The sequence below is a fragment of the Dama dama genome, chromosome 16, assembly GCF_033118175.1.
Source record: "Dama dama isolate Ldn47 chromosome 16, ASM3311817v1, whole genome shotgun sequence".
In the NCBI taxonomy this organism is placed as follows: Eukaryota; Metazoa; Chordata; class Mammalia; order Artiodactyla; family Cervidae; genus Dama; species Dama dama.
Window position 1 is genome coordinate 46,406,838 of NC_083696.1, and position 71,620 is coordinate 46,478,457.

Here is a 71,620-nt window from a genome sequence, read left to right on the forward strand (position 1 = left end):
CCTCCTCTTCAGGTGCTTCTGGAAAGTTGGTATTCCTCTTGAGTCGAAGCCAGGGACTAAGCTCTCATCTCGAGTAGATTTGGGGTCCACGGAGCCCTTTCGTGTTATTCCAGTGACCTCAGGATCCCTCTAGACTTGAGACAGTGATCTTGGGTTTTCTCTGGAGTGCCAACAAGGAAATCAAGGCTCCTTTCACGTTTGATGTGGAACACGGAATTGCTCTGCACGCTTTGCAGGGGAATCGGGCCTCATCTCGCGGCGAGTGGGAAGTCTCATGGTTTTTCTCGAGTTGCGGCCGGAACCTGGGGTATATTCTCGAGTTACGACGGGGAGGGCCCTTCCAGACACGTGTTTGTTCAGCGACGTCAGGACTCCTGCCTAGGTGCTAGGGACAGCTCGGGATTCTCCTCGAGTCTTGGCATGGCAATTGAGACGCGTCTCCACGTGAGGCAGGAGACCCAGGGTCCCTTTCCACGTGCCACAGGGATCCTGGGACTCCTATCTATTTTCAAGAGGAGTCAGGCATCGTCTCCTTTGGAAGCATTGATCTCTGCGGACCTCTCGAGTTTTCAAAGGATGTGAGGCCTCCGCTCGCGATGAGGCGGAGAATTAGGTCTTTCTCTGTGGTCTCCACAGGGGATTCAGACATCCCTTCGTCTTGGGAGATGCAAGACGAGCCTGCATTCAATTCACTGCAGGGATATCCGGCCTTACTTCGAGTCAGAGCATCTCGGTGTCCATTACACTTGAGGCCACAAACTGAGGGGCCCTCTCACATACCTGTAGCTGAGAGAAGCCTCCTCTTGAGGTGCTTGTGGAAAGTTGGTATTCCTCTTGAGTCGAAGCCAGGGACTAAGCTCTCATCTCGAGTTGATTTGGGGTCCACGGAGCCCTTTCGTGTTGCTCCAGTGACCTCAGGATCCCTCTAGACTTGAGACAGTGATCTTGGATTTTCTCTGGAGTGCCATCAAGGAAATCAAGGCTCCTTTCACGTTTGATGTTGAACACGGAATTGCTCTGCACGCAGTGCAGGGGAATCGGGCCTCATCTCGCGGCGAGGGGGTGTCTCATGGTTTTTCTCGAGTTGCGGCCGGAACCTGGGGTATATTTTCGAGTTACAACGGGGAGGGCCCTTCCAGACACGTGTTTGTTCAGTGACTTCAGGACTCCTGCCTAGGTGCGCGGGACACCTCGGGATTCTCCTCGAGTCTTGGCATGGCAATTGGGACGCGTCTCCACGTGAGTCGGGAGACCCAGGGTCTCTTTCCACGTGCCACAGGGATCCAGGGACTCCTATCCATTTTCAAGAGGAGTCAGGCATCGTCTCCTTTGGAAGCATTGATCTCCTCGAACCTCTCGAGTTTTCAAAGGATGTGAGGCCTCCGGTCGGGATGAGGCGGAGGACTAGGTCTTTCTCTGTGGTCTCCACAGCGGATTAAGTCATCCCTTCGTCTTGGGAGATGCAAGACGAGACTGCATTCAATTCACTGCAGGGATATCCGGCCTTACTTCGAGTCAGAGCATCTCGGTGTCCATTCCACTTGATTCCACAAACTCAGGGTCCCTCTCACATACCTGTAGCTGAGAGAAGCCTCCTCTTGAGGTGCTTGTGGAAAGTTGGTATTCCTCTTGAGTCGAAGCCAGGGATTAAGCTCTCATCTCGAGTTGATTTATTTTCCACGGAGCCCTTTCGTGTTGCTACAGTGACCTCAGGATCCCTCTAGACTTGAGACAGTGATCTTGGGATTTCTCTGGAGTGCCGTCAAGGAAATCAAGGCTCCTTTCACGTTTGATGTGGAACACGGAATTGCTCTGCACGCAGTGAAGGGGAATCTGGCCTCATCTCGTGGCAAGGGGGAAGTTTCATGGTTTTCCTCGAGTTGCGGCCGGAACCTGGGGTATAATCACGAGTTACGACAGGAAGGGCCGCTCCAGACACGTGTGTGTTCAGCGACGTCAGGACTCCTGCCTAGGTGTGAGGGCCACCTCGGGATTCTCCTCGAGTATTGGCATGGCAATTGGGACGCCTCTCCATGTGAGGCGGGAGACCCAGGGTCCCTTTCCACGTGCCACAGGGATCCTGGGACTCATATCCATTCTCAAGAGGAGTCAGGCATCGTCTCCTTTGGAAGCATTGATCTCCGCAGACCTCTCGAATTTTCAAGGGATGTGAGGACTCCGGTCGCGATGAGGTGGAGAACTAGGTCTTTCTCTGTGGTCTCCACAGGGGATTCAGACATCCCTTCGCTTGGGAGATGCAAGACGAGCCTGCATTCAATTCACTGCAGGAATATCCGGCCTTACTTCGAGTCAGAGCATCTCGGTGTCCATTCCACTTGAGGCCACAAACTCAAGGTCCCTCTCACATACCTGTAGCTGAGAGAAGCCTCTTCTTGAGGTGCTTTTGGAAAGTTGATATTCCTCTTGAGTCGAAGCCAGGGACTAAGCTCTCATCTCGAGTTGATTTGGGGTCCACGGAGCCCTTTCGTGTTGCTCCAGTTACCTCAGGATCCCTCTAGACTTGAGACAGTGATCTTGGGTTTTCTCTGGAGTGCCATCAAGGAAATCAAGGCTCCTATCACGTTTGATGTGGAACACGGAATTGCTCTGCACGCAGTCAGGGGAATCGGGCCTCATCTCGCGGCAAGGGGGATGTCTCATGGTTTTTCTCAAGTTGCGGCCGGAACCTGGGGTATATTCTCGAGTTACAACGGGGAGGGCCCTTCCAGACACGTGTTTGTTCAGCGACGTCAGGACTCCTGCCTAGGTGCGAGGGATACCTCTGGATTCTCCTCGAGTCTTGGCATCGCAATTGGGACTCGTCTCCACGTGAGGCGGGAGACCCAGTTTCCCTTTCCACGGGCCACAGGGATCCTGGGACTCCTATCCATTTTCAAGAGGAGTCAGGCATCGTCTCCTTTGGAAGCATTGATCTCTGCGGACCTTTCCAGTTTTCAAAGTATGTGAGGCCTCCGGTCGCGATGAGGCGGAGAACTAGGTCTTTCTCTGTGGTCTCCACAGGGGATTTAGACATCCCTTCGTCTTGGGAGATGCAAGACGAGCCGGCATTCAATTCACTGCAGGGATATCTGGCCTTACGTTGAGTCAGAACATCTCGGTGTCCATTCCACTTGAGGCCACTAACTCAGGGTCCCTCTCACATACCTGTAGCTGAGAGAAGCCTCCTCTTGAGGTGCTTGTGGAAAGTTGTTATTCCTCTAGAGTCGAAGCCAGTGAGTAAGCTCTCATCTCGAGTGGATTTGGGGTCCACGGAGCCCTTTTGTGTTGCTACAGCGACCTCAGGATCCCTCTAGACTTGAGACAGTGATCTTGGGTTTTCTCTGGAGTGGCATCAAGGAAATCAAGGCTCCTTTCTCGTTTGATGTGGAACACGGAATTGCTCTGCATGCAGTGCAGGGGAATCGGGCCTCATCTCGTGGCGAGGGGGAAGTCTCATGGTTTTTCTCGAGTTGCGGCCGGAACCTGAGGTATATTCGCGAGTTACGACAGGGAGGGCCCTTCCAGACACGTGTTTGTTCAGCGACGTCAGGACTCCTGCCTAGGTGCGAGGGACAACTCGGGATTCTCCTCGAGTCTTGGAATGGCATTTGGGACGCGTCTCCACATGAGGCGGGAGACCCAGGGTCCCGTTGCACTTGCCACAGTGATCCGGGGAATCCTATCCATTTCCAAGAGGACTCAAGAATCGTCTCCTTTGGAAGCATTGATCTCCGCGGACCTCTCGAGTTTTCAAAGGATGTGAGGCCTCCGGTCGCGATGAGGCAGAGAACTAGGTCTTTCTCTGTTGTCTCCACTGGGGATTCAGACATCCCCTCGTCTTTGGAGATGCAAGACGAGCCTGCATTCAATTCACTGCAGGGATATCCGGCCTTACTTCGAGTCAGAGCTTCTCGGTGTCCATTCCACTTGAGGCCACAAACTCAGGGTCCCTCTCACATACCTGTAGCTGAGAGAAGCCTCCTCTTGAGGTGCTTGTGGAAAGTTGGTATTCCTCTTGAGTAGAAGCCAGGGACTAAGCTCTCATCTCGTGTTGATTTGGAGTCCACGGAGCCCTTTCGTGTTGCTACAGTGACCTCAGGATCCCTCTAGACTTGAGAAAGTTATCGTGGGTTTTCTCTGGAGTGCCATTAAGGAAATCAAGGCTGTTTTCACGTTTGATGTGGGATACGGAATTGCTCTGCACGCAGTGCAGGGGAATCGGGACTCATCTCACGGCGAGGGGGAAGTCTCATGGTTTTTCTCGAGTTGCGGCCGGAACCTGGGGTATATTCTCGAGTTACGAGGGGGAGGGCCCTTCCAGACACGTGTTTGTTCAGCGACGTCAGGCCTACTGCCTAGGTGCTAGGGACACCTCGGGATTCTCCTCGAGTCTTGGCATGGCAATTGGGACGCGTCTCCACGTGAGGCGGGAGACCCAGGGTCCCTTTCCACGTGCCACAGGGATCCTGGGACTCCTATCAATTTTCAAAAGGACTCAGGCATCATCTCCTTGGGAAGCATTGATCTCCGCGGACCTCTCGAGTTTTCAAAGGATGTGAGGGCTCCTGTCGCGATGAGGAGGAGAACTAGGTCTTTCTCTGTGGTCTCCACAGGGGATTCAGACATCCCTTCGTCTTGGGAGATGGAAGACGAGCCTCTATTCAATTCACAGCAGGGATATCCGGCCTTACTTCGAGTCAGAGCATCTCGGTGTCCATTCCACTTGATGCCACAAACTTAGGGTCCCTCTCACATACCTGTAGCTGAGAGAAGCCTCCTCTTGAGGTGCTTGTGGAAAGTTGGTATTCCTCTTGAGTCGAAGCCAGGGACTAAGCTCTCATCTCGAGTTGATTTGGGGTCCATGGAGAACTTTCGTGTTGCTCCAGTGACCTCAGGATCCCTCTAGACTTGAGACAGTGATCTTGGATTTTCTGTGGAGTGCCATCAAGGAAATCAAGGCTCCTTTCACGTTTGATGTGGAACTCGGAATTGCTCTGCACGCAGTGCAGGGGAATCGTGCCTCATCTCGCGGCGAGGGGGAAGTCTCATGGTTTTTCTCGAGTTGCGGCCAGAACCTGTGGTATATTCTCGAGTTACGATGGGGAGGGCCCTTCCAGACACGTGTTTGTTCAGCGACGTCAGGACTCCTGCCTAGGTGCGAGGGACATCTCGGGATTCTCCTCGAGTCTTGGCATGGCAATTGGGATGCGTCTCCACGTGAGGCGGGAGACCCAGTGTCCCTTTCCACGTGCCGCAGGGATCCTGGGACTCCTATCCATTTTCAAGAAGAGTCACGCATCGTCTCCTTTGGAAGCATTGATCTCCGCAGACCTCTCGAGTTTTCAAAGGATGTGAGGCCTCCGGTCTCGATGAGGCGGAGGTCTAGTTCTTTCTCTGTCGTCTCCACAGGGGATTCAGACATCCCTTCGTCTTGCAAGATGCAAGACGAGCCTGCATTCAATTCACTGCAGGGATATCCGGCCTTACATCGAGTCAGAGCATCTCGGTGTCCATTCCACTTGAGGCCACAAACTCAGGGTCCCTCTCACATACCTGTGGCTGCGAGAAGCCTCCTCTTCAGGTGCTTCTGGAAAGTTGGTATTCCTCTTGAGTCGAAGCCAGGGACTAAGCTCTCATCTCGAGTAGATTTGGGGTCCACGGAGCCCTTTCGTGTTATTCCAGTGACCTCAGGATCCCTCTAGACTTGAGACAGTGATCTTGGGTTTTCTCTGGAGTGCCAACAAGGAAATCAAGGCTCCTTTCACGTTTGATGTGGAACACGGAATTGCTCTGCACGCTTTGCAGGGGAATCGGGCCTCATCTCGCGGCGAGTGGGAAGTCTCATGGTTTTTCTCGAGTTGCGGCCGGAACCTGGGGTATATTCTCGAGTTACGACGGGGAGGGCCCTTCCAGACACGTGTTTGTTCAGCGACGTCAGGACTCCTGCCTAGGTGCTAGGGACAGCTCGGGATTCTCCTCGAGTCTTGGCATGGTAATTGAGACGCGTCTCCACGTGAGGCAGGAGACCCAGGGTCCCTTTCCACGTGCCACAGGGATCCTGGGACTCCTATCTATTTTCAAGAGGAGTCAGGCATCGTCTCCTTTGGAAGCATTGATCTCTGCGGACCTCTCGAGTTTTCAAAGGATGTGAGGCCTCCGCTCGCGATGAGGCGGAGAATTAGGTCTTTCTCTGTGGTCTCCACAGGGGATTCAGACATCCCTTCGTCTTGGGAGATGCAAGACGAGCCTGCATTCAATTCACTGCAGGGATATCCGGCCTTACTTCGAGTCAGAGCATCTCGGTGTCCATTACACTTGAGGCCACAAACTGAGGGGCCCTCTCACATACCTGTAGCTGAGAGAAGCCTCCTCTTGAGGTGCTTGTGGAAAGTTGGTATTCCTCTTGAGTCGATGCCAGGGACTAAGCTCTCATCTCGAGTTGATTTGGGGTCCACGGAGCCCTTTCGTGTTGCTCCAGTGACCTCAGGATCCCTCTAGACTTGAGACAGTGATCTTGGATTTTCTCTGGAGTGCCATCAAGGAAATCAAGGCTCCTTTCACGTTTGATGTTGAACACGGAATTGCTCTGCACGCAGTACAGGGGAATCGGGCCTCATCTCGCGGCGAGGGGGTGTCTCATGGTTTTTCTCGAGTTGCGGCCGGAACCTGGGGTATATTTTCGAGTTACAACGGGGAGGGCCCTTCCAGACACGTGTTTGTTCAGTGACTTCAGGACTCCTGCCTAGGTGCGCGGGACACCTCTGGATTCTCCTCGAGTCTTGGCATCGCAATTGGGACTCGTCTCCACGTGAGGCGGGAGACCCAGTTTCCCTTTCCACGGGCCACAGGGATCCTGGGACTCCTATCCATTTTCAAGAGGAGTCAGGCATCGTCTCCTTTGGAAGCATTGATCTCTGCGGACCTTTCCAGTTTTCAAAGTATGTGAGGCCTCCGGTCGCGATGAGGCGGAGAACTAGGTCTTTCTCTGTGGTCTCCACAGGGGATTTAGACATCCCTTCGTCTTGGGAGATGCAAGACGAGCCGGCATTCAATTCACTGCAGGGATATCTGGCCTTACGTTGAGTCAGAACATCTCGGTGTCCATTCCACTTGAGGCCACTAACTCAGGGTCCCTCTCACATACCTGTAGCTGAGAGAAGCCTCCTCTTGAGGTGCTTGTGGAAAGTTGTTATTCCTCTAGAGTCGAAGCCAGTGAGTAAGCTCTCATCTCGAGTGGATTTGGGGTCCACGGAGCCCTTTTGTGTTGCTACAGCGACCTCAGGATCCCTCTAGACTTGAGACAGTGATCTTGGGTTTTCTCTGGAGTGGCATCAAGGAAATCAAGGCTCCTTTCTCGTTTGATGTGGAACACGGAATTGCTCTGCATGCAGTGCAGGGGAATCGGGCCTCATCTCGTGGCGAGGGGGAAGTCTCATGGTTTTTCTCGAGTTGCGGCCGGAACCTGAGGTATATTCGCGAGTTACGACAGGGAGGGCCCTTCCAGACACGTGTTTGTTCAGCGACGTCAGGACTCCTGCCTAGGTGCGAGGGACAACTCGGGATTCTCCTCGAGTCTTGGAATGGCATTTGGGACGCGTCTCCACATGAGGCGGGAGACCCAGGGTCCCGTTGCACTTGCCACAGTGATCCGGGGAATCCTATCCATTTCCAAGAGGACTCAAGAATCGTCTCCTTTGGAAGCATTGATCTCCGCGGACCTCTCGAGTTTTCAAAGGATGTGAGGCCTCCGGTCGCGATGAGGCAGAGAACTAGGTCTTTCTCTGTTGTCTCCACTGGGGATTCAGACATCCCCTCGTCTTTGGAGATGCAAGACGAGCCTGCATTCAATTCACTGCAGGGATATCCGGCCTTACTTCGAGTCAGAGCTTCTCGGTGTCCATTCCACTTGAGGCCACAAACTCAGGGTCCCTCTCACATACCTGTAGCTGAGAGAAGCCTCCTCTTGAGGTGCTTGTGGAAAGTTGGTATTCCTCTTGAGTCGAAGCCAGGGACTAAGCTCTCATCTCGTGTTGATTTGGAGTCCACGGAGCCCTTTCGTGTTGCTACAGTGACCTCAGGATCCCTCTAGACTTGAGAAAGTTATCGTGGGTTTTCTCTGGAGTGCCATTAAGGAAATCAAGGCTGTTTTCACGTTTGATGTGGGATACGGAATTGCTCTGCACGCAGTGCAGGGGAATCGGGACTCATCTCACGGCGAGGGGGAAGTCTCATGGTTTTTCTCGAGTTGCGGCCGGAACCTGGGGTATATTCTCGAGTTACGAGGGGGAGGGCCCTTCCAGACACGTGTTTGTTCAGCGACGTCAGGCCTACTGCCTAGGTGCTAGGGACACCTCGGGATTCTCCTCGAGTCTTGGCATGGCAATTGGGACGCGTCTCCACGTGAGGCGGGAGACCCAGGGTCCCTTTCCACGTGCCACAGGGATCCTGGGACTCCTATCAATTTTCAAAAGGACTCAGGCATCATCTCCTTGGGAAGCATTGATCTCCGCGGACCTCTCGAGTTTTCAAAGGATGTGAGGGCTCCTGTCGCGATGAGGAGGAGAACTAGGTCTTTCTCTGTGGTCTCCACAGGGGATTCAGACATCCCTTCGTCTTGGGAGATGCAAGACGAGCCTGCATTCAATTCACTGCAGGGATATCCGGCCTTAATTCGAGTGAGAGCATCAAGGTGTCCATTCCACTTGAGGCCACAAACTCAGGGGCCCTCTCACATACCTGTAGCTGAGAGAAGCCTCCTCTTGAGGTGGTTGTGGAAAGTTGGTATTCCTCTTGAGATGAAGCCAGAAACTAAGCTCTCCTCTCGAGTTGATTTGGGGTACACGGAGCCCTTTTGTGTTGCTCCAGTGACCTCAGGATCCCTCTAGATTTGAGACACTGATCTTGCTTTTTCTCTAGTGTGCCATCAAGGAAATCAAGGCTCCTTTCACGTTTGATGTGGAACACGGAATTGCTCTGCACACAGTGCAGGGAAATCGGGCCTCATCTCGCGGCGAGGGGGAAGTCTCATGGTTTTTCTCGAGTTGCGGCCGGAACCTGGGGTATATTCTCGAGTTACGACGGGGAGGGCACTTCAGGACGCGTGTTTGTTCAGCGACTTCAGGACTCCTGCCTAGGTGCTAGGGACACCTCGGGATTCACCTCGAGTCTTGTCATGGCCTTTGCGACGCGTCTCCACGTGAGGCGGGAGACCCAGGGTCCCTTTCCACGTGCCACAGGGACCCTGGGACTCCTATCCATTTTCAAGAGGAGTCAGGCATCGTCTCCTTTGGAAGCATTGATCTCCGCGGCCCTCTCGAGTTTTCAAAGGATGTGAGGCCTCCGGTCGCGATGAGGCGGAGACCTAGGTCTTTGTCTGTGGTCTCCAAACGAGAATCAGACATCCCTTCGTCTTGGGAGATGCAAGGCGAGCCTGCATTCAGTTCACTGCAGGGATATCCGGCCTTACTTCGAGTCAGAGCATCTCGGTGTCCATTCCACTTGAGGCCACAAACTCAGGGTCCCTCTCACATACCTGTAGCTGAAAGAAGCCTCCTCTTGAGGTGCTTGTGGAAAGTTGGTATTCCTCTTGAGTCGAAGCCAGGGACTAAGCTCTCATCTCGAGTTGATTTGGGGACCACGGAGCCCTTTCGTGTTGCTCCAGTGACCTCAGGATCCCTCTAGACTTGAGACAGTGATCTTGGCTTTTCTCTGGAGTGCCATCAAGGAAATCAAGGCTCCTTTCACGTTTGATGTGGAACACGGAATTGCTCTGCATGCAGTGCAGGGGAATTGGGGCTCTTCTCGCGGCGAGGGGGAAGTCTCATGGTTTTTCTCGAGTTGCGGCCGGAACCTGGGGTATATTCTCGAGTTACGACGGGGAGGGCCCTTCCATACACGTGTTTGTTCAGCGACGTCAGGACTCCTGCCTAGGTGTGAGGGACACCTCGGGATTCTCCTCGAGTCTTGGCATGTCAATTGGGACGCGTCTCCACGTGAAGCGGGAGAACCAGGGTCCCCTTCCACGTGTACAGGGATCCTGGGACTCCTATCCATTTTCAAGAGGAGTCAGGCATCGTCTCCTTTGGAAGCATTGATCTCTGCGGACCTCTCGAGTTTTCAAAGGATGTGAGGCCTCCGGTCGCGATGAGGCGGAGACCTAGGTCTTTGTCTGTGGTCTCCAAACGAGAATCAGACATCCCTTCGTCTTGGGAGATGCAAGACGAGCCTGCATTCAGTTCACTGCAGGGATATCCGGCCTTACTTCGAGTCAGAGTATCTCGGTGTCCATTCCACTTGAGGCCACAAACTCAGGGTACCTCTCACATACCTGTAGCTGAGAGAAGCCTCCTCTTGAGGTGCTTTTGGAAAGTAGGTATTCCTCTTGAGTCGAAGCCAGGGACTAAGCTCTCATCTCGATTTGTTTTGGGCTCCACCGAGCCCTTTCGTGTTGCTCCAGTGACCTCAGGATCCCTCTAGACTTGAGACAGTGAACTTCGGTTTTCTCTGGAGTGCCATCAGGGAAATCAAGGCTCCTTTCACGTTTGATGTGGAACACGGAATTGCTCTGCATGCAGTGCAGGGGAATCGGGGCTCATCTCGCGGCGAGGGGGATGTCTCATGGTTTTTCTCGAGTTGCGGCCGGAACCTGGGGTATATTCTCGAGTTACGATGGGGAGGGCCCTTCCAGACACGTGTTTGTTCAGCGACTTCAGGACCCCTGCCTAGGTGCGCGGGACACCTCGGGATTCTCCTCGAGTCTTGACATGGCAATTGGGACGCGTCTCCACGTGAGGCGGGAGACCCAGTGTCCCTTTCCACGTGCCACAGGGATCCTGGGACTCCTATCCATTTTCAAGAGGAGTCAGGCATCGTCTCCTCCGGAAGAATTGATCTCCGCGGTCCTCTCGAGTTTTCAAAGGATATGAGGCTTCCGGTTGCGTTGAGGTGGAGGACTAGGTCTTTCTCTGTGGTCTCCACAGGGGATTCAGACAACCCTTCTTCTTGGGAGATGCAAGACGAGCCTGCATTCAATTCACTGCAGGGATATCCAGCCTTACTTCGAGTCAGAGCATCTCGGTGTCCATTCCACTTGAGGCCACAAACTCAGGTTCCCTCTCACATACCTGTAGCTGAGAGAAGCCTAATCTTTAGGTGCTTGTGGAAAGTTGGTATTCCACTTGACTCGAAACCAGGGACTAAGCTCTCATCTCGAGTTGATTTGGGGTCCACGGAGCACTTTCATGTTCTTCCAGTGACCTCAGGATCCCTCTAGGCTTGAGACAGTGATCTTGGGTTTTCTCTGGAGTGCCATCAAGGAAATCAAGGCTCCTTTCACGTTTGATGTGGAACACGGAATTGCTCTGCACGCAGTGTAGGGGAATCGGGCCTCATATCGCGGCGATGGGGAAGTCTCATGGTTTTTCTCGAGTTGCGGCCGAAACCTGGGGTATATTCTCGAGTTACGACGGGGAGGGCCCTTCCAGACACGTGATTGTTCAGCGACGTCAGGACTCCTGCCTAGGTGCGAGGGACACCTCGGGATTTTCCTCGAGTCTTTGCATTGCAATTGGGACGCGTCTCCACGTGAGGCGGGAGACCCAGGGTCCCTTTCCACGTGCCACAGATATCCTGGGACTCCTATCCATTTTCAAGAGGAGTCAGGCATCGTCTCCTTTGGAAGCATTGATCTCCGTGGACCTCTCGAGTTTTCAAAGGATGTGAGGCCTCCGGTAGCGATGAGGCGGAGAACTAGGTCTTTCTCTGTCATCTCCACAGGGGATTCAGACATCCCTTCGTCTTGGGAGAGGCATGACGAGCCTGCATTCAATTCACTGCAGGGATATCCGGCCTTACTTCGAGTCAGAGCATCTCGGTGTCCATTCCACTTGAGGCCACAAACTCAGGGTCCCTCTCACATACCTGTAGCAGAGAGAAGCCTCCTCTTGAGGTACTTGTGGAAAGTTTGTATTCCTCTTGACTCGAAGTCAGGGACTAAGCTCTCATCTCGAGTTGATTTGGGGTCCACGGAGCCCTTTCATGTTGCTCCAGTGACCTCAGGATCCCTCAAGAATTGAGACAGTGATCTTGGGTTTTCTCTGGAGTGCCATCAAGGAAATCAAGGCTCCTTTAACCTTTGATGTGGAACACGGAATTGCTCTGCACGCAGTGCAGGGGAATCGGGCCTCATCTCGCGGCGAGGGGGAAGTCTCATGGTTTTTCTCGAGTTGCGGCCGGAACCTGGGGTATATTCTCGAGTTACGACGGGGAGGGCCCTTCCAGACACGTGTTTGTTCAGCGACGTCAGGACTCCTGCCTAGGTGCGAGGGACACCTCGGGATTCTCCTCGAGTCTTGGCATGGCAATTGGGACGCGTCTCCACGTGAGGCGGGAGACCCAGGGTCCCTTTCCACGTGCCACAGGGATCCTGGGACTCCTATCTATTTTCAAGAGGAGTCAGGCATCGTCTCCTTTGGAAGCATTGATCTCCGCGGACCTCTCGAGTTTTCAAAGGATGTGAGGCCTCCGCTCGCGATGAGGCGGAGAACTAGGTCTTTCTCTGTGGTCTCCACAGGGGATTCAGACATCCCTTCGTCTTGGGAGATGGAAGACGAGCCTCTATTCAATTCACAGCAGGGATATCCGGCCTTACTTCGAGTCAGAGCATCTCGGTGTCCATTCCACTTGATGCCACAAACTTAGGGTCCCTCTCACATACCTGTAGCTGAGAGAAGCCTCCTCTTGAGGTGCTTGTGGAAAGTTGGTATTCCTCTTGAGTCGAAGCCAGGGACTAAGCTCCCATCTCGAGTTGATTTGGGGTCCATGGAGAACTTTCGTGTTGCTCCAGTGACCTCAGGATCCCTCTAGACTTGAGACAGTGATCTTGGATTTTCTCTGGAGTGCCATCAAGGAAATCAAGGCTCCTTTCACGTTTGATGTGGAACTCGGAATTGCTCTGCACGCAGTGCAGGGGAATCGTGCCTCATCTCGCGGCGAGGGGGAAGTCTCATGGTTTTTCTCGAGTTGCGGCCAGAACCTGGGGTATATTCTCGAGTTACGATGGGGAGGGCCCTTCCAGACACGTGTTTGTTCAGCGACGTCAGGACTCCTGCCTAGGTGCGAGGGACATCTCGGGATTCTCCTCGAGTCTTGGCATGGCAATTGGGATGCGTCTCCACGTGAGGCGGGAGACCCAGTGTCCCTTTCCACGTGCCGCAGGGATCCTGGGACTCCTATCCATTTTCAAGAAGAGTCACGCATCGTCTCCTTTGGAAGCATTGATCTCCGCAGACCTCTCGAGTTTTCAAAGGATGTGAGGCCTCCGGTCTCGATGAGGCGGAGGTCTAGTTCTTTCTCTGTCGTCTCCACAGGGGATTCAGACATCCCTTCGTCTTGCAAGATGCAAGACGAGCCTGCATTCAATTCACTGCAGGGATATCCGGCCTTACATCGAGTCAGAGCATCTCGGTGTCCATTCCACTTGAGGCCACAAACTCAGGGTCCCTCTCACATACCTGTGGCTGCGAGAAGCCTCCTCTTCAGGTGCTTCTGGAAAGTTGGTATTCCTCTTGAGTCGAAGCCAGGGACTAAGCTCTCATCTCGAGTAGATTTGGGGTCCACGGAGCCCTTTCGTGTTATTCCATTGACCTCAGGATCCCTCTAGACTTGAGACAGTGTTCTTGGGTTTTCTCTGGAGTGCCAACAAGGAAATCAAGGCTCCTTTCACGTTTGATGTGGAACACGGAATTGCTCTGCACGCTTTGCAGGGGAATCGGGCCTCATCTCGCGGCGAGTGGGAAGTCTCATGGTTTTTCTCGAGTTGCGGCCGGAACCTGGGGTATATTCTCGAGTTACGACGGGGAGGGCCCTTCCAGACACGTGTTTGTTCAGCGACGTCAGGACTCCTGCCTAGGTGCTAGGGACAGCTCGGGATTCTCCTCGAGTCTTGGCATGGCAATTGAGACGCGTCTCCACGTGAGGCAGGAGACCCAGGGTCCCTTTCCACGTGCCACAGGGATCCTGGGACTCCTATCTATTTTCAAGAGGAGTCAGGCATCGTCTCCTTTGGAAGCATTGATCTCTGCGGACCTCTCGAGTTTTCAAAGGATGTGAGGCCTCCGCTCGCGATGAGGCGGAGAATTAGGTCTTTCTCTGTGGTCTCCACAGGGGATTCAGACATCCCTTCGTCTTGGGAGATGCAAGACGAGCCTGCATTCAATTCACTGCAGGGATATCCGGCCTTACTTCGAGTCAGAGCATCTCGGTGTCCATTACACTTGAGGCCACAAACTGAGGGGCCCTCTCACATACCTGTAGCTGAGAGAAGCCTCCTCTTGAGGTGCTTGTGGAAAGTTGGTATTCCTCTTGAGTCGAAGCCAGGGACTAAGCTCTCATCTCGAGTTGATTTGGGGTCCACGGAGCCCTTTCGTGTTGCTCCAGTGACCTCAGGATCCCTCTAGACTTGAGACAGTGATCTTGGATTTTCTCTGGAGTGCCATCAAGGAAATCAAGGCTCCTTTCACGTTTGATGTTGAACACGGAATTGCTCTGCACGCAGTGCAGGGGAATCGGGCCTCATCTCGCGGCGAGGGGGTGTCTCATGGTTTTTCTCGAGTTGCGGCCGGAACCTGGGGTATATTTTCGAGTTACAACGGGGAGGGCCCTTCCAGACACGTGTTTGTTCAGTGACTTCAGGACTCCTGCCTAGGTGCGCGGGACACCTCGGGATTCTCCTCGAGTCTTGGCATGGCAATTGGGACGCGTCTCCACGTGAGTCGGGAGACCCAGGGTCTCTTTCCACGTGCCACAGGGATCCAGGGACTCCTATCCATTTTCAAGAGGAGTCAGGCATCGTCTCCTTTGGAAGCATTGATCTCCTCGAACCTCTCGAGTTTTCAAAGGATGTGAGGCCTCCGGTCGGGATGAGGCGGAGGACTAGGTCTTTCTCTGTGGTCTCCACAGCGGATTAAGTCATCCCTTCGTCTTGGGAGATGCAAGACGAGACTGCATTCAATTCACTGCAGGGATATCCGGCCTTACTTCGAGTCAGAGCATCTCGGTGTCCATTCCACTTGATTCCACAAACTCAAGGTCCCTCTCACATACCTGTAGCTGAGAGAAGCCTCCTCTTGAGGTGCTTGTGGAAAGTTGGTATTCCTCTTGAGTCGAAGCCAGGGATTAAGCTCTCATCTCGAGTTGATTTATTTTCCACGGAGCCCTTTCGTGTTGCTACAGTGACCTCAGGATCCCTCTAGACTTGAGACAGTGATCTTGGGATTTCTCTGGAGTGCCGTCAAGGAAATCAAGGCTCCTTTCACGTTTGATGTGGAACACGGAATTGCTCTGCACGCAGTGAAGGGGAATCTGGCCTCATCTCGTGGCAAGGGGGAAGTTTCATGGTTTTCCTCGAGTTGCGGCCGGAACCTGGGGTATAATCACGAGTTACGACAGGAAGGGCCGCTCCAGACACGTGTGTGTTCAGCGACGTCAGGACTCCTGCCTAGGTGTGAGGGACACCTCGGGATTCTCCTCGAGTATTGGCATGGCAATTGGGACGCCTCTCCATGTGAGGCGGGAGACCCAGGGTCCCTTTCCACGTGCCACAGGGATCCTGGGACTCATATCCATTCTCAAGAGGAGTCAGGCATCGTCTCCTTTGGAAGCATTGATCTCCGCAGACCTCTCGAATTTTCAAGGGATGTGAGGACTCCGGTCGCGATGAGGTGGAGAACTAGGTCTTTCTCTGTGGTCTCCACAGGGGATTCAGACATCCCTTCGCTTGGGAGATGCAAGACGAGCCTGCATTCAATTCACTGCAGGAATATCCGGCCTTACTTCGAGTCAGAGCATCTCGGTGTCCATTCCACTTGAGGTCACAAACTCAAGGTCCCTCTCACATACCTGTAGCTGAGAGAAGCCTCTTCTTGAGGTGCTTTTGGAAAGTTGATATTCCTCTTGAGTCGAAGCCAGGGACTAAGCTCTCATCTCGAGTTGATTTGGGGTCCACGGAGAACTTTCGTGTTGCTCCAGTTACCTCAGGATCCCTCTAGACTTGAGACAGTGATCTTGGGTTTTCTCTGGAGTGCCATCAAGGAAATCAAGGCTCCTATCACGTTTGATGTGGAACACGGAATTGCTCTGCACGCAGTCAGGGGAATCGGGCCTCATCTCGCGGCAAGGGGGATGTCTCATGGTTTTTCTCAAGTTGCGGCCGGAACCTGGGATATATTCTCGAGTTACAACGGGGAGGGCCCTTCCAGACACGTGTTTGTTCAGCGACGTCAGGACTCCTGCCTAGGTGCGAGGGATACCTCTGGATTCTCCTCGAGTCTTGGCATCGCAATTGGGACTCGTCTCCACGTGAGGCGGGAGACCCAGTTTCCCTTTCCACGGGCCACAGGGATCCTGGGACTCCTATCCATTTTCAAGAGGAGTCAGGCATCGTCTCCTTTGGAAGCATTGATCTCTGCGGACCTTTCCAGTTTTCAAAGTATGTGAGGCCTCCGGTCGCGATGAGGCGGAGAACTAGGTCTTTCTCTGTGGTCTCCACAGGGGATTTAGACATCCCTTCGTCTTGGGAGATGCAAGACGAGCCGGCATTCAATTCACTGCAGGGATATCTGGCCTTACGTTGAGTCAGAACATCTCGGTGTCCATTCCACTTGAGGCCACTAACTCAGGGTCCCTCTCACATACCTGTAGCTGAGAGAAGCCTCCTCTTGAGGTGCTTGTGGAAAGTTGTTATTCCTCTAGAGTCGAAGCCAGTGAGTAAGCTCTCATCTCGAGTGGATTTGGGGTCCACGGAGCCCTTTTGTGTTGCTACAGCGACCTCAGGATCCCTCTAGACTTGAGACAGTGATCTTGGGTTTTCTCTGGAGTGGCATCAAGGAAATCAAGGCTCCTTTCTCGTTTGATGTGGAACACGGAATTGCTCTGCATGCAGTGCAGGGGAATCGGGCCTCATCTCGTGGCGAGGGGGAAGTCTCATGGTTTTTCTCGAGTTGCGGCCGGAACCTGAGGTATATTCGCGAGTTACGACAGGGAGGGCCCTTCCAGACACGTGTTTGTTCAGCGACGTCAGGACTCCTGCCTAGGTGCGAGGGACAACTCGGGATTCTCCTCGAGTCTTGGAATGGCATTTGGGACGCGTCTCCACATGAGGCGGGAGACCCAGGGTCCCGTTGCACTTGCCACAGTGATCCGGGGAATCCTATCCATTTCCAAGAGGACTCAAGAATCGTCTCCTTTGGAAGCATTGATCTCCGCGGACCTCTCGAGTTTTCAAAGGATGTGAGGCCTCCGGTCGCGATGAGGCAGAGAACTAGGTCTTTCTCTGTTGTCTCCACTGGGGATTCAGACATCCCCTCGTCTTTGGAGATGCAAGACGAGCCTGCATTCAATTCACTGCAGGGATATCCGGCCTTACTTCGAGTCAGAGCTTCTCGGTGTCCATTCCACTTGAGGCCACAAACTCAGGGTCCCTCTCACATACCTGTAGCTGAGAGAAGCCTCCTCTTGAGGTGCTTGTGGAAAGTTGGTATTCCTCTTGAGTCGAAGCCAGGGACTAAGCTCTCATCTCGTGTTGATTTGGAGTCCACGGAGCCCTTTCGTGTTGCTACAGTGACCTCAGGATCCCTCTAGACTTGAGAAAGTTATCGTGGGTTTTCTCTGGAGTGCCATTAAGGAAATCAAGGCTGTTTTCACGTTTGATGTGGGATACGGAATTGCTCTGCACGCAGTGCAGGGTAATCGGGACTCATCTCACGGCGAGGGGGAAGTCTCATGGTTTTTCTCGAGTTGCGGCCGGAACCTGGGGTATATTCTCGAGTTACGAGGGGGAGGGCCCTTCCAGACACGTGTTTGTTCAGCGACGTCAGGCCTACTGCCTAGGTGCTAGGGACACCTCGGGATTCTCCTCGAGTCTTGGCATGGCAATTGGGACGCGTCTCCACGTGAGGCGGGAGACCCAGGGTCCCTTTCCACGTGCCACAGGGATCCTGGGACTCCTATCAATTTTCAAAAGGACTCAGGCATCATCTCCTTGGGAAGCATTGATCTCCGCGGACCTCTCGAGTTTTCAAAGGATGTGAGGGCTCCTGTCGCGATGAGGAGGAGAACTAGGTCTTTCTCTGTGGTCTCCACAGGGGATTCAGACATCCCTTCGTCTTGGGAGATGGAAGACGAGCCTCTATTCAATTCACAGCAGGGATATCCGGCCTTACTTCGAGTCAGAGCATCTCGGTGTCCATTCCACTTGATGCCACAAACTTAGGGTCCCTCTCACATACCTGTAGCTGAGAGAAGCCTCCTCTTGAGGTGCTTGTGGAAAGTTGGTATTCCTCTTGAGTCGAAGCCAGGGACTAAGCTCTCATCTCGAGTTGATTTGGGGTCCATGGAGAACTTTCGTGTTGCTCCAGTGACCTCAGGATCCCTCTAGACTTGAGACAGTGATCTTGGATTTTCTGTGGAGTGCCATCAAGGAAATCAAGGCTCCTTTCACGTTTGATGTGGAACTCGGAATTGCTCTGCACGCAGTGCAGGGGAATCGTGCCTCATCTCGCGGCGAGGGGGAAGTCTCATGGTTTTTCTCGAGTTGCGGCCAGAACCTGGGGTATATTCTCGAGTTACGATGGGGAGGGCCCTTCCAGACACGTGTTTGTTCAGCGACGTCAGGACTCCTGCCTAGGTGCGAGGGACATCTCGGGATTCTCCTCGAGTCTTGGCATGGCAATTGGGATGCGTCTCCACGTGAGGCGGGAGACCCAGTGTCCCTTTCCACGTGCCGCAGGGATCCTGGGACTCCTATCCATTTTCAAGAAGAGTCACGCATCGTCTCCTTTGGAAGCATTGATCTCCGCAGACCTCTCGAGTTTTCAAAGGATGTGAGGCCTCCGGTCTCGATGAGGCGGAGGTCTAGTTCTTTCTCTGTCGTCTCCACAGGGGATTCAGACATCCCTTCGTCTTGGGAGATGCAAGACGAGCCTGCATTCAATTCACTGCAGGGATATCCGGCCTTACTTCGAGTCAGAGCATCTCGGTGTCCATTACACTTGAGGCCACAAACTGAGGGGCCCTCTCACATACCTGTAGCTGAGAGAAGCCTCCTCTTGAGGTGCTTGTGGAAAGTTGGTATTCCTCTTGAGTCGAAGCCAGGGACTAAGCTCTCATCTCGAGTTGATTTGGGGTCCACGGAGCCCTTTCGTGTTGCTCCAGTGACCTCAGGATCCCTCTAGACTTGAGACAGTGATCTTGGATTTTCTCTGGAGTGCCATCAAGGAAATCAAGGCTCCTTTCACGTTTGATGTTGAACACGGAATTGCTCTGCACGCAGTGCAGGGGAATCGGGCCTCATCTCGCGGCGAGGGGGTGTCTCATGGTTTTTCTCGAGTTGCGGCCGGAACCTGGGGTATATTTTCGAGTTACAACGGGGAGGGCCCTTCCAGACACGTGTTTGTTCAGTGACTTCAGGACTCCTGCCTATGTGCGCGGGACACCTCTGGATTCTCCTCGAGTCTTGGCATCGCAATTGGGACTCGTCTCCACGTGAGGCGGGAGACCCAGTTTCCCTTTCCACGGGCCACAGGGATCCTGGGACTCCTATCCATTTTCAAGAGGAGTCAGGCATCGTCTCCTTTGGAAGCATTGATCTCTGCGGACCTTTCCAGTTTTCAAAGTATGTGAGGCCTCCGGTCGCGATGAGGCGGAGAACTAGGTCTTTCTCTGTGGTCTCCACAGGGGATTTAGACATCCCTTCGTCTTGGGAGATGCAAGACGAGCCGGCATTCAATTCACTGCAGGGATATCTGGCCTTACGTTGAGTCAGAACATCTCGGTGTCCATTCCACTTGAGGCCACTAACTCAGGGTCCCTCTCACATACCTGTAGCTGAGAGAAGCCTCCTCTTGAGGTGCTTGTGAAAAGTTGTTATTCCTCTAGAGTCGAAGCCAGTGAGTAAGCTCTCATCTCGAGTGGATTTGGGGTCCACGGAGCCCTTTTGTGTTGCTACAGCGACCTCAGGATCCCTCTAGACTTGAGACAGTGATCTTGGGTTTTCTCTGGAGTGGCATCAAGGAAATCAAGGCTCCTTTCTCGTTTGATGTGGAACACGGAATTGCTCTGCATGCAGTGCAGGGGAATCGGGCCTCATCTCGTGGCGAGGGGGAAGTCTCATGGTTTTTCTCGAGTTGCGGCCGGAACCTGAGGTATATTCGCGAGTTACGACAGGGAGGGCCCTTCCAGACACGTGTTTGTTCAGCGACGTCAGGACTCCTGCCTAGGTGCGAGGGACAACTCGGGATTCTCCTCGAGTCTTGGAATGGCATTTGGGACGCGTCTCCACATGAGGCGGGAGACCCAGGGTCCCGTTGCACTTGCCACAGTGATCCGGGGAATCCTATCCATTTCCAAGAGGACTCAAGAATCGTCTCCTTTGGAAGCATTGATCTCCGCGGACCTCTCGAGTTTTCAAAGGATGTGAGGCCTCCGGTCGCGATGAGGCGGAGAACTAAGTCTTTCTCTGTGGTCTCCACAGGGGATTCAGACATCCCTTCGTCTTGGGAGATGCAAGACGAGCCTGCATTCAATTCACTGCAGGGATATCCGGCCTTAATTCGAGTGAGAGCATCAAGGTGTCCATTCCACTTGAGGCCACAAACTCAGGGGCCCTCTCACATACCTGTAGCTGAGAGAAGCCTCCTCTTGAGGTGGTTGTGGAAAGTTGGTATTCCTCTTGAGACGAAGCCAGGGACTAAGCTCTCCTCTCGAGTTGATTTGGGGTACACGGATCCCTTTCGTGTTGCTCCAGTGACCTCAGGATCCCTCTAGATTTGAGACAGTGATCTTGCTTTTTCTCTAGTGTGCCATCAAGGAAATCAAGGCTCCTTTCACGTTTGATGTGGAACACGGAATTGCTCTGAACACAGTGCAGGGGAATCGGGCCTCATCTCGCGGCTAGGGGGAAGTCTCATGGTTTTTCTCGAGTTGCGGCCGGAACCTGGGGTATATTCTCGAGTTACGACGGGGAGGGCACTTCAGGACGCGTGTTTGTTCAGCGACGCCAGGACTCCTGCCTAGGTGCTAGGGACACCTCGGGATTCACCTCGAGTCTTGTCATGGCCTTTGCGACGCGTCTCCACGTGAGGCGGGAGACCCAGGGTCCCTTTCCACGTGCCACAGTGACCCTGGGACTCCTATCCATTTTCAAGAGGAGTCAGGCATCGTCTCCTTTGGAAGCATTGATCTCCGCGGACCTCTCGAGTTTTCAAAGGATGTGAGGCCTCCGGTCGAGATGAGGCGGAGACCTAGGTCTTTGTCTGTGGTCTCCAAACGAGAATCAGACATCCCTTCGTCTTGGGAGATGCAAGACGAGCCTGCATTCAGTTCACTGCAGGGATATCCGGCCTTACTTCGAGTCAGAGTATCTCGGTGTCCATTCCACTTGAGGCCACAAACTGAGGGTCCCTCTCACATACCTGTAGCTGAGAGAAGCCTCCTCTTGAGGTGCTTGTGGAAAGTAGGTATTCCTCTTGAGTCGAAGCCAGGGACTAAGCTGTCATCTCGATTTGTTTTGGGCTCCACCGAGCCCTTTCGTGTTGCTCCAGTGACCTCAGGATCCCTCTAGACTTGAGACAGTGAACTTCGGTTTTCTCTGGAGTGCCATCAGGGAAATCAAGGCTCCTTTCACGTTTGATGTGGAACACGGAATTGCTCTGCATGCAGTGCAGGGGAATCGGGGCTCATCTCGCGGCGAGGGGGATGTCTCATGGTTTTTCTCGAGTTGCGGCCGGAACCTGGGGTATATTCTCGAGTTACGATGGGGAGGGCCCTTCCAGACACGTGTTTGTTCAGCGACTTCAGGACCCCTGCCTAGGTGCGCGGGACACCTCGGGATTCTCCTCGAGTCTTGACATGGCAATTGGGACGCGTCTCCACGTGAGGCGGGAGACCCAGTGTCCCTTTCCACGTGCCACAGGGATCCTGGGACTCCTATCCATTTTCAAGAGGAGTCAGGCATCGTCTCCTCCGGAAGAATTGATCTCCGCGGTCCTCTCGAGTTTTCAAAGGATATGAGGCTTCCGGTTGCGTTGAGGTGGAGGACTAGGTCTTTCTCTGTGGTCTCCACAGGGGATTCAGACAACCCTTCTTCTTGGGAGATGCAAGACGAGCCTGCATTCAATTCACTGCAGGGATGTCCAGCCTTACTTCGAGTCAGAGCATCTCGGTGTCCATTCCACTTGAGGCCACCAACTCAGGTTCCGTCTCACATACCTGTAGCTGAGAGAAGCCTAATCTTTAGGTGCTTGTGGAAAGTTGGTATTCCACTTGACTCGAAACCAGGGACTAAGCTCTCATCTCGAGTTGATTTGGGGTCCACGGAGCACTTTCATGTTCTTCCAGTGACCTCAGGATCCCTCTAGGCTTGAGACAGTGATCTTGGGTTTTCTCTGGAGTGCCATCAAGGAAATCAAGGCTCCTTTCACGTTTGATGTGGAACACGGAATTGCTCTGCACGCAGTGTAGGGGAATCGGGCCTCATATCGCGGCGATGGGGAAGTCTCATGGTTTTTCTCGAGTTGCGGCCGAAACCTGGGGTATATTCTCGAGTTACGACGGGGAGGGCCCTTCCAGACACGTGATTGTTCAGCGACGTCAGGACTCCTGCCTAGGTGCGAGGGACACCTCGGGATTTTCCTCGAGTCTTTGCATTTCAAATGGGACGCGTCTCCACGTGAGGCGGGAGACCCAGGGTCCCTTTCCACGTGCCACAGATATCCTGGGACTCCTATCCATTTTCAAGAGGAGTCAGGCATCGTCTCCTTTGGAAGCATTGATCTCCGTGGACCTCTCGAGTTTTCAAAGGATGTGAGGCCTCCGGTAGCGATGAGGCGGAGAACTAGGTCTTTCTCTGTCATCTCCACAGGGGATTCAGACATCCCTTCGTCTTGGGAGAGGCATGACGAGCCTGCATTCAATTCACTGCAGGGATATCCGGCCTTACTTCGAGTCAGAGCATCTCGGTGTCCATTCCACTTGAGGCCACAAACTCAGGGTCCCTCTCACATACCTGTAGCAGAGAGAAGCCTCCTCTTGAGGTGCTTGTGGAAAGTTTGTATTCCTCTTGACTCGAAGTCAGGGACTAAGCTCTCATCTCGAGTTGATTTGGGGTCCATGGAGAACTTTCGTGTTGCTCCAGTGACCTCAGGATCCCTCTAGACTTGAGACAGTGATCTTGGATTTTCTCTGGAGTGCCATCAAGGAAATCAAGGCTCCTTTCACGTTTGATGTGGAACTCGGAATTGCTCTGCACGCAGTGCAGGGGAATCGTGCCTCATCTCGCGGCGAGGGGGAAGTCTCATGGTTTTTCTCGAGTTGCGGCCAGAACCTGGGGTATATTCTCGAGTTACGATGGGGAGGGCCCTTCCAGACACGTGTTTGTTCAGCGACGTCAGGACTCCTGCCTAGGTGCGAGGGACATCTCGGGATTCTCCTCGAGTCTTGGCATGGCAATTGGGATGCGTCTCCACGTGAGGCGGGAGACCCAGTGTCCCTTTCCACGTGCCGCAGGGATCCTGGGACTCCTATCCATTTTCAAGAAGAGTCACGCATCGTCTCCTTTGGAAGCATTGATCTCCGCAGACCTCTCGAGTTTTCAAAGGATGTGAGGCCTCCGGTCTCGATGAGGCGGAGGTCTAGTTCTTTCTCTGTCGTCTCCACAGGGGATTCAGACATCCCTTCGTCTTGCAAGATGCAAGACGAGCCTGCATTCAATTCACTGCAGGGATATCCGGCCTTACATCGAGTCAGAGCATCTCGGTGTCCATTCCACTTGAGGCCACAAACTCAGGGTCCCTCTCACATACCTGTGGCTGCGAGAAGCCTCCTCTTCAGGTGCTTCTGGAAAGTTGGTATTCCTCTTGAGTCGAAGCCAGGGACTAAGCTCTCATCTCGAGTAGATTTGGGGTCCACGGAGCCCTTTCGTGTTATTCCAGTGACCTCAGGATCCCTCTAGACTTGAGACAGTGATCTTGGGTTTTCTCTGGAGTGCCAACAAGGAAATCAAGGCTCCTTTCACGTTTGATGTGGAACACGGAATTGCTCTGCACGCTTTGCAGGGGAATCGGGCCTCATCTCGCGGCGAGTGGGAAGTCTCATGGTTTTTCTCGAGTTGCGGCCGGAACCTGGGGTATATTCTCGAGTTACGACGGGGAGGGCCCTTCCAGACACGTGTTTGTTCAGCGACGTCAGGACTCCTGCCTAGGTGCTAGGGACAGCTCGGGATTCTCCTCGAGTCTTGGCATGGCAATTGAGACGCGTCTCCACGTGAGGCAGGAGACCCAGGGTCCCTTTCCACGTGCCACAGGGATCCTGGGACTCCTATCTATTTTCAAGAGGAGTCAGGCATCGTCTCCTTTGGAAGCATTGATCTCTGCGGACCTCTCGAGTTTTCAAAGGATGTGAGGCCTCCGCTCGCGATGAGGCTGAGAATTAGGTCTTTCTCTGTGGTCTCCACAGGGGATTCAGACATCCCTTCGTCTTGGGAGATGCAAGACGAGCCTGCATTCAATTCACTGCAGGGATATCCGGCCTTACTTCGAGTCAGAGCATCTCGGTGTCCATTACACTTGAGGCCACAAACTGAGGGGCCCTCTCACATACCTGTAGCTGAGAGAAGCCTCCTCTTGAGGTGCTTGTGGAAAGTTGGTATTCCTCTTGAGTCGAAGCCAGGGACTAAGCTCTCATCTCGAGTTGATTTGGGGTCCACGGAGCCCTTTCGTGTTGCTCCAGTGACCTCAGGATCCCTCTAGACTTGAGACAGTGATCTTGGATTTTCTCTGGAGTGCCATCAAGGAAATCAAGGCTCCTTTCACGTTTGATGTTGAACACGGAATTGCTCTGCACGCAGTGCAGGGGAATCGGGCCTCATCTCGTGGCGAGGGGGTGTCTCATGGTTTTTCTCGAGTTGCGGCCGGAACCTGGGGTATATTTTCGAGTTACAACGGGGAGGGCCCTTCCAGACACGTGTTTGTTCAGTGACTTCAGGACTCCTGCCTAGGTGCGCGGGACACCTCGGGATTCTCCTCGAGTCTTGGCATGGCAATTGGGACGCGTCTCCACGTGAGTCGGGAGACCCAGGGTCTCTTTCCACGTGCCACAGGGATCCAGGGACTCCTATCCATTTTCAAGAGGAGTCAGGCATCGTCTCCTTTGGAAGCATTGATCTCCGCGAACCTCTCGAGTTTTCAAAGGATGTGAGGCCTCCGCTCGCGATGAGGCGGAGGACTAGGTCTTTCTCTGTGGTCTCCACAGCGGATTAAGTCATCCCTTCGTCTTGGGAGATGCAAGACGAGACTGCATTCAATTCACTGCAGGGATATCCGGCCTTACTTCGAGTCAGAGCATCTCGGTGTCCATTCCACTTGAGGCCACAAACTCAGGGTCCCTCTCACATACCTGTAGCAGAGAGAAGCCTCCTCTTGAGGTGCTTGTGGAAAGTTGGTATTCCTCTTGACTCGAAGTCAGGGACTAAGCTCTCATCTCGAGTTGATTTGGGGTCCACGGAGCTCTTTCGTGTTCTTCCAGTGACCTCAGGATCCCTCTAGGCTTGAGACAGTGATCTTGGGTTTTCTCTGGAGTGCCATCAAGGAAATCAAGGCTCCTTTCACGTTTAATGTGGAACACGGAATTGCTCTGCACGCAGTCCAGGGGAATCGGACCTCATGTCGCGGCGAGGGGGAAGTCTCATGGTTTTTCTCGAGTTGCTGCCGGAACCTGGGGTATATTCTCGAGTTACGACGGGGAGGGCCCTTCCAGACACGTGTTTGTTCAGCGACGTCAGGACTCCTGCCTAGGTGCGAGGGACACCTCGGGATTTTCCTCGAGTCTTTGCATTGCAATTGGGACGCGTCTCCACGTGAGGCGGGAGACCCAGGGTCCCTTTCCACGTGCCACAGATATCCTGGGACTCCTATCCATTTTCAAGAGGAGTCAGGCATCGACTCCTTTGGAAGCATTGATCTCCGCGGACCTCTCGAGTTTTCAAAGGATGTGAGGCCTCCGGTGGCGATGAGGCGGAGAACTAGGTCTTTCTCTGTCATCTCCACAGGGGATTCAGACATCCCTTCGTCTTGGGAGAGGCATGACGAGCCTGCATTCAATTCACTGCAGGGATATCCGGCCTTACTTCGAGTCAGAGCATCTCGGTGTCCATTCCACTTGAGGCCACAAACTCAGGGTCCCTCTCACATACCTGTAGCAGAGAGAAGCCTCCTCTTGAGGTGCTTGTGGAAAGTTGGTATTCCTCTTGACTCGAAGTCAGGGACTAAGCTCTCATCTCGAGTTGACTTGGGGTCCACGGAGCCCTTTCCTGTTGCTCCAGTGACCTCATGATCCCTCAAGAATTGAAACAGTGATCTTGGGTTTTCTCTGGAGTGCCATCAAGGAAATCAAGGCTCCTTTAACCTTTGATGTGGAACACGGAATTGCTCTGCACGCAGTGCAGGGGAATCGGACCTCATCTCGCGGCGAGGGGGAAGTCTCATGGTTTTTCTCGAGTTGCGGCCGGAACCTGGGGTATATTCTCGAGTTACGACGGGGAGGGCCCTTCCAGACACGTGTTTGTTCAGCGACGTCAGGACTCCTGCCTAGGTGCGAGGGACACCTCGGGATTCTCCTCGAGTCTTGGCATGGCAATTGGGACGCGTCTCCACGTGAGGCGGGAGACCCAGTGTCCCTTTCCACGTGCCACAGGGATCCTGGGACTCCTATCTATTTTCAAGAGGAGTCAGGCATCGTCTCCTTTGGAAGCATTGATCTCCGCGGACCTCTCGAGTTTTCAAAGGATGTGAGGCCTCCGCTCGCGATGAGGCGGAGAACTAGGTCTTTCTCTGTGGTCTCCACAGGGGATTCAGACATCCCTTCGTCTTGGGAGATGCAAGACGAGCCTGCATTCAATTCACAGCAGGGATATCCGGCCTTACTTCGAGTCAGAGCATCTCGGTGACCATTCCACTTGATGCCACAAACTCAGGGTCCCTCTCACATACCTGTAGCTGAGAGAAGCCTCCTCTTGAGGTGCTTGTGGAAAGTTGGTATTCCTCTTGAGTCGAAGCCAGGGACTAAGCTCTCATCTCGAGTTGATTTGGGGTCCACGGAGAACTTTCCTGTTGCTCCAGTGACCTCAGAATCCCTCTAGACTTGAGACAGTGATCTTGGGTTTTCTCTGGAGTGCCATCAAGGAAATCAAGGCTCCTTTCACGTTTGATGTGGAACTCGGAATTGCTCTGCACGCAGTGCAGGGGAATCGTGCCTCATCTCGCGGCGAGGGGGAAGTCTCATGGTTTTTCTCGAGTTGCGGCCAGAACCTGGGGTATATTCTCGAGTTACCACGGGGAGGGCCCTTCCAGACACGTGTTTGTTCAGCGACGTCAGGACTCCTGCCTAGGTGCGAGGGACACCTCGGGATTCTCCTCGAGTCTTGGCATGGCAATTGGGATGCGTCTCCACGTGAGGCGGGAGACCCAGTGTCCCTTTCCACGTGCCGCAGGGATCCTGGGACTCCTATCCATTTTCAAGAAGAGTAATGCATCGTCTCCTTTGGAAGCATTGATCTCCGCAGACCTCTCGAGTTTTCAAAGGATGTGAGGCCTCCGGTCTCGATGAGGCGGAGGTCTAGTTCTTTCTCTGTCGTCTCCACAGGGGATTCAGACATCCCTTCGTCTTGGAAGATGCAAGACGAGCCTGCATTCAATTCACTGCAGGGATATCCGGCCTTACATCGAGTCAGAGCATCTCGGTGTCCATTCCACTTGAGGCCACAAACTCAGGGTCCCTCTCACATACCTGTGGCTGCGAGAAGCCTCAACTTGAGGTGCTTCTGGAAAGTTGGTATTCCTCTTGAGTCGAAGCCAGGGACTAAGCTCTCATCTCGAGTAGATTTGGTGTCCACGGAGCCCTTTCGTGTTATTCCAGTGACCTCAGGATCCCTCTAGGATTGAGACAGTGATCTTGGGTTTTCTCTGGAGTGCCATCAAGGAAATCAAGGCTCCTTTCACGTTTGATGTGGAACACGGAATTGGTCTGCACGCATTGCAAGGGAATCGGGCCTCATCTCGCGGCGAGGGGGAAGTCTCATGGTTTTTCTCGAGTTGCGGCCGGAACCTGGGGTATATTCTCGAGTTACGACGGGGAGGGCCCTTCCAGACACGTGTTTGTTCAGCGACGTCAGGACTCCTGCCTAGGTGCTAGGGACACCTCGGGATTCTCCTCGAGTCTTGGCATGGCAATTGGGACGCGTCTCCACGTGAGGCGGGAGACCCAGGGGCCCTTTCCACGTGCCACAGGGATCCTGGGACTCCTATCTATTTTCAAGAGGCGTCAGGCATCGTCTCCTTTGGAAGCATTGATCTCCGCGGACCTCTCGAGTTTTCAAAGGAAGTGAGGCCTCCGCTCGCGATGAGGCGGAGAATTAGGTCTTTCTCTGTGGTCTCCACAGGGGATTCAGACATCCCTTCGTCTTGGGAGATGCAAGACGAGCCTGCATTCAATTCACTGCAGGGATATCCAGCCTTACTTCGAGTCAGAGCATCTCGGTGTCCATTACACTTGAGGCCACAAACTGAGGGGCCCTCTCACATACCTGTAGCTGAGAGAAGCCTCCTCTTGAGGTGCTTGTGGAAAGTTGGTATTCCTCTTGAGTCGAAGCCAGGGACTAAGCTCTCATCTCGAGTTGATTTGGGGTCCACGGAGCCCTTTCGTGTTGCTCCAGTGACCTCAGGATGCCTCTAGACTTGAGACAGTGATCTTGGATTTTCTCTGGAGTGCCATCAAGGAAATCAAGGCTCCTTTCACGTTTGATGTTGAACACGGAATTGCTCTGCACGCAGTGCAGGGGAATCGGGCCTCATCTCGCGGCGAGGGGGTGTCTCATGGTTTTTCTCGAGTTGCGGCCGGAACCTGGGGTATATTCTCGAGTTACAACGGGGAGGGCCCTTCCAGACACGTGTTTGTTCAGTGACTTCAGGACTACTGCCTAGGTGCGAGGGACACCTCGGGATTCTCCTCGAGTCTTGGCATGGCAATTGGGACGCGTCTCCACGTGAGGCGGGAGACCCAGGGTCTCTTTCCACGTGCCACAGGGATCCTGGGACTCCTATCCATTTTCAAGAGGAATCAGGCATCGTCTCCTTTGGAAGCATTGATCTCCGCGGACCTCTCGAGTTTTCAAAGGATGTGAGGCCTCCGCTCGCGATGAGGCGGAGAATTAGGTCTTTCTCTGTGGTATCCACAGGGGATTCAGACATCCCTTCGTCATGGGAGATGCAAGACGAGCCTGCATTCAATTCACTGCAGGGATATCCGGCCTTACTTCGAGTCAGAGCATCTCGGTGTCCATTCCACTTGAGGCCACAAACTCAGGGTCCCTCTCACATACCTGTAGCAGAGAGAAGCCTCCTCTTGAGGTGCTTGTGGAAAGTTGGTATTCCTCTTGACTCGAAGTCAGGGACTAAGCTCTCATCTCGAGTTGATTTGGGGTCCACGGAGCTCTTTCGTGTTCTTCCAGTGACCTCAGGATCCCTATAGGCTTGAGACAGTGATCTTGGGTTTTCTCTGGAGTGCCATCAAGGAAATCAAGTCTCCTTTCACGTTTGATGTGGAACACGGAATTGCTCTGCACGCAGTCCAGGGGAATCGGGCCTCATGTCGCGGCGAGGGGGAAGTCTCATGGTTTTTCTCGAGTTGCTGCCGGAACCTGGGGTATATTCTCGAGTTACGACGGGGAGGGCCCTTCCAGACACGTGTTTGTTCAGCGACGTCAGGACTCCTGCCTAGGTGCGAGGGACACCTCGGGATTTTCCTCGAGTCTTTGCATTGCAATTGGGACGCGTCTCCACGTGAGGCGGGAGACCCAGGGTCCCTTTCCACGTGCCACAGATATCCTGGGACTCCTATCCATTTTCAAGAGGAGTCAGGCATCGACTCCTTTGGAAGCATTGATCTCTGCGGACCTCTCGAGTTTTCAAAGGATGTGAGGCCTCCGGTGGCGATGAGGCGGAGAACTAGGTCTTTCTCTGTCATCTCCACAGGGGATTCAGACATCCCTTCGTCTTGGGAGAGGCATGACGACCCTGCATTCAATTCACTGCAGGGATATCCGGCCTTATTTCGAGTCAGAGCATCTCGGTGACCATTCCACTTGATGCCACAAACTCAGGGTCCCTCTCACATACCTGTAGCTGAGAGAAGCCTCCTCTTGAGGTGCTTGTGGAAAGTTGGTATTCCTCTTGAGTCGAAGCCAGGGACTAAGCTCTCATCTCGAGTTGATTTGGGGTCCACGGAGAACTTTCGTGTTGCTCCAGTGACCTCAGGATCCCTCTAGACTTGAGACAGTGATCTTGGGTTTTCTCTGGAGTGCCATCAAGGAAATCAAGGCTCCTTTCACGTTTGATGTGGAACTCGGAATTGCTCTGCACGCAGTGCAGGGGAATCGTGCCTCATCTCGCGGCGAGGGGGAAGTCTCATGGTTTTTCTCGAGTTGCGGCCAGAACCTGGGGTATATTCTCGAGTTACCACGGGGAGGGCCCTTCCAGACACGTGTTTGTTCAGCGACGTCAGGACTCCTGCCTAGGTGCGAGGGACACCTCGGGATTCTCCTCGAGTCTTGGCATGGCAATTGGGATGCGTCTCCACGTGAGGCGGGAGACCCAGTGTCCCTTTCCACGTGCCGCAGGGATCCTGGGACTCCTATCCATTTTCAAGAAGAGTAATGCATCGTCTCCTTTGGAAGCATTGATCTCCGCAGACCTCTCGAGTTTTCAAAGGATGTGAGGCCTCCGGACTCGATGAGGCGGAGGTCTAGTTCTTTCTCTGTCGTCTCCACAGGGGATTCAGACATCCCTTCGTCTTGGAAGATGCAAGACGAGCCTGCATTCAATTCACTGCAGGGATATTCGGCCTTACATCGAGTCAGAGCATCTCGGTGTCCATTCCACTTGAGGCCACAAACTCAGGGTCCCTCTCACATACCTGTGGCTGCGAGAAGCCTCAACTTGAGGTGCTTCTGGAAAGTTGGTATTCCTCTTGAGTCGAAGCCAGGGACTAAGCTCTCATCTCGAGTAGATTTGGTGTCCACGGAGCCCTTTCGTGTTATTCCAGTGACCTCAGGATCCCTCTAGGCTTGAGACAGTGATCTTGGGTTTTCTCTGGAGTGCCATCAAGGAAATCAAAGCTCCTTTCACGTTTGATGTGCAACACGGAATTGCTCTGCACGCATTGCAGGGGAATCGGGCCTCATCTCGCGGCAAGGGGGAAGTCTCATGGTTTTTCTCGAGTTGCGGGCGGAACCTGGGGTATATTCTCGAGTTACGACGGGGAGGGCCCTTCCAGACACGTGTTTGTTCAGCGACGTCAGGACTCCTGCCTAGGTGCTAGGGACACCTCGGGATTCTCCTCGAGTCTTGGCATGGCAATTGGGACGCGTCTCCACGTGAGGCGGGAGACCCAGGGTCCCTTTCCACGTGCCACAGGGATCCTGGGACTCCTATCTACTTTCAAGAGGAGTCAGGCATCGTCTCCTTTGGAAGCATTGATCTCCGCGGACCTCTCGAGTTTTCAAAGGAAGTGAGGCCTCCGCTCGCGATGAGGCGGAGAATTAGGTCTTTCTCTGTGGTCTCCACAGGGGATTCAGACAGCCCTTCGTCTTGGGAGATGCAAGACGAGCCTGCATTCAATTCACTGCAGGGATATCCGGCCTTACTTCGAGTCAGAGCATCTCGGTGTCCATTACACTTGAGGCCACAAATTCAGGGGCCCTCTCACATACCTGTAGCTGAGAGAAGCCTCCCCTTGAGGTGCTTGTGGAAAGTTGGTATTCCTCTTGAGTCGAAGCCAGGGACTAAGCTCTCATCTCGATTTGATTTGGGCTCCACGGAGCCCTTTCGTGTTGCTCCAGTGACCTCAGGATCCCTCTAGACTTGAGACAGTGATCTTGGATTTTCTCTGGAGTGCCATCAAGGAAATCAAGGCTCCTTTCACGTTTGATGTTGAACACGGAATTGCTCTGCACGCAGTGCAGGGGAATCGGGCCTCATCTCGCGGCGAGGGGGTGTCTCATGGTTTTTCTCGAGTTGCGGCCGGTACCTGGGGTATATTCTCGAGTTACGACGGGGAGGGCCCTTCCAGACACGTGTTTGTTCAGCGACTTTAGGACTCCTGCCTAGGAGCGAGGGACCCCTCGGGATTCTCCTCGAGTCTTGGCATGGCAATTGGGAGGCGTCTCCCCGTGAGGCGGGAGACCCAGGGTCCCTTTCCACGTGCCACAGGGATCCTGGGACTCCTATCCATTTTCAAGAGGAGTCAGGCATCGTCTCCTTTGGAAGCATTGATCTGCGTGGACCTCTCGAGTTTTCAAAGGATGTGAGGCCTCCGCTCGCGATGAGGCGGAGAACTCGGTCTTTCTCTGTCATCTCCACAGGGGTTCAGACATCCCTTCGTCTTGGGAGATGCAAGACGATCCTGCATTCAATTCACTGCAGGGATATCCAGCCTTACTTCGAGTCAGAGCATCTCGGTGTCCATTCCACTTGAGGCCACAAATTCAGGGGCCCTCTCACATACCTGTAGCTGAGAGAAGCCTCCCCTTGAGGTGCTTGTGGAAAGTTGGTATTCCTCTTGAGTCGAAGCCAGGGACTAAGCTCTAATCTCGAGTTGATTTGGGCTCCACGGAGCCCTTTCGTGTTCTTCCAGTGACCTCAGGATCCCTCTAGACTTGAGCCAGTTAACTTGGGATTTCTCTGGAGTGCCATCAAGGAAATCAAGGCTCCTTTCACGTTTGATGTGGAACACGGAATTGCTCTGCACGCATTGAAGGGGAATCGGGCCTCATCTCGCGGCGAGGGGGAAGTCTCATGGTTTTTCTCGAGTTGCGGCCGGAACCTGGGGTATATTCTCGAGTTACGATGGGGAGGGCCCTTCCAGACACGTGTTTGTTCAGCGACGTCAGGACTCCTGCCTAGGTGCTAGTGACACCTCGGGATTCTCCTTGAGTCTTGGCATGGCAATTGGGACGCGTCTCCACGTGAGGCGGGAGACCCAGGGTCCCTTTCCACGTGCCACAGGGATCCTGGGACTCCTATCTATTTTCAAGAGGAGTCAGGCATCGTCTCCTTTGGAAGCATTGATCTCCGCGGACCTCTCGAGTTTTCAAAGGATGTGAGGCCTCCGCTCGCGATGATGCGGAGAATTAGGTCTTTCTCTGTGGTATCCACAGGGGATTCAGACATCCCTTCATCTTGGGAGATGCAAGACGAGCCTGCATTCAATTCAATGCAGGGATATCTGGCCTTACTTCAAGTCAGAGCATCTCGGTGTCCATTCCACTTGAGGCCACAAACTCAGGGGCCCTCTCACATACCTGTAGCTGAGAGAAGCCTCCTCTTGAGATGCTTGTGGAAAGTTGGTATTCCTCTTGAGTCGAAGCCAGGGACTAAGCTCTCATCTCGAGTTGATTTGGGGTCCACGGAGCCCTTTCGTGTTGCTCCAGTGACCTCAGGATCCCTCTAGGCTTGAGACAGTGATCTTGGGTTTTCTCTGGAGTGCCATCAAGGAAATCAAGTCTCCTTTCACGTTTGATGTGGAACACGGAATTGCTCTGCACGCAGTCCAGGGGAATCGGGCCTCATGTCACGGCGAGGGGGAAGTCTCATGGTTTTTCTCGAGTTGCTGCCGGAACCTGGGGTATATTCTCGAGTTATGACGGGGAGGGCCCTTCCAGACACGTGTTTGTTCAGCGACTTAAGACTCCTGCCTAGGAGCGAGGGACCCCTCGGGATTCTCCTCGAGTCTTGGCATGGCAATTGGGAGGCGTCTCCACGTGAGGCGGGAGACCCAGGTTCCCTTTCCACGTGCCACAGGGATCCTGGGACTCCTATCCATTTTCAAGAGGAGTCAGGCATCGTCTCCTTTGGAAAAATTGATCTGCACGGACCTCTCGAGTTTTCAAAGGATGTGAGGCCTCCCATCGCGATGAGGCGGAAAACTCGGTCTTTCTCTGTCATCTCCACAGGCGATTCAGACATCCCTTCGTCTTGGGAGATGCAAGACGAGCCTGCATTCAATTCACTGCAGGGATATCCAGCCTTACTTCGAGTCAGAGCATCTCGGTGTCCATTCCACTTGAGGCAACAAACTCAGGGGCCATCTCACATACCTGTAGCTGAGAGAAGCCTCCTCTTGAGGTGCTTGTGGAAAGTTGGTATTCCTCTTGAGTCGAAGACAGGGACTAAGCTCTCCTCTCGAGTTGATTTGGGCTCCAGGGAGCCCTTTCGTGTTGCTCCAGTGACCTCAGGATCCCTCTAGATTTGAGACAGTGAACTTGGGTTTCTCTGGAGTGCCATCAAGGAAATCAAGGCTCCTTTCACGTTTGATGTGGAAAACGGAATTGCTCTGCACGCAGTGCAGGGGAATCGGGCCTCATCTCGCGGCGAGGGGGAATTCTCATGGTTTTTCTCGAGTTGCAGCCGGAACCTGGGGTATATTCTCGAGTTACGACGGGGAGGGCCCTTCCAGACACGTGTTTGTTCAGCGACGTCAGGACTCCTGCCTAGGTGCGAGGGACACCTCGGGATTCTCCTCGAGTCTTGGCATGGCAATTGGGACGCGTCTCCACGTAGGCGGGAGACCCAAGGTCCCTTTCCACGTGCCACAGGGATCCTGGGACTCCTATCCATTTTCAAGAGGAGTCAGGCATCGTCTCCTTTGGAAGCATTGATCTCCGCGGACCTCTCGAGTTTTCAAAGGATGTGAGGCCTCCGCTCGCGATGAGGCGGAGAATTAGGTCTTTCTCTGTGGTCTCCACAGGGGATTCAGACAACCCTTCGTCTTGGGAGATGCAAGACGAGCCTGCATTCAATTCACTGCAGGGATATCCGGCCTTACTTCAAGTCAGAGCATCTCGGTGTCCATTTCACTTGAGGCCACAAACTCAGGGTCCCTCTCACATACCTGTGGCTGCGAGAAGCTTCCTCTTGAGATGCTTGTGGAAAGTTGGTATTCCTCTTGAGTCGAAGCGAGGGACTAAGCTCTCATCTCGAGTTGATTTGGGGTCCACGGAGCCCTTTCGTGTTCTTCCAGTTACCTCAGGATCCCTCTAGGCTTGAGACAGTGATCTTGGGTTTTCTCTGGAGTGCCATCAAGGAAATCAAGTCTCCTTTCACGTTTGATGTGGAACACGGAATTGCTCTGCACGCAGTCCAGGGGAATCGGGCCTCATGTCGTGGCGAGGGTTAAGTCTCATGGTTTTTCTCGAGTTGCTGCCGGAACCTGGGGTATATTCTCGAGTTACGACCGGGAGGGCCCTTCCAGACACGTGTTTGTTCAGCGACGTCAGGACTCCTGCCTAGGAGCGAGGGACCCCTCGGGATTCTCCTCGAGTCTTGGCATGGCAATTGGGAGGCGTCTCCACGTGAGGCGGGAGACCCAGGTTCCCTTTCCACGTGCCACAGGGATCCTGGGACTCCTATCCATTTTCAAGAGGAGTCAGGCATCGTCTCCTTTGGAAGCATTGATCTGCGCGGACCTCTCGAGTTTTCAAAGGATGTGAGGCCTCCCCTCGCGATGAGGCGGAAAACTCGGTCTTTCTCTGTCATCTCCACAGGGGATTCAGACATCCCTTCGTCTTGGGAGATGCAAGACGAGCCTGCATTCAATTCACTGCAGGGATATCCGGCCTTACTTCGAGTCAGAGCATCTCAGTGTCCATTCCACTTGAGGCCACAATCTCAGGGTCCCTCTCACATACCTGTAGCTGAGAGAAGCCTCCTCTTGAGGTGCTTGTGGAAAATTGTTGTTCCTCTTGATTCGAAGCCAGGGACTAAGCTCTCATCTCGAGTTGATTTGGGGTCCACGGAGCCCTTTCGTGTTGCTCCAGTGACCTCAGGATCCCTCTAGACTTGAGACAGTGATCTTGGGTTTTCTCTGGAGTGCCGTCAAGGAAATCAAGGCTCCTTTAACGTTTGATGTGGAACACGGAATTTCTCTGCACGCTGTGCAGGCGAACCGGGCCTCATCTCGCGGCGAGGGGGAAGTCTCATGGTTTTTCTCGAGTTGCGGTCGGACCCTGGGGTATATTCTCGAGTTACGATGGGGAGGGCCCTTCCAGACACGTGTTAGTTCAGCGACGTCAGGACTCCTGCCTAGGTGCTAGGGACACCTCGGGATTCTCCTCGAGTCTTGGCATGGCAATTGGCACGCGTCTCCACGCGAAGTGGGAGACCCAGGGTACCCGTTCATGTGGACAGGGATCCTGGGAATTCTAACCATTTTCAAGAGGAGTCAGGCATCGTCTCCTTTGGAAGCATTGATCTCCGCAGACCTCTCGAGTTTTCAAAGGATGTGAGGCCTCCGGTCGCGAAGAGGCGGAGAATGAGGTCTTTCTCTGTGGTCTCCACAGGGGATTCAGACATCCCTTCGTCTTGGGAGATGCAAAACGAGCCTGCATTCAATTCAATGCATGGTTATCCGGCCTTACTTCGAGTCAGAGCATCTCGGTGTTCATTCCACTTGAGGCCACAAACTCAGGGTCCCTCTCACATACCTGTAGCTGAGAGAAACCTCCTCTTGAGGTGCTTGTGGAAAGTTGGTATTCGTCATGAGTCGAAGCCAGGGACTAAGTTATCATCTCGAGTTGATTTGGGGTGCACGGAGCCCTTTCGTGTTTCTCCAGTGACCTCAGGATCCCTCTAGACTTGAGACAGTGATCTTGGGTTTTCTCTGGAGTGCCATCAAGGAAATCAAGGCTCCTTTCACGTTTGATGTGGAACACGGAATTGCTCTGCATGCAGTGCAGGTGAATCGGGCCTCATCTCACGGCGAGGGGGAAGTCTCATGGTTTTTCTCGAGTTGCGGCCGGAACCTGGGGTATATTCTCGAGTTTCGACGGGGAGGGCCCTTCCAGACACGTGTTTGTTCAGTGACGTCAGGAATCCTGCCTAGGTGCGAGGGATACCTCGGGATTCTCCTCGAGTCTTGGCATTGCAATTGGGACGCGTCTTCACGTGAGGCGGGAGACTCAGGGTCCCTTTCCACGTGCCACAGTGATCCTGGGACTCGTATCTATTTTCAAGAGGAGTCAGGCATCGTCTCCTTTGGAAGCATTGATCTCAGCGGACCTCTCGAGTTTTCAAATGATGTGAGGCCTCCGTTCTCGTTGAGGCAGAGGACTAGGTCTTTCTCTGTGGTCTCCACAGGGGATTCAGACATCCCTTCGTCTTGGGAGATGCAAGACGAGCCTGCATTCAATTCACTGCAGGGATATCCGGCCTTACTTCGAGTCAGAGCATCTCGGTGTCCATTTCACTTGAGGCCACAAACTCAGGGTCCCTCTCACATACCTGTAGCTGAGAGAAGCCTCCTCTTGAGGTGCTTGTGGAAAGTTGGTATTCCTCTTGAGTCGAAGCCAGGGACTAAGCTCTCATCTCGAGTTGATTTGGGGTCCACGGATCCCTTTCGTGTTGCTCCAGTGACCTCAGGATGACTCTAGACTCTAGACAGTGATCTTGGGTTTTCTCTGAGTGCCATCAAGGAAATCAAGGCTCCTTTCACGTTTGATGTGGAACACGGAATTTCTCTGCACGCAGTGCAGGGGAATCGGGCCTCATCTCGCGGCTAGAGGGAAGTCTCATGGTTTTTCTCGAATTGCGGCCGGAACCTGTGGTATATTGTCGAGTTATGACGGGGAGGGCCCTTCCAGACACGTGTTTGTTCAGCGACGTCAGGACTCCTGCCTAGGTGCGAGGGACACCTTGGGATTCTCCTCGAGTCTTGGCATGGCAATTGAGACGCGTCTCCACGTGAGGCGGGAGACCCAGGGTCCCTTTGCGTGCCACAGGGATCCTGGGGCTCCTATCTATTTTAAAGAGGAGTCAGGCATCGTCTCCTTTGGAAGCATTGATCTCCGCGGACCTCTCAAGTTTTCAAATGATGTGAGGCCTCCGGTCGCGATGAGGCGGAGGACTAGGTCTTTCTCTGTGGTCTCCACAGGGGATTCAGACATCCCTTCGTCTTGGGAGATGCAAGACGAGCCTGCATTCAATTCACTGCAGGGATATCCGGCCTAACTTCGAGTCAGAGCATCTCGGTGTCCATTCCACTTGAGGCCACAAACTCAGGGTCCCTCTCACATACCTTTAGCTGAGAGAAGCCTCCTCTTGAGGTGCTTGTGGAAAGTTGGTATTCCTCTTGAGTCGAAGACAGGGGCTAAGCTCTCATCTCGAGTTGATTTGGGGTCCACGGAGCACTTTCGTGTTGCTCCAGTGACCTCAGGATCCTTCTAGACTTGAGACAGTGATCTTGGGTTTTCTCTGGAGTGCCATCAAGGAAATCAAGGCTCCTTTAACCTTTGATGTGGAACACGGAATTGCTCTGCACGCATTGCAGGGGAATCGGGCCTCATCTCGCGGCGAGGGGGAAGTCTCATGGTTTTTCTCGAGTTGCGGCCGGAACCTGGGGTATATTCTCGAGTTACGACGGGGAGGGACCTTCCAGACACGTGTTTGTTCAGCGACGTCAGGACTCCTGCCTAGGTGCGAGGGACACCTCGGGCTTCTCCTCGAGTCTTGGCGTGGCAATTGGGACGCGTCTCCACGTGAGGCGGGAGACCCAGGGTCCCTTTCCACGTGCCACAGCGATCCTGGGACTCCTATCCATTATCAAGAGGAGTCAGGCATCGTCTCCTTTGGAAGCATTGATCTCCGCGGACCTCTCGAGTTTTCAAAGGATGTGAGGCCCTCCTTCGCGTTGAGGCGGAGAACTAGGTCTTTCTCTGTGGTCTCCACAGGGGATTCAGACAACCCTTCGTCTTGGGAGATGCAAGACGAGCCTGCATTCAATTCACTGCAGGGATATCCGGCCTTACTTCGAGTCAGAGCATCTCGGTGTCCATTCCACTTGAGGCCACAAACTCAGGGTCCCTCTCACATACCTGTAGCTGAGAGAAGCCTCCTCTTGAGGTGCTTGTCGAAAGTTGGTGTTCCTCTTGAGTCGAAGCCAAGGACTAAACTCTCATCTCGAGTTGACTTGCGGTCCACAGAGCCCTTTCATGTTGCTCCAGTGACCTCAGGATCCCTCTAGACTTGAGATAGTGATCTTGGGTTTTCTCTGGAGTGCCATCAAGGAAATCAAGGCTCCTTTCACGTTTGATGTTGAACACGGAATTGCTCTGCATGCAGTGCAGGGGAATCGGGCCTCATCTCGCGGCGAGGTGGAAGTCTCATCGTTATTTCACGTTGCGGCCAGAACCTGTGGTATATTCTCGAGTTACGATGGGGAGGGACCTTCCAGACACGTGTTTGTTCAGCGACGTCAGGACTCCTGCCTAGGTGCGAGGGACACCTCGGGATTCTCCTCGAGTCTTGGCATGGCAATTGGGACGCGTCTCCACGTGAGGCGGGAGACCCAGGGTCCCTTTCCACGTGCCAGAGTGATCCTAGGACTCCTATCCACTTTCAAGAGCAGTCAGGCATCGTCTCCTTGGGAAGCATTCATCTCCTCAGACCTCTCGAGTTTTCAAATGATGTGAGGCCTCCGGTCGCGATGAGGCGGAAAACGATGTCTCTCTCTGTGGTCTCCACAGGGGATTCAGACATCACTTCTTCTTCGGAGATGCAAGACGAGCCTGCATTCAATTCACTGCAGGGATATCCGGCCTTACTTCGAGTCAGAGCATCTCGGTGTCCATTCCACTTGAGGCTACAAACTCAGGGTCCCTCTCACATACCGGTAGCTGAGAGAAGCCTCCTCTTGAGGTGCTTGTGGAAAGTTGGTATTCCTCTTGAGTCGAAGCCAGGGACTAAGCTCGCATCTCGAGTTGATTTGGGGTCCACGGAGCCCTTTCATGTTGCTCCAGTGACCTCAGGATCCCTCTAGACTTGAAAGAGTGATCTTGGGTTTTCTGAAGATCTGAAATGGTGTGAAAAACATGAAGAGCCTAAAAGGTGTGAAAAATATGAAAAGCTTCAAAAGATGTCACAAATATGAGGAGCATGAAACGGTCTGAAAAATTGGAGGGTCATGAAGCGGTGTTGAAAAACATGAAGAGCATCAAAAGCTGTGAAAAATATGAAGAGTTTCAAAAGGTGTCAAAAATATGGGAGCATGAAACGGTCTGAAAAATAGGAGGAAAATGAAGCGGTGTTGAAAACCATGAGGAGCCTGAAAAGGTGTGAAAAATATGAAGAGCTTCAAAACGTGTCAAAAATATGAGAAGCATGAAACGGTCTGAAAAATAGGAGCTTATGAAACGGTGTTCAAATACCTGAAGAGCCTGAAAAGGTGTGAAAAATATGAAGAGCCTCAAAAGGTTTGAAAAATATGAAGAGCTTCAAAAGCTGTCAAAAATGAGATGAGCATGAAACGGTCTGAAAAATAGGAGGGGCATGAAGTTGTGTTGAAAAACATAAAGAGCCTGAAAAGGGGTGAAAAATATGAAGAGCTTCAAAAGGTGTCAAAAATATGTGGAGCATGAAACGGTCTGAAATATAGGAGGAGCATGAAGCGGTGTTCCAATACATGAAGAGCCTGAAAAGGTGTGAAATATATGAAGAGATTCAAAAGGTGTCAAAAATATGAGGAGCATGAAACGGTTTGAAAAAAATGAGGAGCAGGAAACCGTGTTCAAAATATGAAGAGCCTGAAAAGGTGTGAAAAATTTGAAGTGCTTCAAAAGGTGTGAAAATTAGGAGGAGCATGAAGCGGTGTTCCAAAACATGAAGAGCCTGAAAATGTGTGTAAAATATGAAGAGCTTCTATACGTGTCAAAAATATGAGGAGCATGAAACGGTCTGAAAAATAGGAGGATCAAGAAGCGGTGTTGAAAAACATGAAGATCTGAAAACTTGTGAAAAATATGAAGAGCTTCAAAAGGTGTGAAAAATATGAAGAGCTTCAAAAGGTGTCAAAAATGAGATGAGCATGAAACGGTCTGAAAAATAAGTGGAGCATGAAGTGGTGTTGAAAAACATGAAGAGCCTGAAAAAGTGTGAAATATATGAAGAGATTCAAAAGGTGTCAAAAATATGACGAGCATGTAACGGTTTGGAAAATAGGACGAGCATGAAGTGGTTTTGAAAAACATGAAGAGCCTGAAAACATGTGAAAAATATGAAGAGCTTCAAAAGGTGTCCACAATATGAGGAACATGAAACTGTCTGAGAAATAGGAGGAGCATGAAGTGGTGCTGAAAAACATGAAGAGCCTAAAAGGTGTGAAAAATAAGAAAAGCTTCAAAAGATGTCACAAATATGAGGAGCATGAAACGGTCTGAAAAATTGGAGGATCATGAAGCGGTGTTGAAAAACATGAAGAGTCTGAAATGTTGTGAAAAATATGAAGAGCTTCAAAAGGTGTCAAAAATGTGAGGAGCATGAAACGGTCTGAAAAATAGGAGGAGCATGAAACCGTGTCAAAAACATGAAGAGCCTGAAAAGGTGTGAAATATATGAAGAGATTCAAAAGGTGTGAAATACATGAGGAGCATGAAACGGTCTGAAAAATAGGAGGAGCATGAAGAGGTGTTTAAAAACATGTAGAGCCTGAAAATGGGTGAAAAATATGAAGAGCTTCAAAAGGTGTCAAAACTATGAGGAGTATGAAACGGTCTGAAAATAGGAGCAGCATGAAACGGTGTTCAAAAACATGAAGAGCCTGAAAAGGTGTGAAAAATATGAAGAGCTTCAAAAGGTGTCAAAAATTAGAATAGCATGAAACGGTCTGAAAAATAGGAGGAGCATGAAGTGGTGTTGAAAAACACGAAGGGCCTGAAAAGGTGTGAAAAATATGAAGAGCTTCAAAAGGTGTGAAATACATAGGGGCATGAAACGGTTTGAAAAACAGAAGGAGCATGAAGCAGTGTTGATAAACATGAAGAGCCTGAAAAGATGTGAAAAATATGAATAGCTTCAAAAGGTGTCAAAAATATGAGGAGAATGAAACGGTCTGAAAAATAGGTGGAGCATGAAGCAGTGTTTAAAAACATGAAGAGCCTGAAAAGGTGTGAAAAATATGAAGAGCTTCAAAAGGTGTGAAATACATGAGGAGGATGAAACCGTCTGAAAAATAGGAGGAGCATGAACGGTGCTCAAAAACATGAAGAGCCTGAAAAGGTGTGAAAAATATGAAGACCTTCAAAAGGTAAGAAAATTATGAGGAACATGAAACGATCTTAAAAATAGGAGGAGCATGAAGTGGTGTTGTAAAACATGAAGAGCCTGAAATGGTGTGAAATATATGAGGAGCTTCAAAAGGTGTCAAAAATAAGAAGAGCATGAAACGGTCTGAAAAATAGAAGAGCATGAAGTGGTGTTGAAAAACATGAACAGCCTGAAAAGGTGTGAAAAATATGAAGAGCTTCTAAAGGCGTCAAAAATATGAGGAGCATGAAACGGTCTGAAAAATAGGAGGAGCATGAAACGGTTTTCAAAAACACCAAGAACCTGAACTGTTTGAAAAATATGAAGAGCTCAAAAGGTGTCAAAAATATGAGGAGCATGAAACGGTCTGAAAAATAGGAGGAGCATGAAATGATGTTGAAAAACATGAAGAGCCTGAAAAGTTGTGAAAAATATGAAGACCTTCAAAGCGTGTCAAAAATATGAGGAGCATGAAACGGTCTGAAAAATAGGAGGAGCATGAAATGATGTTCAAAAACATGAAGAGCCTGAAAAGTTGTGAAAAATATGAAGAGCTTCAAGTTGTGAAATACATGAGGAGCATGAATCGGTCTGAAAAATAGGAGAAGCATGAAACGGTGTTGAAAAACATGAAGAGCCTGAAAAGTTGTGAAAAATATGAAGAGCTTCAAGTTGTGAAATACATGAGGAGCATGAATCGGTCTGAAAAATAGGAGAAGCATGAAACGGTGTTGAAAAACATGAAGAGCCTCAAAAGGTGTGAAAAATATGAAGAGCTCAAAAGGTGTCAAAAATATGAAGAGCCTCAAAAAGTGCGAAAAATGAGATGAGCATGAAATGGTCTGAAAAAGGAGGAGCATTAAGTGGTGTTGAAAAACATGAAGAGCCTGAAAAGGTGTAAAATATATGAAGAGATTCAAAAGGTGTCAAAAATATGAGGAGCTTGAAACGGTCTGAAAAATTGGAGGATCATGAAGCGGTTTTGAAAAACATGAAGAGCCTGAAAAGTTGTGAAAAATATGAAGAGCTTCAAAGGTGTCAAAAATGTGAGGAGCAGGAAACGGTCTGAAAAATAGGAGGAGCATGAAATCGTGTTCAAAAACATGAAGAGCCTGAAAAGGTGTGAAAAATATGAAGAGCTTCAAAATGTGTGAAATACATGAGGAGCATGAAACGGTCTGAAAAGGAGGAGCAGCATGAAGCCGTGTTCAAAATCATGAAGAGCCTAAAAACGTGTGAAAAATATGAAGAGCTTCAAAAGGTGTGAAAAATATGAAGAGGTTCAAAAGGTGTGAAAAATATGAAGAGGTTCAAAAGGTGTGAAAAATATGAAGAGGTTCAAAAGGTGTGAAAAATATGAAGAGCTTCAAAAGGTGTGAAAAATATGAAGAGGTTCAAAAGGTGTCAAAAATATGAGGAGCATGAAACGGTCTGAAAAATAGGAGGAGCATGAAACGGTTTTCAAAAACACCAAGAACCTGAACTGTTTGAAAAATATGAAGAGCTCAAAAGGTGTCAAAAATATGAGGAGCATGAAACGGTCTGAAAAATAGGAGGAGCATGAAATGATGTTGAAAAACATGAAGAGCCTGAAAGTTGTGAAAAATATGAAGACCTTCAAAGCGTGTCAAAAATATGAGGAGCATGAAACGGTCTGAAAAATAGGAGGAGCATGAAGCGGTGTTGAAAAACATGAAGAGCCTGAAAAGGTGAGAAGATATAAAGAGCTTCAAAACATGTCAAAAACATGAGGACCATAAAATGGTCTGAAAAACAGGAGGAACATGAAGTGGTGTTCAAAAACATGAAGAGCCTGCAAAGTTGTGAAAAATATGAAGAGCTTCAAGTTGTGAAATACATGAGGAGCATGAATCGGTCTGAAAAATAGGAGAAGCATGAAACGGTGTTGAAAAACATGAAGAGCCTGAAAAGTTGTGAAAAATATGAAGAGCTTCAAGTTGTGAAATACATGAGGAGCATGAATCGGTCTGAAAAATAGGAGAAGCATGAAACGGTGTTGAAAAACATGAAGAGCCTCAAAAGGTGTGAAAAACATGAAGAGCTTCAAAAGGTTTGAAAAATATGAAGAGCCTGAAAAGGTGTCAAAAATGAGATGAACATGAAACGGTCTGAAAAATAGGAGGAGCATGAAGTGTTATTCAAAAACGTGAAGAGCCTGAAAAGGTGTGAAAAATGTGAAGAGCTTCAAAAGTTGTGAAATACATGAGGAGCAAGTAACGTTCTGAAAAATAGGAGGAGCATGAAGCGGTGTTCTAAACATGAAAAGCCTGAAACAGTGTGAAAAATATGAAGAGCTTCACTGGTTTGAAAAATAAGAAGAGCCTGAAAAGGTGTGAAAATTGACATGAGCATGAAACGGTCTGAAAAATAGGAAGAGAATGAAGAGGTGTTCAAAAACATGTACAGCCTGACAAGGTGTGAAAAATATGAAGAGCTTCAAAAGGTGTCAAAAATATGAGGAGCATGAAACGGTCTGAAAAATAGGAGGAGCATGAAGCGGTATTCAAAAACATGAAGAGCCTGAAAAGGTGTGAAAAATAGAAAGAGCTTCAAAGCGTGTCAAAAATATGAGGAGCATGAAACGGTCTGAAAAATAGGAGGAGCATGAAGTGGTGTTGAAATACATGAAGACAATGAAAAAGTGTGAAAAATATGAAGAGGTTCAAAACGTGTCAAAAATATGAGAAGCATGAAACGGTCTGAAAAATAGGAGCAGCATGAAGAGCTGTTCAAAACCATGAAGAGCCTGAAAAGGTGTGAAAAATATGAAGAGCTTCAAAAGGTGTGAAAAATAGGAGGAGCATGAAGCGGTGTTGAAAAACATGAAGAGCCTGAAAACGTGTGAAAAACATGAAGAGCTTCAAAGGTGTGAAAAATATGAACAGCTTCAAAAAGTGTCAAAAATGAGATGAGCATGAAGCGGTCTGAAAAATGGTGGAGCATGAAGTGTTGTTGAAAAACATGAAGAGCCTGAAATCGTGTGAAAAATATGAAGAGCTTCAAAAGGTGTGAAATAGATGAGGAGCATTATTCGGTCTCAAAAATAGGAGTAGCATGAAGCGGTGTTGAAAAACAAGAAGAGGCTGAAAAGGTGTGAAAAATATGAAGAGCTACAAAAGGTGTGAAGTACAGGAGGAGCATTAAACGGTCTGAAAAATAGGAGGAGCATGAAGCGGTGTTGAAAAACATGAAGAACCTGAAAAGGTATGAAAAATATGAAGAGCTTCAAAAGGTGTGAAAAATACGACGAGCATGAAGAGGTGTTCAAAAACATGAAAAGCCTAAAATGTTGTAAAAAATATGAAAAGCTTCAAAAGGAGTCAAAAACATGAGGAGCATGAAACTGTCTGAAAAACCGGAGGAGCGTGAAGCGGTTTTCAAAAACATGAAGAGGCTGAAAAGGTGTGAAAATTTGAAGAGCTTCAAAAATGTGAAAAATATGAAGAGCTTCAAAAGGTGTGAAATATATGAAGAGCTTCAAAAGGTGTCAAAAATTAGATGAGCATGAAACGGTCTGAAAAATAGGAGGAGCATGAAGTGGTGTTGAAAAACATGAAGAGCCTGAAAATGTGTGAAATATATGAAGAGCTTCAAAAGGTGTGAAAAATATGAAGAGCTTCAAAAGGTGTCAAAAATATGAAGAGCATGAAACGGTCGCAAAAATAGGAGGAACTTGAAGTGTTTTTCGAAAACATGAAGAGTCTGAACAGTTGTGAAATATAAGAAGAGCTTCAAAAGGTGTCAAAACTATGAGGAGCATGAAACGGTCTGAAAAATAGGAGGATCATGAAACAGTGTTGAAAAACATGAAGAGCCTGAAACGGTGTAAAAAATATGAAGAGCTTCAAAACGTGTCAAAAATATGAGGAGCATGAAACTGTCTGAAAAATAGGAGAGGCATGATGCGGTGTTGAAAAATATGAAGAGCTTCAAAAGGTGTCAAAAATGAGATGACCAGGAAACGGTCTGAGAAATAGAAGGAGCATGAAGTTCTTTTCAAAAAAATGAAGAACCTGAAAAGGTGTGAAATATATGAAGATTTCAAAAAGTGTCAAAAATATGAGGAGCATGAAACGGTCTGAAAATTAGGAGGAGCATGAAGTCATGTTGAAAAACATGAAGAGCCTGAAAATGTGTGAAAAATACGAAGAGCTTCAAAAGGTGTCACAAATATGAGAAGCATGAAACGGTCTGAAATATATGAGGAGCATGAAGCGGTGTTCAAAAACATGAAGAGCCTGAAAACGTGTGAAAAATTTGAAGAGTTTCAAAAATGTGAAAAATATGAAGAGCTTCAAAAGGTGTGAAATATATGAAGAGCTTCAAAAGGTGTCAAAAATTAGATGAGCATGAAACGGTCTGAAAAATAGGAGGACCATGAAGTGGTGTTCAAAAATTTGAAGAGCCTGAAATGCTGTGAAATATATGAAGAGCTTCAAAAGGTGTCAAATTTATGAGGAGCAAAAACGGTCTGAAAGTAGGAGGAGCATGAAGTGGTGTTGAAAATCATGACGAGCCTGAAAAGGTGTGTAAAATATGAAGAGCTTCAAAATGTGTGAAATACATGTGGAGCATGAAACGGTCTGAAAAATAGGAGGAGCATGAAGCGGTGTTCAAAAATATGAAGAGCCTGAAAATTTGTGAAAACTATGAAGAGCATCAGAAGGTGTCAAAAATTAGATGAGCATGAAACGGTCTGAAAAATAGGAGGAGCATGAAGTGGTGTTGAAAAACATTAAGAGCCTGAAAATGTGTGAAATATATGAAGAGCTTCAAAAGATTTCAGAAAGGAGAGGAGCATGAAACGGTCTGAAAAATAGGAGGAGCATGAAGCGGTGTTGAAAAACATGAGGAGCCTGAAAAGGTGTGAAAAATATGAAGAGCTTCAAAAGTTGTGAAAAATATGAAGAGCTTCAAATGCTGTGAAAAAGATATGAGCATGAAACGGTATGAGAAAGAGGAGAAGCATGAAGTGCTGTTGAAAAACATGAAGAGACTGAAAAAGTGTGAAATATATGAAGAGCTTCAAAAGGTGTGAAAAATATGAAGAGCTTCAAAAGGTGTCAAAAATATGAGGAGCATGAAACGGTCTGAAAAATAGGAGGAGCATTGTTGCATTGTTCAAAAACTTGAAGAGCCTGAAAAGGTGTGAAAAATATGAAGAGCTTCAAAACTGTCAAAAATATGAGGAGCATGAAACGGTCTAAAAAATAGGAGGAGCATGACGTGGTGTTGAAAAACATGATGAGCCTGAAAAGGTGTGAAAAATATGAAGAGCTTAAAAAGCTGTGAAAAATATGAGGAGCACGAAATGGTCTGAAAAATAAGAGGAGCATGAAGCCGTGTTGAAAAACGTGAAGAGCCTGAAAAGGTGTAGAAAATATGAAGAGCTTCAAAAGGTGTCAAAAATATGAGGAACATGAAACGGTCTGAAAAATAGGAGGAGCATGAAGTGGGGTTGAAAATCATGAAGAGCCTGTAAAGGTGTGAAAAATATGAAGAGCTTCAAAAGAAGTGAAATACATGAGGAGCATGAAACCGTCTGAACTATAGGAGGAGCATGAAGCGATGTTCATAAACATGAAGAGCCTGAAAAGGTGTGAAATATATGAAGAGCTTCAAAAGGTGTGAAAAATAAGAAGAGCTTCAAAAGCTGTCAAAAATGAGATGAGCATGAAACGGTCAGAAAAATAGGAGGAACATGAAGTGGTGTTGAAAAACATGAAGAGCCTGAAAAAGTGTGAAATATATGAACAGCTTCAAAAGGTGTGAAAAATATTAGGAGCTTCAAAAGAGGTCAAAAATATGAGGAGCATGAAACGGTCTGAAAAATAGTAGGAGCATGAAACGGTTTTGAAAATCACGAAGAGCATGAAAAGGTGTGAAAAATATGAAAAGCTTCAAAAGGTGTGAAATACATGAGGATCATGAAACTGTCTGAAAAATAGGAGGTGCATGAAGTGGTGTTCAAAATCATGAAGAGCCTGAAAACGTGTGAAAAATATGAAGAGCTTCAAAAATGTGAAAATTATGAAGAGCTTCAAAAGTTGTGAAATATATGAAGAGCTTCAAAAGGTGTGAAAAATTAGATGAGCGTGAAACGGTCTGAAAAATAGGAGGAGCATGAAGCGCTGTTCAAAAACATGAAGAGCTTGAAAAGGTGTAAAAAATATGAAGAGCTTCAAAAGATGTGAAATACATTAGGAGCATGAAACTTTCTGAAAAATAGGAGGAGCATGAGACGGTGTTGAAAAACGTGAAGAGCCTGAAAAGGTGTGAAAAATATGAAGAGCTTCAAAAGGTGTGAAAAATATGAGGAGCATGAAACGGTCTGAAAAAGAGAAGGAGCATGAAGCAGTGATGAAAAACATGAGGAGCCTGAAAACGTGTGAAAAATATGAAGAGCTTCAAAAGGTGTGAAATACATGAGGAGCATGAAACGGTCTGAAAAATAGGAGGATCATGAAGCGGTGTTGAAAAATATGAAGAGCCTGAAAAGGTGTGAAAAATATGAAGAGCTTCAAAAGCTTTCAAAAATATGAGGAGCATGAAACGGTCTGAAAAATAGGAGCAGCATGAAGTGGTGTTCAAAAAACATGAAGAGCCTGAAAAGGTGTGAAAAATATGAAGAGCTTCAAAAGTTGTGAAAAATAGGAGGAGCATGAAGCTGTGTTGAAAAACATGAAGAGCCTGAAAACGTGTGAAAAATATGAAGAGCTTCAAAAGGTGTGAAATATATGAAGAGCTTCAAAAAGTGTCAAAAATGAGATGAGCATGAAGCGGTCTCAAAAATGGTGGAGCATGAAGTGTTGTTGAAAAACATGAAGAGCCGGAAATAGTGTGAAAAATATGAAGAGCTTCAAAAGGTGTGAAGTACAGGAGGAGCATTAAACGGTCTGAAAATAGGAGGAGCATGAAGCGGTGTTGAAAAACATGAAGAGCCTAAAAAGGTGTGAAAAATATGAAGAGCTTCAAAAGGTGTGAAGTACAGGAGGAGCATTAAACGGTCTGAAAATTAGGAGGAGCATGAAGCAGTGTTGAAAAACATGAAGAGCCTGAAATGGTGTGAAAAATGTGAAGAGCTTCAAAAGGTGTGAAGAATAGGAGGAGCATGAAGAGGTGTTCAAAAACATGAAATGCCTGAAAAGTTGTAAAAAATATGAAGAGCTTCAAAATGTGTCAAAAATATGAGGAGCCTGAAACGGTCTGAAAAACAGGAGGAGCATGAAGCAGTCTTCAAAAATATGAAGAACCTGAAAAGGTGTGAAAAATATGAAGAGCTTCAAAAGTTTTCAAAAATATGAGGAGCATGAAACGGTCTGAAAAATAGAAGGAACATGAAGCAGTGTTCAAAAACATGAAGAGCCTGAAAAGGTGTGAAAAATATGAAGAGCTTCAAAAGGTGTGAAATACTTGAGGAGCATGAAACGGTCTGAAAAATAGGAGGATCATGAAGCGTTGTTGAAAAACATGAACAGCCTGAAAGGTGTGAAAATTATGAAGAGATTCAAAAGGTTTAAAATATATGAGGAGCATGAAACGGTCTGAAAAATAGAAGCAGCATAAAACGGTGTTCAAAAACATGAAGAGCCTGAAAAGGTGTGAAAAATACGAAGAGCTTCAAAAGTGTGAAAAATATGAAGAGCTTCAAAATGTGTCAAAAATATGAGGAGCATGAAAAGTTCTGAAAAATACGAGGAGCATGAAGTGGTGTTGAAAAACATTAAGAGCCTGAAAAGATGTGAAAAATATGAAGAGCTTCAAAATGTGTCAAAAATATGAGGAGCATGAAACGGTCTGAAAAACAGGAGAAGCATGAAGCGGTGTTGAAAAACATGAGGAGCCTGAAAAGGTAAAAAAGTATAAAGAGCTTCAAAAGGTGTAAAAATTACGAAGAGCTTCAAAAGGTGTCAAAAAAGAGATGAGTATGAAACGGTCTGAAAATAGGAGGAACATGAAGCGGTGTTGAAAAACATGTAGAGCCTGAAAATGTGTGAAAAATATGAAGAGACTCAAAACGTGTCAAAAATATGAGGAGCATGAAACGGTCTGAAAAATACGATGAGCATGATAAGGTGATGAAAAACATGAAGAGCCTGAAAACGTGTGAAAATATGAAGAGCTTCAAAAGGTGTCAAAAATATCAGGAGCATGAAACGGTCTGAAAAATAGGAGGAGCATGAAACGTTGTTGAAAAACATGAAGAGCCTGAAAACATGTGAAAAATATGAAGAGTTTCAAAAGATGTGAAAAATAAGAAGAGCTTCAAAAGGTGTCAAAAATGAGATGAGCATGAAACGGTCTGAAAAATAGGAGGAGCACGAAGCGGTGTTGAAAAACATGAAGCGCCTGAAAAGGTGTTAGAAATATGAAGAGCTTAAAATGTTGTCAAAAATATGAGGAGCATGAAACAGACTGCAAAATAGGAGGAGCATGAAGTGGTGTTGAAAAACATGCAGAGTCTGAAAAGGTGTGAATAATATGAAGAGCTACAAAAGGTGTCAAAAATATGAGAAGCATGAAACGGTCTGAAAAATAGGAGGAGCATGAAGCGCTGCTGAAAAACATGAAGAGCCTGAAAAGGTGTGAGAAATATGAAGAGCTTCAAAAGGTGTCAAAAATTTGAGGAGCATGAAACGGTCTGATAAAAAGGAGGAGCATGAAGTGGTGTTGAAAAATATGACGAGCCTAAAAGGTGTGAAAAATATGAAGTGCTTCAAAAGGTGTCAGAAATATGAGGAGCCTGAAATGGTCTGAAAAATAGGAGGAGCATGAAGCGGTGTTGAAAAACATGAAGAGTCTGAGAAGGTATGAAAAATATGCAGAGCTTCAAAAGATGACAAAAATATGAGGATCATGGAAATTTCTGAAGAATACGAGGAGCATGAAGCGGTTTTGAAAAACATGAAGAGCCTGAAATGGTGTGAAAAATATGAAGCGCTTCAAAAGGTGTCAAAAATATGAGGAGCATGAAACGGTCTGAAAAATAGGAGGAGCATGAAGCGGTGTTGAAGAACATGAAGAGCCTATAAAGGTGTGAAAAATATGAAGTGCTTCAAAAGATGTAAAAATTATGAGGAGCATGAAACAGTCTGAAAAATAGGTGGAGCATGAATTAATTTTGAAAAACATGAAGAACCTGAAAAGATGCGAAATATATGAAGTGCTTCAAAAGCTGTGAAATACATGAGGAGTATGAAACGGTCTGAAAAATAGGAGGAGCATGAAGCGGTGTTCAAAAACATGAAGAACCGGAAAACGTGTGAAAAATATGAAGAGCTTTAAAAGGTGTCAAAAATATGAGGAGCATGAAACAGTCTGAAAAATAGGTGGAGCATGAATTAATTTTGAAAAACATGAAGAACCTGAAAACATGCGAAATATATGACGTGCTTCAAAAGCTGTGAAATACATTAGGAGCATGAAACGGTCTGAAAAATAGGAGGAGCATGAAGTGCTGTTGAAAAATATGAAGAGCCTAAAAAGGTGTGAAAAATATGAAGAGCTTCAAAACGCGTCAAAATATGAAGATTATGAAACGGTCTGAAAAACAGGAGGATCATGAAGCCGTGTTGAAAAACATGGGGAGCCTGAAAAGGTGTGAAAAATATGAAGAGCTTCAAAAGGTCTCAAAAATATGAGGATCATGAAACGGTCTGAAAAATAGGAGAAGCATGAAACGGTGTTCAAAAACATGAAGAGCCTGAAGAGCTGTGAAAAATATGAAGAGCTTCTAAAGGTGTGAAATACATAAGGAGCATGAAACGGTCTGAAAAATATGAGGAGCATGAAGCAGTGTTCAAAAACATGAAGAACCGGAAAAGATGTGAAAAATATGAAGAGCTTCATAAGGTGTGAAAATTATGAGGAGCATGAAACGGTTTGAAAAATAGGAGGAGCATGAAAGGGTGTTCAAAAACATGAAGAGCCTGAAAAGGTGTGAAAAATATGAAGAGCTTCAAAAGGTTGGAAATACATGAGGAGCATGAAACGGTCTGGAAAATAGGACGAGCATGAAGCGGTGTGGAAAAACATGAAGAGCCTGAAAACGTGTGAAAAATATGAAGAGCTTAAAAGCTGTGAGAAATATGAAGAGCTTCAAAAGTTGTCAAATATAGGGGGAGCATGAAACGGTCTGGAAAACAGGATGATCATGAAGCGGTGTTGAAAACATGAAGAGCCTGAAAAGGTGTAAAAATATGAAGAGCTTCAAAAAGTGTCAAAAATATGAGGAGCATGAAACGGTCTGAAAAACAGGAGGATAATGAAGCTGTGTTCAAAAACATGAAGAGCCTGAAAAGGTGTGAAAAATATGAAGAGCTTCAAAAGGTGTCAAAAATATGAGGAGCATGAAACGGTCTGAAAAATATGAGGAGCATGAAATGATCTGAGAAACAGGAGGATGATGAAGCCGTGTTGAAAAACATAGGGAGCCTGAAAAGGTGTGAAAAATATGAAGAGCTTCAAAAGGTGTCAAAAATATGAGGAGCATGAAACGGTTTGAAAAATATGAGGAGCATGAAATGATCTGAGAAACAGGAGGATGATGAAGCCGTGTTGAAAAACATGGGGAGCCTGAAAAGGTGTGAAAAATATGAAGAGCTTCAAAAGTTGTCAAAAATATGAGGAGAATGAAACGGTCTGAAATTTTGGAGGAGCAAAAAACAGAGTTCAAAAACATGAAGATTCAGAAAAGGTGTGAAAAATATGAAGAGCTGCAAAGTTGTCAAAAATATGAGGAGCATGAATGGTCTGAAAAATAGGAGGAGCATGAAGCGGTATTCAAAAACATGAAGAGCCTGAAAAGCTGTGCAATTATGTCAAGCTTCAAAAGGTGTGAAAAATATGAGGAGCATGAAACTGTCTGAAAAATCGGAGGAGCATGAAGCGGTGTTAAAGGACATGAAGCGCCTGAAAAGGTGTGAAATATATGAAGAGCTTCAAAAGGCGTCAAAAATATAAGGAGCATGAAACGGTCTGCAAAATAGGAGGAGCATGAAGCGGTATTCAAAAATATGAAGAGCCTGAAAAGCTGTGAAAATATGTCAAGCTTCAAAAGGTGTGAAAAATATGAGGAGCATGAAACGGTCTGAAAAATAGGAGGAGCATGAACTGGTGTAGAAAAACATAAAGACCCTGAAAACGTGTGAAATATATGAAGAGCTTCAAAAGGTGTCAAAATATGAGGAGCATGAAACTGTCTGAAATATAGCAGGAGCACGAAAAGGTGTTAAAAAACAGGAAGAGCCTGAAAAGATGTGAAAAATATGAAGATCTTCAAAAGGTGTCAAAAATATGAGGATCATGAAACGGTCTGAAAAATAGGAGGAGCATGAAGCGGTGTGAAAAATATGAAGAATCTGAAAAGGTGTGAAAAGTATGAAGAGCTTCAAAAGGTGTGAAAAATATGAGGAGCATGAACGGTCAGAAAAACAGGAGGAGCATGAAGCGGTGTACAAAAACATGAATAGCCTGAAAATGTGTGACAAATATGAAGAGCTTCAAAGGTGTCAAAATTATGAGGAGCATGAAACAGTCTGAAAAATTGGAGGAGCAAGAAACGGAGTTCAAAAACATGAAGAGCCAGAAAAGTTGTGAAAAATATGAAGAGCTACAAAAGTTGTCAAAAATATGAGGAGCATGAACGGTCTGAAAAACAGGAGGAGCATCAAGTGGTGTTGAAAAACATGAAGAGCATGAAAAGGTGTGAAAAATATGAAGAGCTTCAAAAGGTGTCAAAAATATGAGGAGCATGAAACGGTCTGAAAAATAGGAGGAGCATAAAGCGGTATTCAAAAACATGAAGAGACTGAAAAGCTCTGAAATTATGTAAAGCTTTAAAACGTGTGAAAAATATGAGGAGCATGAAACGGTTTGAAAAATAGGAGGAGCATGAAACGGTGTTAAAGAACATGAAGAGCCTGAAAAGGTGTGAAATATATGAAGAGCTTGAAAAGGTGTCAAAAATATGAGTAGCATGAAACGGTCTGAAACATAGGAGGAGCATGAAAGCGTGTTAAAAAACATGAAGAGCTTCAAAAGGTGTGAAACATATAAAGAGCTTCAAAAGGTGACAAAAATATGAGGAGCAGGAAACGGTCTGAAAAATAGGAGGAGCATGAAGTGGTGTAGAAAACCATGAAGACCCTGAAAGGGTGTGAAAAATATGAAGAGCTTCAAAATGTGTCAAAATATGAGGAGCATGAAACTGTCTGAAATATAGGAGGAGCAAGAAAAGGTGTTAAAAAACATGAAGAGCTTCAAAAGGTGGGAAACATATGAGGAGCATGAAATGGTCAGAAACATAGGAGGAGCATGAAACGGTGTTAATAAACATGAAGAGCTTCAAAAGGTTTGAAACATATGAAGAGCTTCAAAAGGTGTCAAAAATATGAGGAGCATGAAACGGTCTGAAAAATAGGAGGAGCATGAAACTGTGTTCAAAAACATGAAGAGCCTGAAAAGGTGTGAAAATTATGAAGAGCTTCAAAAGGTGTGAAATACAAGAGGAGCATGAAACGGTCTGAAAAATAGGAAGAGCATGAAGCAGTGTTCAAAAACATGAAGAACAGGAAAAGGTGTGAAAAATATGAAGAGCCTCAAAATGTGTGAAAATAATGAGGAGCATGAAACGGTCTGAAAAATAGGAGGAGCATGAAACGGTGTTCAAAAACATGAAGAGCCTGAAAAGGTGTGAAAAATATGAAGAGCTTCAAAAGGTTGGAAATACATGGAGAGCATGAAACGGTCTGAAAAATAAAAGGAGCATGAAGCGGTGTTGAAAAACATGAAGAGCCTGAAAAGGTGGGTAAAATATGAAGAGCTTCAAAAGGTGTCAAAAATATGAGGAGCATGAAACGGTCTGAAAAATAGGAGGAGCATTAAACGGTGTTCAAAAAATGAAGAGCCTGAAATGGTGTGAAAAATATGAAGAGCTTCAAAAGGTGTCAAAAATAGGAGGAGCATGAAACGGTCTGAAAAATAGGAGGAGCATGAAGCGGTGTAAAAAACATGAAGACCCTGAAAAGGTGTGAAAAATATGAAGAGCTTCAAAAGGTGTCAAAAATATGAGGAGAATGAAACGGTCTGAAAAATAGGAGGAGCATGAAGCGGTGTTGAAAAACATGAAGAGCCTGAAATGGTGTGAAAAATATGAAGAGTTTCAAAAGGTTGGAAATACATGAGGAGCATGAAACGGTCTGAAATATAGGAGGAGCATGAAGCGGTGTTGAAAAACATGAAGAGCCTGAAATGGTGTGAAAAATATGAAGAGTTTCAAAAGGTTGGAAATACATGAGGAGCATGAAATGGTCTGAAAAAGAGGAGGAGCATTAAACGGTGTTCAAAAACATGAAGAGCCTTAAATGGTGTGAAAAATATGAAGAGCTTCAAAAGGTGTCAAAAATATGAGGAGCATGAAACGTTCTGAAATATAGGAGGAGCATGAAGCGGTCTGAAAAATGGGAGGAGCATGAAGCGGTGTTGAAAAACATGAAGAGCCTTAAAACGTGTGAAAAACATGAAGAGCTTAAAAGTTGTGAGAAATATGAAGAGCTTCAAAAGGTGTCAAAAATGAGACGAGCATGAAATGGTCTGGAAAGTAGGACGAGCATGAAGCGGTGTTGAAAAACATGAAGAGCCAGAAAAGGTGTGAAAAATATGAAGAGATTCAAAATCTCAAAAATATGAAGAGCATGAAACGGTCTGAAAAATAGGAGGAGCATGAAGTGGTGTGAAAAACATGAAGAGCCTAAAAAGGTGTGAAAAATATGAAGAGCTTCAAAACGTGTCAAAAATATGAGGAGCATGAAACGGTCTGAATAATAGGAGGATCATGAAGCCGTGTTGAAAAACATGGGGATCCGGAAAAGGTGTGAAAAATAGGAACAGCTTCATAAGGTGTCAAAAATATGAGGAGCAAGAAACGGTCTGAAAAATAGGAGGAGCATGAAACGGTGTTCAAAAACATGAAGAGCCTGAAAAGGTGTGAAAAATATGAAGAGCTTCAAAAGATTGGAAATACATGGAGAGCATGAAACGGTCTGAAAAATAAAAGGAGCATGAAGCGGTGTTGAAAAACATGAAGAGCCTGAAAATGTGGCTAAAATATGAAGAGCTTCAAAAGGTGTCAAATATATGAGGAGCATGAAACGTTCTGAAAAATAGGAGGAGCATGAAACGGTGTTCAAAAACATGAAGAGTCTGAAAAAGTGTGAAAAATATGAAGAGCTTCAAAAGGTGTTAAAAATAGGAGGAACATGAAACGGTCTGAAAAATAGGAGGAGCATGAAGCGGTGTAAAAAACATGAAGACCCTGGAAAGGTGTGAAAAATATGAAGAGCTTCAAAAGGTTTCAAATATATGAGGATCATGAAACCTTATGAAAAATATGAGGAGCATGAAGCGGTGTTCAAAAACATGAAGAGCGTGGAAACGTGTGAAAAATATGAAGAGCTTCAAAAGGTGTCAAAAATATGAGGAGCATGAAACGGTCTGAAAAATGGGAGGAGCATGAAGCATTGTGGAAAAACATGAAGAGCCTGAAAACGTGTGAAAAATATGAAGAGCTTAAAAGCTTTGAGAAATATGAAGAGATTCAAAAGTTGTCAAAAATAGGAGGAGCATGAAACGGTCTGGAAAATAGGAAGATCTTAAAGTGGTGTTGAAAACATGAATAGCCTGAAAAGGTGTGAAAAATATGAAGAGCCTCAAAACGTGTCAAAAATATGAGGAGCTTGAAACGGTCTGAAAAACAGGAGGAGCATGAAGCGGTGTTGAAAAACATGAAAAGCCTGAAAACGTGTGAAAAATATTAAGAGCGTCAAAAGGTGTGAAAAATATGAGAAGCTTCAAAACGTGTGAAAAATATGAGGAGCTTCAAAACGTGTCAAAAATATGAGGAGAATGAAACGGTCTTAAAAATAGGCGGAGCATGAAACGGTGTTCAAAAACATGAAGAGCCTGAAAAGGTGTGAAAAATATGAAGAGCTTCAAAACGTGTCAAAATATGTGGAACATGAAACGGTCTGAAAAATAGGAGGATCAGGAAGCGGTGTTGAAAAACATGAAGAGCCTGAAAATGTGTGAAAAATATGAAGAGCTTCAAAAGGTGTGAAAAATATGAAGAGCTTCAAAAGCTGTCAAATGAGATGAGCAAGAAACGGGCTCAAAAATAGCAGGAGCATGAAGCGGTGTTCAAAAACATGAAGAGCCTGAAAAGGGGTGAAAATTATGAAGAGCTTCAAACGGTGTCAATAATAAGACGTGCATGAAACAGTCTGAAAAATAGGAGGAGCATGAAACGGTATGAAATATAGGAGGAGCATGAATCTGTGCTCAAATACATGAAGCGCCTGAGAAGGTGCGAAAAATATGAAGTGCTTCAAAAGGTGTGAAAAATAAGAGGAGCATGAAACGATCTCAAAAATAGGAGGAGCATGAAGCGGTGTTCAAAAACATGAAGAGCCTGAAAAGGTGTGACAAATATAAAGAGCTTCAAAAGGTGTCAAAAATATGAGGAGCATGAAACGGTCTGAAAAATAGGAGGAGCATCAAGCGGTGTTGAAAAACATGAAGAAACTGAAAATGAGTGAAAAATATGAAGAGCTTCAAAACGTGTCAAAATATGAGGAGCATGAAACGGTCTCAAAATAGGGGGAGCATGAAATGGCCTGAAAAATAGGAGGAGCATGAAACTGTCTGAAAAATAGGAGGAGCATGAAACGGTGTTCAAAAATATGAAGAGCCTGAAAAGGTGTGAAAAATAGGAGGAGCTTCAAAAGGTGTCAAAAATATGTGGAGCATGAAACGGTCTGAAAAATGGGAGGAGCATGAAGCGGTGTTCAAAAACATGAAGAACCTGAAAAGGTGTGAAAAATAAGAAGAGCTTCAAAAGGTGTCAAAAATATGAGGAGCATGAAACTTTCTCAAAAATAGGAGGAGCATGAATCGGTGATCAAAAACATGGAGAGCCTGAAAAGATGTGAAAAATATGAAGAGATTCAAAAGGTTTCAAAAATATGAGGAGCATGAAACGGTCTGAAAAAAAGGAGGAGCATGAAGCGGTGTTGAAAAACATGAAGAGCCTGAAAAGCTGTGAAAAATATGAAGAGCTTCAAATGGTGTCAAAAATATGAGGAGCATGAAACGGTCTGAAAATTAGGAGGAGCATGAAACGGTGTTCAAAAACATGAAGAGTCTAAAAAGGTGTGAATAATATTAAGAGCTTCAAAATGTGTGAAATTCATGGGGAAAATGAAATGGTCTGAAAAAAAGGAGGAGCATGAAGCTGTGTTCAAAAACATGAAGAGCATGAAAATGTGTGAAAAATATGAAGAGCTTCAAAAGTGTCAAAAATATGAGAAGCATGAAACGGTCTGAAAAATAGGAGGAGCATGAAACGGTCTGAAAAATAGGAGCAGCATGAAACGGTGTTCAAAAACATGAAGAGCCTGAAAAGGTGTGAAAAATATGAAGAGCTTCAAAAGGTGTGAAATAAATGAGGAGCATGAAACGGCCTGAATAATAGGAGGAGCTTGAAGCTGTGTTCAAAAACATGAAGAGTCTGAAATGGTGTGAAAAATATGAAGAGCTTCAAAAGGTGTGAAAATTATGAGGAGCATCAAACGTTCTGAAAAAGAGGAGGAGCATGAAGCAGTGTTGAAAAACATGAAGAGCCTGAAAAGTTGTGAAAAATATGAAGAGCTTCAAAAGGTGTCAAAAATATGAGGAGCATGAAACGGTCTGAAATAAAGGAGGAGCATGAAATGGTGTTCAAATACATGAAGAGATTGAAAATGTGTGAAAAACATGAAGAGCTTCAAAAGGTGTGAAATACATGAGGAGCATTAAACGGTGTGAAAAATAGGAGGAGCTTGAAGCGGTGTTGAAATACATGAAGAGCCTGAAAAGGTGTGAAAAATATGAGGAGGATGAAACGGTCTGAAAAAGATGAGGAGCATGAAACGGTGTTGAAAAACATGAAGAGCTTGAAAACGTGTGAAAAATATGAAGAGCTTCAAATGGTGTCAAAAATATGAAGAGCTTCAAAAGGTTTCAAAAATATGAGGAGAATGAAACGGTCTGCAAAATAGGAGGAGCATCAAGCGGTGTTGAAAAACATGAAGAGCCTGAAAATGTGTGCAAAATATGAAGAGCTTCAAAAGCTGTCAAAAATATGAGAGCATGAAACGTTCTCAAAAATAGGAGTAGCATCAAAAGGTCTGAAAAATAGGAGGAGCCTGAAACGGTGCTGAAAAACATGAAGATCCTGAAAAGTTGTGAAAAATAGGAAGTTTCAAAATGTGTGAAATACATGAGGAGAATGAAACGGTCTGTAAAATAGGAGGAGCATGAAGCAGTGTTCAAAAACATGAAGAGCCTGGAAAGGTGTGAAAAATATGAAGAGCTTCAAAATATGTGAAAAATATGCGGAGCATGAAAAGGTCTGAAAAATAGGAGGAGCATGAAGCAGTGTTTAAAAACATGAAGAGCCTGAAAAGGTGTGAAAAATATGAAGAGCTTAAAAACGTTTCAAAAATATGAGGAGCATCAAACGGTCTGAAAAATAGGAGGAGCATGAAATGGTGTTCAAAAACCTGAAGACCTGAAAAGGTGTGAAAAATATGAAGAGCTTCAAAAGGGGTCAAAAATACGAGGAGCAAGAAACGGTCTGAAAAATAGGAGGAACATGAAACGGTTTTGAAAAACATGGAGAGCCTGAAAAGGTGTGAAAAATATGAAGAGCTCTAAAAGTTGTCAAACATATGAGGAGCATGAAACAATCGTAAAAATACGAGGAGCGTGAAGCAAGATGTGAAAAATATGAAGAGCTTTAAAAGGTGTCAAAAATATGAGGAGCATGAAACGGTCTCAAAAATAGGAGGAGCCTGAAGCTGTGTTGAAAAACATGAAGAGCATGAAAAGGTGTGAAAAATATGAAGAGCTTCAAGAGGTGTCAATAATAAGAGGTGCATGAAACATTCTGAAAAATAGGAGGAGCATGAAACGGTCTGAAAAATAGGAGGAGCATGAAGTGGTCTTGAAAAACATGAAGAGCCTGAAAACAAGTGAAAAATATTAAGAGCTTCAAAAGGTTTCAAAAATATGAGGAGCATGAAACGGTCTGAAAAATAGGAGGAGCATGAAGCAGTGTTGAAAAACATGAAGAGCCTGAAAAGGAGTGAAAAATATGAAGAGTATCAAAACGTGTTAAAATATGAGGAGCATGAAATGGTCTGAAAAATAGGAGGAGCATGAAACGGTGTTGAAAAACATGAAGAGCTTGAAAACGTGTGAAAAATATGAAGAGCCTCAAAGGTGTGAAAAATATGAAGAGCTTCAAAAGGTGTCAAAAACATGAGGAGCAAGAATCGGTCTGAAAAATAGGAGGAGCATGAAGCGGTGTTCAAAACATGAAGAGCCTGAAAAGGTATGAAAAATAAGAAGAGCTTCAAAATTGTCAAATATATGAGGAGCATGAAACGGTCTGAAAAATAGGAGGAGAATGAAGCGGTATTGAAAAAGATGAAAAGCCTGAAAAAATGTGAAAAATATGAAGAGCTTCAAAAGGTTTCAAAAATATGAAGAGCTTCAAAACGTGTGAAAAATATGAGGAACATGAAGCGGTGTTGAAAAACATGAAGAGCTTGAAAAAGTGTGAAAAATATGAAGAGCTTCAAAAGGTGTCAAAAATATGAAGAGCATGAAACAATCTGAAAAATAGGAGAAGCATGAAACGGTGCTGAAAAACATGAAGAGACCGAAAAGTTGTGAAAAATAGGAAGAGTTTCAAAAAGTGTGAAATACATGAGGAGAATGAAACGGTCTGTAAAATAGGAGGAGCATGAAGCAGTGTTCAAAAACATGAAGAGCCTGGAAAGGTGTGAAAAATATGAAGAGCTTCAAAAGATGTGAAAAATATGAGGAGCATGAAAAGGTCTGAAATATTGGAGGAGCATGAAGCGGTGTTTAAAAACTTGAAGAGCCTGAAAAGGTGTGAAGAATATGAATAGCTTCAAAACGCGTCAAAAATATGAGGAGCATCAAACGGTCTGAAAAATAGGAGGAGCATGAAACTGTGTTCAAAAACCTGAAGACCTGAAAAGGTGTGAAAAATATGAAGAGCTTCAAAAGGTGTCAAATATATGAGGAGCATGAACGGTCTGAAAAACAGGAGGAGCATGAAGCGTCGTTGAAAAACATGAAGAGCCTGAAAAGGTGTGAAAAATATGAACAGCTTCAAAATGTTTCAAAAATATGAGGGGCATGAACGGTCTGAAAAATAGGAGGAGCATGAAGCGGTGTTGAAAAACATTAAGAGCTTCAAAAATGTGAAAAATATGAAGAGCTTCAAAAGGTGTGAAAAATATGAACAGCTTCACGTTGTCAAAAATGAGATGAGCATGAAACGGTCTGAAAAATAGGGGGAGCATGAAGCGGTGTTCAAAAACATGAAGAGCCTGAAAAGGGGTGAAAATTATGAAGAGCTTCAAACGGTGTCAATAATAAGACGTGCATGAAACAGTCTGAAAAATAGGAGGAGCATGAAACGGTATGAAATATAGGAGGAGCATGAATCTGTGCTCAAATACATGAAGCGCCTGAGAAGGTGCGAAAAATATGAAGTGCTTCAAAAGGTGTGAAAAATAAGAGGAGCATGAAACGATCTCAAAAATAGGAGGAGCATGAAGCGGTGTTCAAAAACATGAAGAGCCTGAAAAGGTGTGACAAATATAAAGAGCTTCAAAAGGTGTCAAAAATATGAGGAGCATGAAACGGTCTGAAAAATAGGAGGAGCATCAAGCGGTGTTGAAAAACATGAAGAGCCTGAAAATGAGTGAAAAATATGAAGAGCTTCAAAACGTGTCAAAATATGAGGAGCATGAAACGGTCTCAAAATAGGGGGAGCATGAAATGGCCTGAAAAATAGGAGGAGCATGAAACGGTGTTCAAAAACATGAAGAGTCTAAAAAGGTGTGAATAATATTAAGAGCTTCAAAATGTGTGAAATTCATGGGGAGTATGAAATGGTCTGAAAAAAAGGAGGAGCATGAAGCTGTGTTCAAAAACATGAAGAGCCTGAAAATGTGTGAAAAATATGAAGAGCTTCAAAAGTGTCAAAAATATGAGAAGCATGAAACGGTCTGAAAAATAGGAGGAGCATGAAACGGTCTGAAAAATAGGAGCAGCATGAAACGGTGTTCAAAAACATTAAGAGCCTGAAAAGGTGTGAAAAATATGAAGAGCTTCAAAAGGTGTGAAATAAATGAGGAGCATGAAACGGCCTGAATAATAGGAGGAGCTTGAAGCTGTGTTCAAAAACATGAAGAGTCTGAAATGGTGTGAAAAATATGAAGAGCTTCAAAAGGTGTGAAAATTATGAGGAGCATCAAACGTTCTGAAAAAGAGGAGGAGAATGAAGCAGTGTTGAAAAACATGAAGAGCCTGAAAAGTTGTGAAAAATATGAAGAGCTTCAAAAGGTGTCAAAAATATGAGGAGCATGAAACGGTCTGAAATAAAGGAGGAGCATGAAATGGTGTTCAAATACATGAAGAGATTGAAAATGTGTGAAAAACATGAAGAGCTTCAAAGGTGTGAAATACATGAGGAGCATTAAACGGTGTGAAAAATAGGAGGAGCTTGAAGCGGTGTTGAAATACATGAAGAGCCTGAAAAGGTGTGAAAAATATGAGGAGGATGAAACGGTCTGAAAAAGATGAGGAGCATGAAACGGTGTTGAAAAACATGAAGAGCTTGAAAACGTGTGAAAAATATGAAGAGCTTCAAATGGTGTCAAAAATATGAAGAGCTTCAAAAGGTTTCAAAAATATGAGGAGAATGAAACGGTCTGCAAAATAGGAGGAGCATCAAGCGGTGTTGAAAAACATGAAGAGCCTGAAAAAGTGTGCAAAATATGAAGAGCTTCAAAAGCTGTCAAAAATATGAGAGCATGAAACGTTCTCAAAAATAGGAGTAGCATCAAAAGGTCTGAAAAATAGGAGGAGCCTGAAACGGTGCTGAAAAACATGAAGATCCTGAAAAGTTGTGAAAAATAGGAAGTTTCAAAATGTGTGAAATACATGAGGAGAATGAAACGGTCTGTAAAATAGGAGGAGCATGAAGCAGTGTTCAAAAACATGAAGAGCCTGGAAAGGTGTGAAAAATATGAAGAGCTTCAAAAGATGTGAAAAATATGCGGAGCATGAAAAGGTCTGAAAAATAGGAGGAGCATGAAGCAGTGTTTAAAAACATGAAGAGCCTGAAAAGGTGTGAAAAATATGAAGAGCTTCAAAACGTTTCAAAAATATGAGGAGCATCAAACGGTCTGAAAAATAGGAGGAGCATGAAATGGTGTTCAAAAACCTGAAGACCTGAAAAGGTGTGAAAAATATGAAGAGCTTCAAAAGGGGTCAAAAATACGAGGAGCAAGAAACGGTCTGAAAAATACGAGGAACATGAAACGGTTTTGAAAAACATGGAGAGCCTGAAAAGGTGTGAAAAATATGAAGAGCTCTAAAAGTTGTCAAACATATGAGGAGCATGAAACAATCGTAAAAATACGAGAAGCGTGAAGCAAGATGTGAAAAATATGAAGAGCTTCAAAAGGTGTCAAAAATATGAGGAGCATGAAACGGTCTCAAAAATAGGAGGAGCCTGAAGCTGTGTTGAAAAACATGAAGAGCATGAAAAGGTGTGAAAAATATGAAGAGCTTCAAGAGGTGTCAAATATGAGATGAGCATGAAACGGTCTGAAAAATAGGAGGAGCAGGAAGTGTTGTTGTAAAACATGAAGAGCCTGAAAAAGTGTAAAATATATGAAGAGCTTAAAAATTTGTGAAAAATATTAGGAGCTTCAAAAGAGGTCAAAAATATGAGGAGCATGAAACGGTCTGAAAAATAGGAGGAGCATGAAACGCTTTTGAAAAACACGAAGGGCCTGAAAAGGTGTGAAAAATATGAAGAGCTTCAAAAGGTGTGAAATACATAGGGGCAGGAAACGGTCTGAAAAATAGAAGGAGCATGAAGCTGTGTTGAAAAACATGAAGAGCCTGAAAAGATGTGAAAAATATGAAGAGCTTCAAAAGGTGTCAAAAATATGAGGAGAATGAAACGGTCTGAAAAATAGGTGGAGCATGAAGCAGTGTTTAAAAACATGAAGAGCCTGAAAAGGTGTGAAAAATATGAAGAGCTTCAAAAGATGTCACAAATATGAGGAGCATGAAACGGTCTGAAAAATTGGAGGATCATGAAGCGGAGTTCAAAAACATGAAGAGCCTGAAAAGGTTTGAAAAATATGAAGAGCTTCAAAAGTGTGAAAAATATGAAGAGCTTCAAAAGCTGTCAAAAATGAGATGAGCATGAAACGGTCTGAAAAATAGGAAGAGCATGAAGTGGTGTTGAAAAACATGAAGAGCCTGAATAAGTGTGAAATATATGAAGAGAATCAAAAGTTGCGAAAAATATGAAGAGCTTCAAAAGGTGACAACAATATGAGGAGAATGAAACGGTCTGAAATATAGGAGGATCATGAAGCGTTGTTTAAAAACATGAAGAGCCTGTAAAGGTGTGAAAAATATGAAGAGCTTGAAAATGTGTCAAAAATATGAGGAGCATGAAACGTTTTGAAAAATTGGAGGAGCATGAAGCGGTGTTGAAAAACATGAAGAGCCTGAAAAGGGGTGAAAAATATGAAGAGCATCAAAAGGTCTCAAAAATATGTGGAGCATGAAACGGTCTGAAATATAGGAGGAGCATGAAACGGTGTTCAAAAACATGAAGAGCCTGAAAAGGTGTGAAAAATATGAAGAGCTTCAAAAGGTGTGAAAAATGTGAAGAGCTTCAAAAGATGTGAAATACATGAGGAGCATGAAACGGTCTGAAAAATAGGAGGAGCATGAAGTGGTGTTGAAAAACATGAAAACCTGAAAAGGTGTGAAAAATATGAAGGGCTTCAAAAGGTGTCAAATATATGAGGAGCATGGAACGGTCTGAAAAATAGGAGGAGCATGAAGCGGTGTTCAAAAAAATGAAGAGCCTGAAAAGGTGTGAAATATATGAAGAGCCTCAAAACGTGTCAAAAATAAGAGGAGCATGAAACGGTCAGAACAATAGGAGGAGCATGAAGCGGTGTTGAAAAACATGAAGAGACTTAAAACGTGTGAAATATATGAAGAGCTTCAAAAAGTGTGAAAAATATGAAGAGCTTCAAAAGGTGTGAAATACATGAGGAGCATGAAACGGTCTGAAAAATAGGAGGAGCATGAAGTGGTGTTGAAAAACATGAAGAGCCTGAAAATATGTGAAAAATATGAAGAGCTTCAAAAGGTGTGAAAAATATGAGGAGCATGAAACGGTCTGAAAAATAGGAGGAGCATGAAGCCGTGTTGAAAAACATGAAGAGCCTGAAAGGGGGTAACAAACATGAAGAGCTTCAGCAGGTGTCAAAAATGAGATGAGCATGAAACGGTCTGAAAAATAGGAGGAGCATGAAGTGGTGTTGAAAAACATGAAGAGCCTGAAAAAGTGTGAAATATATGAAGAGCTTCAAAAGGTGTGAAGTACAAGAGGAGAATTAAACCGTCCGAAAACTAGGAGGAGCATGAAGCCGTGTTGAAAAACATGAAGAGCCTAAAAGGTGTGAAATACATGAAGAGCTTCAAAAGGTGTGAAATACTTAGGAGTATATCTACCTAAAGAAACAAAGGACCTATACATAGAAAACTATAAAACACTGATGAAAGAAATCAAAGAGGACACAAACAGATGGAGAAACATACCGTGTTCATGGATTGGAAGAATTAATATTGTCAAAATGGCTATTCTCCCCAAAGCAGTCTATAGATTCAATGCAATCCCTATCAAGCTACCAACGGTATTTTTCACAGAACTAGACCAAAGAATTTCACAATTTGTATGGAAATACAAAAAACCTCGAATAGCCAAAGTAATCTTGAGAAAGAAGAATGGAAGTGGAGGAATCAATCTGCCTGACTTCAGACTCTACTACAAAGCCACAGTCATCAAGACAGTATGGTACTGGCACAAAGACAGAAATATAGATCAATGGAACAGAATAGAAAGCCCAGAGATAAATCCACGAACCTATGGACACCTTATCTTTGACAAAGGAGGCAAGGATATACAATGGAAAAAAGACAACCTCTTTAACAAGTGGTGCTGGGAAAACTGGTCAACCACTTGTAAAAGAATGAAACTAGAACACTGTCTAACACCATACACAAAAATAAACTCAAAATGGATTAAAGATCTAAATGTAAGACCAGAAACTATAAAACTCCTAGAGGAGAACATAGGCAAAACACTCTCCGACATAAATCAAAGCAAGATCCTCTATGACCCACCTCCCAGAATATTGGAAATAAAAGCAAAACTAAACAAATGGGACCTAATGAAACTTAAAAGCTTTTGCACTACAAAGGAAACTATAAGCAAGGTGAAAAGACAGCCCTCAGATTGGGAGAAAATAATAGCAAATGAAGAAACAGACAAAGGATTAATCTCAAAAATATACAAGCAACTCCTGAAGCTCAATTCCAGAAAAATAAATGACCCAATTAAAAAATGGGGCAAAGAACTAAACAGACATTTCTCCAAAGAAGACATACAGATGGCTAACAAACACATGAAAAGATGCTCAACATCACTCATTATTAGAGAAATGCAAATCAAAACCACAATGAGGTACCATTTCACGCTAGTCAGGATGGCTGCTATCCAAAAGTCTACAAGCAATAAATGCTGGAGAGGGTGTGGAGAAAAGGGAACCCTCTTACACTGTTGGTGGGAATGCAAACTAGTACAGCCGCTTTTGAAAACAGTGTGGAGATTTCTTAAAAAACTGGACATAGAACTGCCATATGACCCAGCAATCCCACTTCTGGGCATACACACTGAGGAAACCAGATCTGAAAGAGACACGTGCACCCCAATGTTCATCGCAGCACTGTTTATAATAGCCAGGACATGGAAGCAACCTAGATGCCCATCAGCAGATGAATGGATAAGGAAGCTGTGGTACATATACACCATGGAATATTACTCAGCCATTAAAAAGAATTCATTTGAACCAGTCCTAATGAGATGGATGAAGCTGGAGCCCCTTATACAGAGTGAAGTAAGCCAGAAAGATAAAGAACACTACAGCATACTGACACATGTATATGGAATTTAGAAAGGTGATAACGATAACCCTATATGCAGAACAGAAAAAGAGACACAGAAATACAGAACAGACTTTTGAACTTTGTGGGAGAATGTGAGGGTGGGATATTTCAAAAGAACAGCATGTATGCTATCTATGGTGAAGCAGATCACCAGCCCAGGTGGGATGCACGAGACAAGTGCTCCGGCCTGGTGCACTGGGAAGACCCAGAGGAATCGGGTGGAGAGGGAGGTGGGAGGGGGGATCGGGATTGGGAGTGCATGTGGATCCATGGCTGATTCATATCAATGCATGACAAAACCCACTGGGAAAAAAAAATAATAATAATAAAAAAAAAAAAGGTGTGAAATACATGAGGAGCATGAAACGGTCTGACAAAGTGGAGGAGCATGAAGCGGTGTTCAAATATATGAAGAGCCTGAAAAGGTGTGAAAAATATGAAGACCTTTAAAAAGTGTCAAAAATATGAGGAGCATGAAACGGCCTCAAAAATAGGAGGAGCATGAAGCGGTATTCAAATACATGGAGATCCTGAAACGGTACGAAAAATATGAAGAGCTTCAAAAGGTGTCAAAAATATGAAGAGCATGAAACGTTCTGAAAAAGGAGTAGCATGAAACGGTGTTCAAAAACATGAAGAGCCTGGAAAGGTGTGAAAAATATGAAGAGCATCAAAACGTGTCAAAAATATGAGGAGCATGAAACGGTCTGAAAAATAGGAGGAGCATGAAGCAGTGTTAAAAACATGAAGAGCCTGAAAACCTGTGAAAAATATTAAGAGTTTCAAAACGTGTGAAAAATATGAAGAGCTTCAAAAGGTGTCATAGAGAGATGAGCATGAAAGGGTCTGAAAAATAGGAGGAGCATGAAGAGGTGTTGAAAAACATGAAGAGCCTGAAAAGGTGCGAAAAATATAAAGAGCTTCAAAAGGTGTGAAAAATATGAGGAGCACGAAACGGTCTGAAAAATAGGAGGAGCATGAAGCGGTGTTGAAAATCATGAAGTGCCTGAAAAGGTGTGAAATATATGAAGAGCTTCATATCGTGTCAAATATGAGGAGCATGAAACGGTCAGAAAAATAGGAGGAGCATGAAGCCGTGTTCTAAAACATGAAGAGCCTGAAAAGGTGTGAAAAATATGAAGAGTTTCAAAAGGTGTCAAAATATGAGGAGCATTAAACGTTCTGAAAAATATGAGGAGCATGAAACGGTCTGAAAAATAGGAGGAGCATGAAGTGGTGTTGAAAAACATGAAGAGACTGAAAAGGTGTGAAAATTATGAAGAGCTTCAAAATGTGTGAAATACATGAGGAGCATTAAACGGTCTGAAAAATAGGAGGAGCATGAAGCCGTGTTCAAAAACATGAAGAGCATGAAAAGGTGTGAAAAATATGAAGAGTTTCAAAAGGTGTCAAAACTATGAGGAGCATGAAACGGCCTGAAAAATTGGAGGAGCATGAAACGGTCTGAAAAATAGGAGGAGCATGAAGCGGTGTTGAAAAACCTGAAGAGCCTGAAAAGGCGTGAAATATATGAAGAGCTTCAAAAGGTGTCAACAATAGGAGGAGCATGAAAAGGTCTGAAAAATAGGAGGAATATGAAGCGATGTTGAAAAACCTGAAGAGCATAAAAAGGTGTGAAAAATACGAAGAGTTTCCAAAGGTGTCAAAACTATGAAGAGCATGAAACGGCCTGAAAAATAGGAGGAGCATGAAACGGTCTGAAAAATAGGAGGAGCATGAAGCGGTGTTGAAAAACCTGAAGAGCAAAAAAGGTGTGAAAAATACGAAGAGTTTCCAAAGGTGTCAAAACTATGAAGAGCATGAAACGGCCTGAAAAATAGGAGGAGCATGAAACGGTCTGAAAAATAGGAGGAGCATGAAGGGGTGTTGAAAAACCTGAAGAGCCTGAAAAGGCGTGAAATATATGAAGAGCTTCAAAGGGTGTCAAAAATAGGAGGAACATGAAACGATCTGAAAAATAGGAGGAATATGAAGCGTTGTTGAAAACCCTGAAGAGCATGAAAAGGTGTGAAAAATATGAAGAGTTTCAAAAGGTTTCAAAACTATGAAGAGCATGAAACGGCCTGAAAAATAGGAGGAGCATGAAACGGCCTGAAAAATAGGAGGAGCATGAAGCGGTGTTGAAAAACCTGAAGAGCCTGAAAAGGCGTGATATATATGAAGAGCTTCAAAAGGTGTCAAAAATAGGAGGAGCATGAAACGATCTGAAAAATAGGAGGAACATGAAGCAGTGTTGAAAAACCTGAAGAGCCTGAAAAAGTGTGAAATATATGAAGAGCTTCAAAAAGTGTCAAAAATAGGAGGAACATGAAACGGTCTGAAAAATAGGAGGAGCATGAAGCGGTGTTGAAAAACATGAATAGCCTGAAAAGGTGTGAAATATATGAAGAGTTACAAAAGGTGTCAAAAATATGAGGAGCATGAAATGGTCTGAAATATAGGAGGAGCATGAAGCCGTGTTCAAAAATATGAAGATCCTGAAAAGGTGTGAAAAATATGAAGAGCTTCAAAAGGTGTGAAAAATATGAGGGGCATGAAACGGTCTGAAAAATAGGAGGAGCATGAATCGGTTTTGAAAAACATGAAGATCCTGAAAAGGTGTGAAAAATATGAAGAGCTTCAAAAGGTGTCAAAATTATGAGGAGCATGAAACGGTCTGAAAAATAGGAGGATCATGAAGCCGTGTTCAAAAACATGAAGAGCATGAAATGGTGTGGAAAATATGAAGAGTTTCAAAAGGTGTCAAAACTATGAGGAGCATGAAACGGCCTGAAAAATAGGAGGCGCATGAATCGGTCTGAAAAATAGGAGGAGCAAGAAGCGGTGTTGAAAAACATGAAGAGCCTGAAAAGGTGTGAAAATATGAAGAGCTTCAAAAGGTGTCAAATTTATGAGGAGCACGAAACGGTGTGAAAAATAGGAGGAGCATGAAGCGGTGTTGAAAAACATGAAGAGCTTGAACAGATGTCAAAAATATGAAGAGCTTCAAAAGGTGTCAAAAATATGAAGAGCTTCAAAACGTGTCAAAAATATGAGGAGCAAATAAGGTCTGAAAAATAGGAGGAGCATAAAGTGGTGTTCAAAAACATGAAGAGCATTAAAAGTTGTGAAAAATATGAAGAGCTTCAAAATGTGTCAAAATATGAGGAGCATGAAACGGTCTGAAAAATAGGAGGATCATGAAGCGGTGTTGAAAAACACGAAGAGCCTGAAAATGTGTGAAAAATATGAAGAGCTTCAAAAGGTGTCAAAAATATTAGGCGCATGAAAAGGTCTGAAAAATAGTAGGAGCATGAAGCAGTGTTGACAAACATGAAGAGCCTGAAAAGGTGTGAAAAATATGAAGAGCTTCAAAAGGTGTCAAAACTATGAAGAGCATGAAACGGTCTGAAAAATAGGAGGAGCATGAAGCGGTGTTGAAAAAAATGCAGAGCATGAAAAGGTGTGAAAAATATGAAGAGCTTCAAAAGGTGTCAAATATATGAGGAGCATGAAACGGTCTAAAAAATAGAGGGGAATGAAGCGCTGTTGAAAAACATGAAGAGCATTAAAAGGTGTGAAAAATATGAGGATTTTCAAAAGGTGTCAAAATATGAAGAGCATTAAACGGTCTGAAAAATAGGAGGAGCATGAAACGGTCTGAAAAATAGGAGGAGCAAGAATCGGTGTTGAAATACATGAAGATCTTGAAAAGATGTGAAAAATATGAAGAGCTTCAATGGTGTCAAAACTATGAGGAGCATGAAACGGTCTGAAAAATAGGAGGAGCATGAAGCCGTTTTCAAAAACATGAAGAGCATGAAAAGGTGTGAAAAATATGAAGAGTTTCAAAAAGTGTCAAAACTATGAGGAGCATGAAACCGCCTGAAAAATAGGAGGAGCATGAAAAGGTCTGAAAAATAGGAGGAGCATGAAGCAGTGGTGAAAAACCTGAAGATCCTGAAAAGGCTTGAAATATATGAAGAGCTTCAAAAGGTGTCAAAAATATGAGGAGCAAGAAACCGTCGGAAAAATAGGAGAAGCATGAAGCGGTGTTGAAAAACATGAAGAGCATGAAAAGTTGTAAAAATATGAAGAGATTCAAATGGTGTCAAAAATATGAGGAGCATGAAACGGCCTGAAAAATAGGAGGAGCATGAAGCGGTGTTCAAAAACATGAAGAGACTGAAAAGGTGTGAAAAATATGTAGAGTTTCAAAATGTGTGAAAAATATGAGGAGC